Raw genomic sequence first — 72089 nt, 5'->3', positions numbered from 1 at the left:
CCTGATGTGTAAACGAAAGCTTTCCCCTCAAATCCCATTTGAATCTCTTTCCTTTTATCTTGAACAAATGATCCTCTCAAACCACTTGAGAGCGACATCTTATGGTGTGCGAATCCAGTCACAGAGTCAAAGAGCAATACTGCACAGAAACAGGACCTTTCCCTCATCTAGTCCATATGCCCTGGTATTTTGCCTAGCCCCATCCATTTACATCCAGACCATAACCCTCCCATCCATGAACTGATTCAAACTTCTTTTAATTGTTATAATTGAACCCACACCTACCACTTCTACCGACAACTCATTTGACACTCACAACAGGCTCAGAATCAAGAAGTTTCCTCTCAGATACCCCATAAATATTTCACCTTTTACCCTAAACTTATGACCTCAAGTTCTTGTCTCACCTGACCCTGAGGGGAAAGCCTGCATGCATTCACCCTGTCAACAGCTTTCACAATGTCGAATACCACTATAAGATTCTTCAGCTCTCCAAGAAATAAAGTCCTAATCTAAAGCACCATACACAAAATGCTGGAGGAACTCAGCAGGTCAGGCAGCATCTATGGAACTGAACAAATAGTTGACACTTCATGCCAAGACCCTTCATCAGGATGGGAAAGGAAGAGGGAAGACACCAGAAGGGTGAAGAACGGTCTCAGCCCAAAACATTTTTTTAAGATTATGAGAACACTCAGTCCTCGTTTATTGTCACTTAGAAATGCATGCATGCATTAAATGATACAATGTTCCTCCAGAGTAATATCACAGAAAAACAGGACAAACCAAAGACTAACACTGACAGAACCACATAATTATAACATATAGTTACAGCAGTGCAAAACAATACCATAATTTGATAAAGAACAGACAATGGGCATGGTAAAAAAAAGTCTCAAAGTCCCGAGTCGATCGACTCCCGAGTCCCCGATAGCAGGCGGCAAAGGGAGAAACTCCCTGCCATAAACCTCCAGGCACCGACAACTGCCGATGCCTTGGAAGCAGCCAACCACAGCCAACACTGAGTCCGTCGGTCCAAAAACTTCGAGCCTCCAACCAACCCCTCCGATACAGCCTCCCGAGCGCCATACTCTGCCGATCGCCTTCGACCTTGCCCCAGCCGCGAAACAAGCAAAGCCGAGGATTCGGGGCCTTCTCCTCCTGAGATTCTGGTTACCACACAGTAACAGTGGCAGTGAAGCGGGCATTTCAGAAGTTTCTCCAGATGTTCCTCCGTACTCTCACATCTGTCTCCATCAAATCAGAATTGTGCACGGTCCCCTACTTGACAAATAACAGACATCACCATCGAAGTGGCCACGCGTTGATTATTTATTCATTTGCATGGATGCTACCTGACCCACTGAGTTTATCCAGCATTTTGTGTGTGTTGCTTTGGACTTCCAGCACCTGCAGAATCTCTCATGTTTGAAGTCCTAATCTATTCAGCCTTTCCCTATAACTCATATTGTCCAACATAATATGAGATGTTGCTTGGGTAGACAGGGCATCCCTTAAGTGCCCCCAGCGGGATTTTCTTTGAAAACCTGTTTGGGGATAGGTTCATTATTTGTACAGTGAGGATGTTGTTGCCTAGGAATAGAATTCTGGCTGGACGTATTCCTCGAGATGTTTTAAGCTCACCAGTCACACTATCTTTTTCCCATCTTCTTATTTTTAAGACCATAGGACCCCAGGATATAGAAGCCAAATTAGGCCCTTTGCACCACCAAACCTGCTCTACCATTACATCATGGCTGATCCTGCCTTCACCTCGTATCCGTTCATGCCCTGACTAATCTCAATTATCTATCAACCTCTGCCTTAAATATACCCAAAGACTTGGCCTCCACAGCCGCCTGTGGCAATGAATCCCACAGATTCACCGCTGTCTGGCTAAAGAAATTTCTCCTCATCTCCATTCTAAATGGACGTCCCTCTATTATGAGTCTGGCCTAGACTCCCCACTATAGGAAACATCCTCTCCACATCCACTTGATTGAGGCCTTTCAACATTTAATAGGATTCACTGCGATCCCCCCTATCAAACACAGACAATATTCTAAAGAAATGGAAGCAAAACACATTTAATGCCTCAATTGATTTTATTTTAAATTGCTTGCAGTAATGGACTGGAAATTAATTTTTAAGTTTTGAAGAATTGGCAACTTTACTGATGCATGTTTACTCCGTCAGCTTATATTTCAACAGTAAGTAGGCAGTATTGGATCTTTAATACAAAGGAAGTTACTGAAAATCGAAAGTAAAAAAATTCTGGAAATACTCAAATAGCCAGGCAGTAGCTATAGAACAGAAACAATTTTACTGTGCCAGTGATCACTCCACAGACTGGCAAGAGATAAATGAATCTTAAGAGCAACTCACAAAAAATGCTAGAGGAACTCAGCAGGTCAGGTAGCATCTATGGAGGGGAATAAATTGTCAACATATTGTGCCAAGATCCTTCATCAGGGCTGGAACTGGTCTCAGTCTGAAACGTTGACTGTTTATTCCCCTCCATAGGTGCTGCCTGACTTGCTGAGTTCCCCTGCAGAATTTTGAATCTGGCCTCTACCCGTTTGATATGGGTGAACCTACCAAGAGCTAAAGCAAAAGGCCCTGACTCCAGCTAACAGCTCCCCAGGACATCGGGCTTTCAAACCCCATGACAAGGTTGTGGTCCTTTTGGAGGGATCTCTGCAGTACAGAGGTCACTCTACAACAACACCACCAGCTTGTCAATGGGTTTATTGAAAGTGCTGGGGTTGGCCGTCAGAGGGTAGACTTCTGCAAGATCAGAGGGGTAGAGTGAGCAAGTGAGTGGAGGCATTCAGACAGCCTGCCCCATGTTCACAATCTGTGATCAAAATGTTGTGAAAGTTCAAAGTGCATTTATTATCAAGAGTATTTATACAACGTACAACCTTGAAATTCGTCTTCTTGCAGGCAGCCACAAAACAAAGGAACACAAGAGAACCCATTCAAACAGAAACCTCACACAACAAAGACCATCAAACACCCAATGTGTAGGGGACAAAGAACAAATTGTGCAAACAATAAAATGTAAAGAAATAATACTAACTGCTGTATCCCCCAAAAATGAGTCCTCAGTGTTGTGCCAGAGAGAAGGCTCAGGTGGACTGAGAATTCTGAAGATGTGGAAGGTGTCTATCACGCAGGGGAAAGAGATTTTCCAAGAAGTGAGCGGTGAGGCAAAAGTGAAGGAATTGCTTGATGAACTTTTACCCATTCATGGTGCAACATAAGAATATAAAGATGCAAGAAATGAGAACCAGAACACGTCATTCAACTCTTTAAACCTACTCCATGAATCATTTTTGGGAGGCATGGTAGTGTAGTGGTTAGCTCAATGGCTTTGTAGTGCCAGTGATCACGAATCCAGGTTCGATTCCCACAGCTGTCAGTAAGGAACTTGTATGCTCTCCCCATGACCGCAAGGGTTTCCTCTGGGTGCTTCGTTTTCCTCCCATATACCTAAGACATATGGTTAGGTTCGGAATTAGTGAGTTGTGGGCACGCTATATTGGTACTGGAAGTGTGAAAACACAATCCTCAGGCTTGGTTGGTCATTCCTGCAAAAACAACACATTTCACTGTATGTTTTGATGCTTCAATGCACATGAAACAAATAAATAAATCTAATCTGATCTTCCACCTCAATGCTATTTCCCAACTCTATCCATATACCCCTTCTAATGCCCAGAAATCTATTTAAATTAATATAGTAACTCAGCCATTAATGCCTCTGGGGCAGAGAATTCCAAAATTTCACCACTCTTCACTGAGAGAAATCTCTCCATGTTTCAGTCACAAATAGCCTAGGCAATTACATCTGTCTGGCCAATTAAACTACAAACCCATACGTAACACATACTAACTTGTGGCGAAACATTTTAATTCCCATTCCCATTCCCATTTCAACATGTTGGTCCGTGGCCTTCTCACGTGCCAAGATGAGACCAACTTCGGGGTGGAGGAGCAGCACCTTATATACTGTACAGGTAGCCTCCAGCCTGATGGGATGAATATGGATTTCTCCTTCCAGTAATTTCATTACTCTCCCTGCTCTAGCCTTTTACCTCTGCTCACCTGCCTATCACTCCCTCCTGGTGCCACTTCTCCTTTCCTTTCTCCTATGGTCCACTCTCCTCTCCTGTCAGATTCCTTCTTCTCCAGCCCTTGACCTTTCCCACCCACCTGGCTTCACCTATCACCTTCTCGCTGTCCTCCTTCTCCAAACCCCACATTTTTATTCAGACATCTTCCCCCTTCCTTTTCAGTCCTGGTAATTTATTCCCACAGATGCTGCCTGCAGCATTAAATGGGTTTTACTAACCCGCATGTCTTTGAAATATGAGAGGAAACCAAAGCACAATGACGAAAACCGCATGGTCAAGGAGAGAACCTACAAACTCCTTACAGAGAGCAGCATACGGACAGAGCTAACCTATCAATCCCTTTAAGAGAGAATTCATAAACAACAGAGATCCTTCAGGTGCGGGAAATCCAGGATAACACACACAAAATGATGGAGGAACTCAGCAGGTCGGGCAGTGTGTATTGGGCTGAGACCCTTCATCAGGACTTAGCTACCTTGCGTCTTTTATTTTTCTTTCTATTATTTAAAGATACTGCGCTTACGACCAATGGACTCACTCTCAAGGACTCTTCATCTCATGTTTTCGATATTTACTGCTTATTATTAATACTTATTTATTTTTGTATTTGCACAGCGTGTTGTCTTTGGCACGCTGGTTGAACACCCAAGTAACGCTTAAGTAGTATTGTATATATATATATAGAAATATATACAATATATATGTGTTGATTATATATATTCTTGTTTCCATAAATAACTCTTACTGCCCATTACGCCACTGTCAGTTAGGGCAGCAATGAAGGTCCTCCATATCATCGCGCACAAATATAGGAGGATTCTTCATTACTGTTTCCATAACAATTTTGTTTTGTTAGCCCTGAGCTGAACCCCCCCTCCAAACCTGGAGTACCAGTGGACCATTCTTAGTCGGGCCTCTATCCTTTGACTTGTTTGGCATGGATCACCCACCCAAGAGCCAAACAAGGCCCTGACTCCAGTCAATATCGCTCTCCGGGTCATTGAGGCATGCAAGCCTCCAAATCCAACAACAATGTTGTGGTTCTCTTGGAGATTAAATAATTCACTACGGGTCATATGTAAAAATATGTGAATAACATGTATCATCACGCTACCATGCGCTCCCTGCTTAAAGTAAACTCAATGTTTGACCTGCATTTCGGACTGTCATGTCTTCCTTTGAATTAGTTTAATGTTTTGATGCTACAAAACATAACAAATACAGTTCAAGTCTACTCAGTCTCTCCTCATACAGCAGGCCCACTATCCCTGGAACAAGTGAAGTGATATCTTGGCAGTACTACCTCTATGATTAACACATAGATCCTTATGAAGGAAACCAAACCTACACAAGCTGAAGTGTCTTCAAGGTCCTCTAGAAATGTAATAACACTCTATTTTCAATTCCTCTCATAATAAAGGCTAACAAATAATTTCCCTTCTTAATCGCTTTGTTGCTTCTGCATGGTGGCTTTCTGTAGCCTGCGTACAAGCATACCTGGGTCTTTATAAATATTAACACTACCAACTCTCATTATGTAAAAAATGCTATGTATTTCTAATATGATGTCCTCACAATTTTCCACGTTATGTTGAATTGCACTTGTTGCATTCTTGTCCACTCATTCACACTGAAGCTTCGCTACACTCCCAGTGAACTTGAAATAAATATTCATCACCCTGAGACAAATGATTACTATGCACACAGTGGCCTCTTTAATAGTTACCTCCTGTACCTAACAAAGTGGCCACTGAGTGTATGTTCATGGTCTTCTGCTGCTGTAGTGCATCCACTTTGAGGTTCAACATGTGTGTTCAGAGATGCTCTTCCGTACACCACTGTTGTAATGTGTGGTTATTTGATTTACTGTCATTTTCCTGTCAGCTTGAACTAGTCTGACCACTCTCTGACTTCTCCCATTAACAAGGCATTTCTGCCGACAGAACTGCCGCTCACTGGATGTGTTTTGTTTCTCGCACTGTTTTCTGTAAACTCTCGAGGCTGTTGTGTGTGAAAATCCCACGAGATCAGCAATTTCTCAGATAACCAAACCACCCCAACTAGCACCAAAAACCGTTCCACTGTTAAAGTCACATTTCTTCCCCATGCTGATGTTTGGTCTAAACAACAACTCCATGATCTACTCTACTATTCATTTCCTCAAAGAACTCCAACCTATTTACTGATATTCTCAGTATTATTTATTTGTTTTTTTAAACTTATTCCTAGCATGGTTTGTCCTCTTTTAAACATTGGATGTTTGTCAGTCTTTGTTATGTATAGTTTTTAAAAACTCTGTTGTATTTCTATACTTTCCAGTAGATGCCTGAAAGAAAATGACCTAATTGAAAGAAGCTGACCTGTTTGAAACCTATCAAATGATGTAAGGCCTTGATAGAGTAGATGTAGAGAGGATGCTCCCTATTGGGGGGAGAGTCTAAAACCAGAGGAAATAGAGAGGCATTCTTTAGAACAGAGACGAGGAGGAGTTTCTTTACCCGGAGAGTGGTGAATCTGTGGAATTCATTGTCACAGGCTGCTGTGGCGGCCATGTCTTTATGTATATCTAGACCATAAGACCATAAGACATAGGAGTAGAATTAGACCATTTGACCCATCAAGTCAGCTCCATCATTTAATTATGGCTGATCATTTTTCCCTCCTCAGCTCCACTCCCCAGCCTTCTTCCCATAACCTATGATGCCATGTCCAATCAAGAACCTATCAAGATCTGCCTTAAATACACCCAACAACCTGGCCTCCACAGCTGCCTGTGGTATTAAATTCCACAAGTTCATCACCCTCTGGCTAAGGAAATTTCTCTGCATCTCTGATTTAAGTGGATGCCCCTCTTGTCCTAGACTCCCCCACTATGGGAAGCATCCTTTTCATACCTCCTCTGTCTAGGCCTTACAACTTTCAAAAGGTTTCAGTGAGATCCCCCCTCATCTTTCTAAATTCCAGTCAGTACAGACGCAGAGCTATCAAACGTTCCTCATATGATAACCCTTTCATTCCCAGAATCATCCTTGTGAACTTCCTCAAAACCTTCTCCAATGCCAGCACATTTTTCCTTAGATGAGGAGCCCAAAATTGTTCACAATACTCAAGGTGAGGCCTCACCACTGCCTTATAAAGCCTCAGCATCACATCCCTGCTCTTGTATTCTAGACCTCATGAAATGAATGCATTTGCCTTCCTCACCACCGACTCAACCTGCAAGTTAACCTACAGGGTGTTGTGCACAAGAACTCCCAGGTCCCTCTGCATCTCAGATTCCTGGAATTTCTCCATGTTTAAAAAACTGTCCGCACATTTATTTCTGCTACCAAAGTGCATGACTGTGTATTTTCCAACATTGTATTTCATTTTCCACTTTCTTGTCCATTCTCCTAATCTGTCTAAGTCCTTCTACAGCCCACATGTTTCCTCAACACTACCTGCCCCTCCACCAATCTTTGTATCATCTGCAAACTTGGCAAAAAAACCATCTATTCCACCATCTAAATCATTAATATACGGCATAAAAAGGAGTGGTCCCAACACTGACCCCTGCAGAACACCATGAGTCACTGGCAGCCAACCAGAAAAGGATCCTTTAATTCCCACTCACTGTCTCCTACCAATCAGCAATGCTCTAACTATGCCAGTAACTTTCCTGTAATACCATGGGCTCTTAACTTGGTAAGCTGCCTCATCTGTGGCACCTTGTGAAAGGCCTTCTGAACATCCAAACATACAACAACCACTGTATCCCCTTTATCTATCTTACGTGTAATCTCCTCAAAGAACTCCAATAGGTTTGTCAGGCAAGATTTTCCCTTAAGGCAACCTGCTGACTTTGTCCTATGTCACCAAGTACTCCATAACCTCATTCTCAATAATATTTGAGGTAGAGGTTGACAGAAGCTTGATCAGTCAGGGCATGAAAGGATATGGGGAGAACAGCAGATGATTGAGGCTGAGAGGAAAATTGGATCAGTCATGATGAAATGATGGAGCAGACTCGATGGGCCAAATGGACTAATTTTGCTCCGATATCATATCGTCTTATGATGTCTGTGTTGAGTGCCACACTTCATAAAGAGTGCAGAAACCAAGACAAGAGCAGTGTAGTGATTCAGAAAGGTTAATGTGATATTAATTTTCAGGGTAGAGCAGAAAAAATGAGACTCCTTTCATTAGGATGCAGACAGACAAAAAAAGATAAAGAACCTTTTATAAAGGTTAATAGAGAAGAAAATAATTCCATTGGCCTGTGCATCTGTAAGAAGAGAGTGTAAAACTATCAATATGTAACCATCATTTAGTGATTGAAGAGAGAGTTGTCAGAAATCGTAATGAAAGCTACAACCATTTCAGATTGGTAAAAGGAAGTAGATATACTGTATATTTCCAATGAAATATTTAAATATTGCAGAGAAAGGAGATTAAGTAAATAGCTCTTTCACAGAGTAATCCTGTGCCTTAAAAATTTTATGATTTAATAGAAGTTTTCTGGCCCACTGGCAGCCCTGTACTCTGAGTGGTCAAGGGCTCCAATGCAAGAAGAAATATTTCTCAGTAAATTAAACATGCACCAAACTCTGGCCAGTTTATTTGAATGGGAGAGGGGAAAGAGCAGAACTGATCCAGGGATGCATTACATTTCAAACAGCATTCTACAATTTCTCGAATTTAACTAAACCGAAATTACACTATCAAATTTAACAAGGTGTGAACTTCCCTTTAATTGAATGCAGTTAAGCCATCATTGATTTCTACATGTAGTCATTCACCAACATTTATCAATAGTGGATGTAATGGGGTGCAAAATGCTCTGATTAATCCCTTTACCCGCTAAACTGTAAAACTTATCATAGTCCATTTTACAGGTGAAACAGTGTGAAAATAAATTATAGATGCCTCTGTTAAAGACAACTTATTATACTTTGTTTTACCCTGTAATAATAAAAGTAAAAACGTCAGTTTTACTTGTCACCTGTACATCGAAACATTGACACCTACGGGGTTTGCGTCAATTCAAATCAGTGAGGCCACCAGGATCACCAGGCTTAGGGCATCAACATAGTATGTCCACAATTCACTAACCCAAACCTGTACATCTTTGGAACGTGGGAGGAAACCAGAGCACCCGGAGGAAACCCATGTGGTTATAGGGAGAACATACAAACTCTTAATAGACAGCAATGGGAGTTCGACGCTGACTGATAATCACTGGTAATATCAAGCAGTTGAACTCACTAGTATGCTACCATGCCATATGATCAACAAAATACAATAATAAACACCAAAAAAAAAAATCTGTAGGTGCTGGAAATTCAAAACAACACACACAAAATGCTAGAGGAGCTCAGCAAGTCAGTCAGCATCTGTGGAGAGGAATAACTGTTGATTGGCTGTTCAACTTTTCAAGCTGAAACTCTCCTTCAGGATTAAAATATAATACATTGTCTTCAGTAAAATGTATAGAATAGGTATTAAGATGATTTTCCATTGCAATTGTATTACTAGTAAATTGTTAAAGCAGCATCTTTTTGCGCCCCATAGCAAATAGTTCATACGCCTGGAAATTCTCCTCCTTCTGTGTCCAGAGAAAAGTTTAAAGTGGGTACAAACTGAAAATATGGATTAAAAGATCATTGATGAAAATAGAAAATGTTGGAAAAAGAACACGGCTCAGGCAAAATGGAAAGGAGTTCACATTTTAGTCAAAGAAACCTTATCAGAATTCATTTTCCTTTTCTAATTCAGATTACAGTTTTTGATACTTAGTGGACATCATTAGGTTACATTAGAGTTAAAGGGCAAAAGTTTAGGGGTAACATGAGGGGGAACTTCTTTACTCAGAGAGTGGTAGCTGTGTGGAATGAGCTTCCAGCAGAAGTGGTTGAGGCAGGTTCGATATTGTCGTTTAAAGTTAAACTGGACAGCTACATGGACAGAAAAGGAATGGAGGGTTGTGGGCTGAGTGCAGGTCGGTGGGACTAGGTGAGAGTAAGAGTTCGGCACGGACTAGAAGGGCCGAGATGGCCTGTTTCCGTGCTGTAATTGTTATATGGTTATATGTTATATGGTTATATGGTTACATGGATATCCACAATATAGTCAACTTCTAATAATCAAACCCTTCATCTGAGCAGAGTTTTGTCTGCAGAACTGTTCATATTCAAAACATTGACAAAACCGGAGGTTTAGACAATTTAAGTAACAGGCCAGATTAAAATGGCTGCAGTTTCTGGGTCGGAGGTGAGAGGCAGGTCAGTTTGGCTTGCTGTTCCACGGGGTTTGCTCATCGCTGTTCTGGGCTGAGGCCGCGGCCTGCAAACAGTGGACTTCTGGATCAGCTGCAGTCATGCCTGGCTTTGTGAACTTCCGTTCTGAATGCTGTTAGCTTGCTTCATTGTTTGCACGATTTGATTTTCTCTGTCTGTCTGTCTGTCTGTCTGTCTGTCTGTCTGTCTCTCTCTCTCTCTCTCTCTCTCTCTCTCTCTCTCTCTCTTTCTCTCTGTCTCTCTCTCTCTGCACACTGGGTGTTAGGATCGTCTCATTTGTTTTTAATGGGTTCTATTGAGGTTCCTTGTTTTGTGGCTGCCTGTAAGAAGACAAATGCACTTTGAACTTCGAACATTCAAATATAATCACCACATGTGTTTGTTCAGGGATCTCTGGACATTACATTAAGAATTTCCGACACCTTACTTTCTGTGGACTCCCACAATGCTTGGATTAACACCCAGCAACCAGCAGAAAGGTATATAATAAGTGATTTATGAAGAAAACGAGAAGACTGACGATTTTAAGGTCACATAAGACCATAGAATGACGCAGCACAAAGCGAGACACGTTGCACTTAACCAAAGTTCCATTGCCTTTGCTTCATTCCAGCAAAGCTCAAAGTTCAAAGTTCAAAGTAACTTTATTATCAAAGTACATATCTGACACCACATACAACCCTGAGGTTCATTTTCTTGCAGGTCCACTCAATAAATCCAGTAACCATAATAGGTTCAATGAAAACCCACATCAGCTGGGCATTCAACCAGTGTGCAGAAGGCAACAAACTGTGCAAATACAAAAATAAAGAAATATCATTAATAAATAAATAAGCAATAAATAGCAATGAAATGCCCTCAAAAGTGCGTGTATAGGCTCTTGTGTCAAAGGTCACAGGGAGATGGCAGGTAAATGGGATTGAGAAGGATAATAAATCAGCCATGATGGAATGACAGAGCAGACTCGATGGGCCGAATGGCCAAGTTCTGCTCCTATGTCTTATGGTCTTTTACACCCCTCTGAAATGTCAAAATGCTCCTTCATGCATGATGCTCAGAACTGGGCATAAATGTATAAATGAGGACTATACCTTTCATTTTGTTCCTGCTCCTGGACTTTGCAAGTAAGATATTTATTTATTTACTTAGAGATACAACGTGCAACAAGCTCTTCTGGCCCAACAAACCGTGTTGCTCAGCAACACACATTTTAATGGGACAATTTACAATGAGCAATTAACCTGCTGGTGGGAGGAACCTCACAAGGTCACGGGAAAGAATGTACAAACTCCTTACAGACAACACTGGAACTGAACTCCGAACAGTGATTCAATTCAACCGCACAGGAATGCCCATGAATACAGCCAAATGAGACAGTGTTACTCTGGGACCAAGGCGCAAAACGCAGCACTAACAGTCACACACAGAACAAAGCACACGTAACACATACAAGATATCAGGAAATAGTCATGAAAAAAACCTGAGTCCACGTACGCCGCAGAAATCTGCAGCCAACCACAATACAGATTGACTTCCTCCCAGTGAATGCTGGGGTGGGTACAGCACAACTCCAGCCTGGGCACCGCACCACACTGCCCATGGTGGAGCACACCGGCTTCGACACCTCTGTCCTGGCGGCTGTAAACAAGTGGCACTGCCACTTGAGGCCCGCTCCTCGCTACGTCCAAGGCCCTGCAGCTCCCGGTGCTGGTCCCTGCTGTCTGCCAATAAATCAGCGAATCAGACTTGCAGCATTCCACGTTAACAATGTCCAAAAGGGACTTGCAATCTCAAGAAAAGTGACTAAGATGCTCACTCGCTCCCTCGCACACCAACTCTTCCGAAGTCCCTCTGAAACAAGGAGCAGCGTGATCTGCACTAAGTCCAGCTCCTTCAGTCCCCCTGTCAATGAGAAATGCGGCAGACTTGCAGGATCTCCATAGGTGTTGCCTGACCCGCTGAGTTCCGCCAGCGTTTTCAGATTCAGATTTATTTATCGTATGCACATCTAGGCGTACAGTGAAAAACATCATTTACAATACCAGCCACCACCCCCAAGAATGTGCTTGAGACAACCCGCAAGTACCACCACACACTCTGACACCAACATAGCACGCCCACAATGCTCGGCAGAACAAGTGGCGCCACGGACGGGTAGCGCTTTCTGCGATGCTATTACAGCTCAGGCCATTCTGGAGTTTGGAGTTCAATTCCAGCATCTTCTGTAAGGAGTCGCTGTCACCCTCCCCATGGAATGTGGGGGTTTTATCCAGGTCCTCGAGTTTCCTCCCACCATCCAAAGTAGTGCTAGGTATTTTATCCACAGTTCTGGGGCGGCATGGTAGCACAACACTTCACAGTACAGACGACCAGGGGTTCAATTCCCACTGCTGCCTGTAAAAAGTTTATACGTTCTCCCCAAGACCACGTGAGTTTCGTTAGGGTTAAATTGGGTGATTGCTGGGCAGCGTAGCTCAAAGGGGCAGAAGGGCCTATTCTGTGCTGTTTTTCAATAAATAAATAAATTTGGTCATTGTAACTTGTCCCGTGATTAGGTTTTGGTTAGTTGGGTTTGTCAGAGGTTTGCTGGGGCAGACTAGCTCAAAGGGCCAGAATGGCCTACTTGCCCTGTATTGCCGAAATAAAATAAATAAAATCTTGGCGAGCACAACAAAGAAACACAACGCAATTAGCAACAAAACACCCACATTTTGTGTGTGTCGTTTTGCTTTCTGATCATCCAGGTGAACACTTGGCTATCGACCAGAACCACTCAAAAAGATTCATTTCTTCCATTTTATTGCTGCTTGTAAGAAGGTAATGGTTATAAATTGGCCTTCATTTGCAATAGAAAAGCGACAGTAACTAAAGGTGCAGAGTCCCATCATCATTCCCGTGCACCGCTGCCTCATAAATGCAGTAAGTGACATTCAGTATAGAAAATCTCTACAGCATTTGAGGTGGGTGCATGCAAAATGCTACCCGTGAAATGTACACTACTGGCAGAGTTAAAGCCAGATGAAATTGTAGGCACACTACATTCCTGCTTCTGCTTCCATGCATTAATGCCAACAAATTACTGCTAATATGCAGCTCTATATATTTTTCAGAGTTACGCTTTATTTTATTTATTTATTTATTCACAGTACTGTGCAAAAGTCTTAGGCACATATTTTATATATAGATAGGATACCATAAGTCTTTTGCACCATACTGTAGTAATTTTATGTATTACACTATACTGCTACAACAAAAAAGAAATGCATTTAATGACATATGTGTTTCTGATTCCGGTATGGATCTCTATTGTGGACTGAGAGTGGGGAGGAGTCAGGGAGAGGGGAATCATGGTTGGGAAAAGGGGAAGGAAGAGAGAAGGGAATGGGAAGCACCAGAGAGACATTCTGTAATGATCAATAAACCAATTGTTTGGAATCAAATGACCTTACCTGGTATCTCAGGGCTGGGTGTGTCTGCACCCGCGCCCCTAGCCCACTCCGGCCCAGCCCAGCCCCTGCCAGTCCTTCTCTGCTGCCTGTCCCACTCTCCTCTCACAGCGCTCCACCCTCGCCATTCCCAACGTCATTTGCTCCCACCAGATTTACAAACTCGCTCCCCGCTCCACTTCAGCAGTACTGTGCAAAAGTCTTAGGCATCATATGTGCCTAAGACTTTTGCATAGAACTAATCCATTTATTTATTTAGAGATACACTGTGGAACAGATCTTTCTAACCGAACAAGCCGTACCACCCAGCAACCCACCTATTTAACCCTAGCCTATCACAGGACAATTTGCAATGACCAATTAACCTGCCAGCCAGTACATCTTTGGACTGTGGGAGGAAACTGGAGCACCCGAAGGAAATGGGGAAAGAATTCAAAGTTTTGAGATGCAACGGGACTTGGGAGTCCTCGTACAGGATACCCTTAAGGTTAACCTCCAGGTTGAGTCAGTAGTGAAGAAGGCGAATGCAATGTTGGCATTCATTTCTAGAGGAATAGAGTATAGGAGCAGGGATGTGATGTTGAGGCTCTATAAGGCGCTGGTGAGACCTCACTTGGAGTACTGTGGGCAGTTTTGGTCTCCTTATTTAAGAAAGGATGTGCTGACGTTGGAGAGGGTACAGAGAAGATTCACTAGAATGATTCCGGGAATGAGAGGGTTAACATATGAGGAACGTTTGTCCGCTCTTGGACTGTATTCCTTGGATTTTAGAAGAATGAGGGGAGACCTCATAGAAACAATTCGAATGTTGAAAGGCATGGACAGAGTGGGTCTGGCAAAGTTGTTTCCCATGATGGGGGAGTCTAGTACAAGAGGGCATGACTTAAGGATTAAAGGGCGCCCATTCAGAGCAGAAATGCGAAGAAATTCTTTTAGCCAGAGGGTGGTGTGGTGAACCTATGGAATTTGTTTCACACGGGCGGCAGTGGAGGCCAAGTCATTGGGTGTATTTAAGGCAGAGATTGATAGGTATCTGAGTAGTCAGGGCATCAAAGGTTATGGTGAGAAGGCGGGGAGTGGGACTAAATGGGAGAATGGATCAGCTCATGATAAAATGAGAGAGCAGACCCGATGGGCCGAATGGCTGACTTCTGCTCCTTTGTCTTGTGGTCTTATGGCCTTATGGAAACCCACGTGGTCAGGAGGAGAACATGCAAACTCCTTATAATCAGCGCTAACCACTACACCACCATGGCGCCCTATCACTCACTTTTAGTGCCATGAGACTATTTGCACTGCACTAAATCTATTTAATTTATCAAAGGCAGTTCTTCCCTCTTTGTATAGGTTTTTAAAGCATCCACATAAACTGTGCACTTTCTGATAAACTCAGCGATTGAACTTACATTCATACATTGAGCAGAGCTCTACTTTGCTTTGGGGCTTTATGTATCCTCACACAGATAAACGAAACATACAACAATATTTTTTTTGCCTTTATTAGATTACGGTAATAAAATCTAACCTCTGCCAAACAATAAAGCAAAAAAATAAAACAGATGAAGTGAAATGGAAGGTAAATGTCACAATAATAAAGAAAGGTTTAACCGGATTTAAAATTAAATTAGAAGTTAGTATCTCCTATCTTATTAGGTAATGTTTTTACCATGCTATTTCAACTCTGCCCTCTTTTGGTGGTAGCCCTGTACTGCAGCGCAAATCTTCAGTCTCAAAATCACTGACAGCAATGGACACACAGAAAATTATATTTGGTCAGAAAGGAATAAATAAAAAAATCTTACTTTAGCAATTTGAGACACAAAATGCTGGAGGAACGCAACAGGTCAGGCAGTATCTATGGAGGGTTATACAATACCATCCAAAAGTCTTAGGCATTTATATACCCACAGTGCCTGAGATTTTTTCACAGTACTGTAGTTGTCACGGTGTAGTACAAAGTCAGTTTGTAAATCTGGCAGGAGCGAAGGATATTGAAAAAGATGAGGGTAAAGCATATTGGGAGTGGTGTGGGACAGGTGGCAAAGAAACAGTGCCAGATGCAGGGTGTAGACACACCCAACCCTGAGACACGAGACAAAGTCATTCGATTCCCAACACTTAGCTTATTGATCAATATGGAATGTCTCTCTAGTGATTACCCACTCCCTTCCCCTTTTGCCAACTGTGATTCCCCTCTCTCTGCCCCATTCCCACTCTCAGTTCACAATAGAGACCTGTATCAGAATCAGGTTTAACATCGCTCACAGATGTCATGAAATTTGTTGTTTTTTTGTGACAGCAGTGCAGTGCAATACATAAAATTATTACAGTGCTGTGCACCCTCACTACATATACGTGCGTAAATCTTTTGCACAGTACTGTACATGACTATAATGTGAGAGAGGGACAATCATTGACACACACAAAATGCTGGAGGAACTCAGCAGGCCAGGCAGCATCCATGGAAACGAGTACAGTGAATGTTCAGGCCGAGACCCTTCATCAGGACTGGAGCAAAAAAGATGAGGATCAGAGTTAGAAGGTGGAGGAAGAGGAGGAAGAAACACAAGGGGAGAGGTGAAACAGGGAGGGGGAGGAGTGAAGAGCTGGGAAGTTGATTGGTGAAAGAGATACAGGGCTGGCGAAGCGGGGAGTCTGATAGGAGACGACAGAAGACCATGGAAGAAAGAAAAGGAGGAGGAGCACCAGAGGGAGGTGATGGGCCGGTAAGGACATAAGGTGAGAGAGGGAAAAGGGAATGGTGAAGGGGGGCATTACTGGAAATTTGAGTAATCGATGTTCATGCCATCAGGTTGGAGGCTACCCAGACAGAATATAAGGTGTTGTTCCTCCAAACTGAGTGTGGCCTCATCGCGACAGTCGAGGAGACCACAGACAGACCTGTCAGAATAGGATTGGGAAAGTAGAATTAAAATGGGTGGCCACTGGGAGATCACGCTTTTTACGGCAGATGGAGTGTAGGTGCTCGGCTAAGCGGTCTCTTTATCTAGGTTGGGTCTCACTGATATACCGGAGGCCACACTTAGAGCACCGGATGCAGTAGATGACCCTAACAGACTCAATGGTGAAGTGTTGCCTCACCTGGAAGGACTGTTGGGGCCCTGAATGGTGGTGAGGGAGGAGGTGTAGTGCTTGTTCTGCTTGCAAAGATAAGTGCCAGGAGGGACAAATGGACAAGGGAATTACGTAGGGAGCGATCCCTGCAGAAAGCAGAAAGCTGGGGGGGAGGGAAAAGGTGCTTGGTTGCGGGATCCCATTGGAGATGGTGGAAGTTACGGAGAATTCTGTGCTGGACGCTGAGGCTGGTGTGATGGTAGGTGAGGGCAAGAGGAACCTTATCCCCGGTGGGGTGGCGGGAGGATGGGGTGAGGGCAGACGTGCGCGTAATGGAAGAGATGCGGTCGAGGGCAGGGGCAATCACTGACGTTATTTAAAGAGTTCTAAGATATTTGCCTCCTTGCCAGATCCAAGTCATGTCCGTTCTATTTACACTTCATTGGGCATTGCCATTGTATTACCTTGATGTACATCCGTGCACGTTGTAATGATTTGATCTGAGTGAGCAGTGTGCGGGAGCTGCTGTTCACTCTGTCTCGAATACCCATGCTCAGAACTGACTGTCAGTAAAACAGAACAACGGCCGCTTTGACGGACGTTTCTGCTGACCTGATACCCACAAGCCTGAACCATTAACTCACTGTAGAGTGAGGTTCTTTATTTAAACATGATGCTTTACATCAACTTAGAAATGCCCTGGCTATGTATCCTGCAACTTATCAAGCATCACCACAATGTTCTGTACCTGAGGTGTTCTTTAATTCATTTAGGACGAAATGCCTGTTACATTCTGTATGTATGCTTAGTGTTTTTCCCTTGGGCAGTTCATTTACCATCTTTTTAATTTAATATGCAGAGTGAAATATTCATCAGCTTATATTTGTCACATGAGAGATCAAACAAAATAATAATAATCATCATCATCATCATAAATAACTTATTTATAGCAACACACACAAAATGCTGGAGGATCTGATGAGGGGTCTCGGCCCGAACGTTGACTGTTTACACTTTTCCCTGCATGCTGCCTGACTTGGCTAAGGAATTGGTGCAAGGGGAAGGGTTTAAGGTTTTTGGATCATTGGGATCTCTTCTGGGGAAGGTATAACCTGTTCAAAAAGGACTGGTTACACCTGAATGCGAGGGGACCAATATCCTTGCGAGCAGGTTTACGAGAGCTGTTGGGGAGTGTTTAAACTAATTTTGTCGGGGGATGGGAACCAGAGTGACAGGGCTGAGGATGGGGCAGTGGGTACACAAGTAGTGTGTAGTGAGACTGTGAGGAAGGGCAGGCAGATGAGAGGGCAAAATTGCAGTAGGTGGGATGAGATAAAGTGTAACAAGGGGTCAAAATTGAAAAGGGTGATGAATACAGGACTGAAGGTATTATATTTGAATGCATGGAATCTACAGAATAAGGTAGATGATCTTGTAGTGCATTTAAAGATAGGCAGGTAGGATGTTGTGGACATCACTGAGTCGTGGCTGAAAGAAGATCATAATAGGCAGCCTAATATCCAGGATAGACTTTGTTTCAAAAGCATAGGAGGGTAGGCATAGGGTGTGGGCTGACTTTTGGTAAAAAATGTAATCAATTCCTTAGAAAGAGCTGATAGGATCAGAAGATGAAGAATCCTTGCAGGTAGGGTAGAGTTAGAAAACAGGAGGTTAACTGACCCTGATGAGAGTTACATACGGGCCTTCAAACAGTGGTCAGGATGTTGACCACAAATTACAACAGGTGATAGAAAGGCAGGCTGGTAGTTGGGAAAATCAGGTTGGTGCTCGATCCCAAGAGAGGGAATTTATAGAATAACCAGGGGGTGGGGAAATCTAGGCTCAGTGGGCACAGATTCAGGTTAGAGGGACACCCCCTTTAGCCAGGGGGTGGAGAGTCTCTGGAATTCATTGTCAGAACTGGCTGTGCAGGGTAATGAATTGGGATTATTTAAGGTGGAGTTTGATAGGTTTTTGATTACTCAGGACTTCGAAGTTTACAGGGAGAAGGCAGGAGAATGGGGTTGAGAAGGATAATAAGTCTGCCATGATGGAATGGCAAAGCAGATTTGATGGGCCAAGTGGCCCATTTCTTTTGGTCTTACTAATTTTTCTCACACAACAATTCCTCTATTCATAATCTTAATGTGATAAAATGCCAAAACAACTGCCAGTGTTGAAAATTATCGAAATTGTGGGAGTTTGAGCGAGTATATACTGTATTCTATTGTCAATCTTACCAGAACCTCATACAATTTCAACATGTTAGCTGTGAGGAGGATGCTAAGAGGATGCAGGGTGACTTGGATAGGTTGGGTGAGTGGGCAAATTCATGGCAGATGCAATTTAATGTGGGTAAATGTGAAGTTATCCACTTTGGTGGCAAAAATAGGAAAACAGATTATTATCTGAATGGTGGCCGATTAGGAAAAGGGGAGGTGCAACGAGACCTGGGTGTCATTATACACCAGTCATTGAAAGTGGGCATGCAGGTACAGCAAGCGGTGAAAAAGGCGAATGGTATGCTGGCATTTATAGCGAGAGGATTCAAGTACAGGAGCAGGGAGGTACTACTAGAGTTATACAAGGCCTTGGTGAGACCACACCTGGAGTATTGTGTGCAGTTTTGGTCCCCTAATCTGAGGAAAGACATCCTTGCCATAGAGGGAGTACAAAGAAGGTTCACCAGATTGATTCCTGGGATGGCAGGACTTTCATATGAAGAAAGACTGGATGAACTGGGATTGTACTTGTTGGAATTTAGAAGATTGAGGGGGGATCTGATTGAAACGTATAAAATCCTAAAGGGATTGGACAGGGTAGATGCAGGAAGATTGTTCCCGATGTTGGGGAAGTCCAGAACAAGGGGTCACAGTTTGAAGATAAAGGGGAAGCCTTTTAGGACCGAGATTAGGAAAAACTTCTTCACACAGAGAGTGGTGAATCTGTGGAATTCTCTGCCACAGGAAACAGTTGAGGCCAGTTCATTGGCTATATTTAAGAGGGAGTTAGATATGGCCCTTGTGGCTACGGGGATCAGGGGGTATGGAGGGAAGGCTGGTGCAGGGTTCTGAGTTGGATGATCAGCCATGATCATAATAAATGGCGGTGCAGGCTCGAAGGGCCGAATGGCCTACTCCTGCACCTATTTTCTATGTTTCTATGTTTCTATATGCTTGTATATACTTTTACAGTGACCTCAAATTGAACTGCATGGTATAACATGGACAAGTTTTGGAGGTAAATCTCTTAGACTTCTGAAATAAGTTCAATGATTATCCAGCTCTCACATTTGGTCATGTATAGTACTCAGCAAAAGTTGTAGGCACACATATAAAGCTGGGACGCCTAAGACTTTTACATAATACTGTACCGCAGTAATTTTGTGTATTGCTCTGTACTGCTGATTCAAACCTGCTTCAAAAAGGCAAAACTTACACAGGTGCCTAAAAAAAGTAGTGTAAGCTGCCTTAATGACTATCACTCAGTAGCATTCACATCTACGAGGTTGGTCTTGGCTAGTATCAATTTGTGTCTCAGCAAGGACGTGGACCCACTGCAATTTGCCTATCACCACAATAGGTCCTACGACAGATACAATTTCAATGGCTCTCCATGTGGCTTTAGACCAGATGGACAATACAAACACCTAGGTCAGGATGCTGTTCACTGACTATAGCTCAGCGTTTAACACCATCATTTCCACAGTCCCGATCAACAAGCTCCAGAACCTGGCCTCTGTATCTCCCTCAGCAATTAGATTGTCAACTTCCTAACCGGAAGACCACAATCTATGCGGATTGGTGATAACATCTCCTGCTCTCTGATGATCAACACTGGGGCATCTCAGGGTATGTGCTTTGCCCACTGCTCTACTCTCTCTATACCCATGACTGTGCAGTTAAGTAAAGCTCAAATGCCATCTATAAATTTGCTGATAACACAACCATAGTCGGTAGAATCCCAGATGGAGATGAGAATACATATAGGAACAAGATATAACAACTAACTAAGTGTTGTTGCAGCAACAACTTGCACTCAGAGTCAGTAAGTCGGAAGAGCTAATTGTGGACTTCAGGAAGGGTAATATGAGGGATCATGAACCAATCCTCATAGAGGGATCAGAAGTGGAGAGAGTGAGCAATTTCAAGCTCCTGGGTGTCAAAATCTATGAGGATCTAACCTGGTCCCAACATATTGATGCAGCTATAAGGAAGGCAAGACTTCATTAGGAGTTTGAAGAGATTTAGTTTGTCAACTAAATCACTCAAAAAACTTCTGTAGATGTACCATAAAGAGCATTCTGACAGGCTGCATCACCGATCACTGTCTGGTAGAGCGGGGGTGGGGGGGCTACTCCACAGGACTGAAAGAAGCTACAGAAAGTTGTAAAATTAGTCTGTTCCATTATGGGTACTAGACTCCGTAGTATCCAAGACATCTTCAAGGAGCGGTGCCTCAGAACGGTGGCATCCATCATTAAGGACCACATCACCCAGGACATGCCCTCCGCTCTTTGGTACCATCAGGGAGGAGGTACAGAAGCCTGAAGGCACACTCTCAGTGATTCAGGAACAGCTTCTCCCCTCTGCCATCCGATTCCTAAATGGACATTGAACCCATGAACACTACCTCACTTTTTCTTAATATTATTTTTAATCTAACTATTTAATATACATATATGTACTTACTGTAATTGATTTTCTCAATGGAGTATTATCATGTACTCCATTGACAGCTGTTGCTAAGTTAACAAATTTCACAACACATACCAGGGATGATAAACCTGATTCTGATACTGCTTGCCACAAAAAATACAAATTTCATGACACATGAGTGATGATAAACCTGATTCTGATATGGGTCTGTATTGTGGACCGAGAGTGGGAAGGGGGCAGGGAGAGGGGAATCATGGTTGGGAAAGGGGGAGGGGAGAGGAGAGGGAGCAGGAAGCACCAGAGAGACATTCTGTAATGATCAATAAACCAATTATTTAGAATCAAATGACCTTGCCTGGTGTCTCAGGGCTGGGTGTGTCAGTACCTGCGCTACCTCCCCCCCACCACCCCCCCCCGGGCACTCCTCTGACGCCTGTGCCACATCCCTCCTGCAGCTCTCTACCCTTGTCATTCCCAACATCCTTTGCTCCTGCCAGATTTACAAACTCGCTCTCCGCTCCACGTTGACAGATACAGTGCAAAAGTCTTTGATACATATATGTGCCTAAGACTTTTGCACTGTACTGTACATGCTACAAAATAAAATGACTTCTTCCCACATTCCGCAAGGAACGTTCCATTCTTTACACACATTAAGATGTGAAACATATAAGAACATAAGAAATAGGAGCAGGAGTCGGCCATCTGGCCCGTCAAGCCTGCTCCAGCATTTAATAAGATCATGGCTGATCTAGCCATGGACATATCTCCGCCTACCTGCCTTTTCCCCATAACCCTTAATTCCCCTACTATGCAAAAATTTATCCAACCTTGTTTAAAATATATATACTGAGGTAGCCTCCACTGCTTCATTGGGCAGAAAATTCCACAGATTCACCACTGTTCGGGAAAAGAGTTCCTTCTCACCTCCGTCCTAAATCTACTCCCCCAAACCTTGAGGCTATGTTCCCTAGTTCTAGTCCAGTGGAAACAACTTTCCTGCCTCTATCTTATCTATCCCTTTCATAATTTTATATGTTTCTATAAGATCTCCTCTCATTCTTCTGAATTCCAGTACATAGAGTCCCAGGCGACTCAATCTCTCCTCATAGTCTAACCCCCTCATCTCTGGAATCAACCTGGTGAACCTCCTCTGCACTGCCTCCAAAGCCAGTATATCCTTCCTCAGGTAAGGAGATCAGAACTGCATGTAGTACTCCAGGATGCGACCTCACTAATACTCTGTACAGTTGCAGCATTACCTCCCTGCTCTTAAATTCAATCCTTCTAGCAATGAAGGCCAACTTGATAGCCTGCTGCACCTGCAAACCAACCTTTTGTGATTCATGCACAAGCACTCCCAAGTCCCTCTGCACAGCAGCATGCTGTAATTTTTACCATTTAAATAATTATCTGCTCTTCCATTTCTTCTTCCAAAGTGGATGACATTGTATTCCATCTGCCAGAGCCTTGCCCACTCATTTAACCTATCTATATGTCTCTGCAGACTCTCCGTATCTTCTGCACAATTTGCTTTTCCACTCAATTTAGTATCAACAGCAAACTTAGTTGTATTACAATCGGTCCCCTCTTCCAGATCGTTAATGTATATCGTGATCAGTTGCGGGCCCAGCATTGACCCCTGTGGCACACCACTCACCACTGATTGCCAACCAGAGAAACATCCATATATCCCATCTTTCTATTAGGTAACCAATCCTCTATCCATCCTAATACATCAACCCCAACTCACCCCCGCCCCCATAGTCTGTTATTATTATCAGGACATTTTTCCTTTTATTAAGTACAATGCATCTCAACCATAGTAATCGACTGGCCAAAAAGCAATATCTATTAGAGTACAGTGCTGTCGAAATAAGCAGGCTGTAACATCGAAACAGTGAGCTGTTGGCCTCTCCTCTCTCTGTGGCAGAAGCGATACCTCTCTCTCCCTCATTAATGAGAGAGTGAGAGCCTGTGGGATGTCAAAGTGTTTGGGTGGACACTGTTTTTTTTAATGGACTCTAGGTTATAGCCGCTCTGGGGGTTTCGCAGTTGCTTGCATTGAGGATAGTTGGGGGACCGCCAACGCTTTTGCTGGAACAATGGATGGAGGGGGAGGGAGGAGGGTTGATGCTTTGGTGTTGCTTATGTGTGGAGGAGAGGAGCTTTGGGGTGCTGACATTGTTCTGTCATTCATCCTTTGGGGTTTTTCTTCTGTTGCATGGATGTCTGTGAAGAGTAAGAATTTCAGGTTGTATACTGTATACATTCTCTGATATCAAGTTGAAACATTGAATAATTGAAGATTTGTGAAACTTCATTGGTGTTTCTCAATTAACTTTAATGCAGACTGTTGTGGTGTGAAGATTTGATAGCAGTAGTTCCATCAGTTCTCAAATTTATAAATCACCTTAATCCTTCCTAGTGCCAATTATTTTCTTAAAGATCAATGCACAATGGATGACCTTATATGCCTCCAGAAATTAAGAATGTCCAGTTTATTAACATGTTTTGCTGGCATGGGATGTCATTGTGACAGAATACGCAGTAGCCACCTGTACACCTGCTCGTTAATGCTATTATCTGATCAGCCAATTACATGCAGCAACTCAATGCAATAAAAGCAATGAGCTGTGGTCAAGAGGTTCAGTTGTTGTTCAGACCAAACATCAGAATGGGAAGAAATGTGATCTCAATGATCCTGACCTTGGAATGATTGCTGGTGACAGAAAGGGTAACATAGAAACATAGAAACATGGAAAATAGGTGCAGGAGTAGGTCATTCGCCCCTTCGAGCCTGCACCGCCATTTATTATGATCATGGCTGATCATCCAACTCAGAGCACCGCCCCAGCCTTCCCTCCATACCCCCTGACCCCCGTAGCCACAAGGGCCATATCTAACTCTCTCTTAAATATGGCCAATGAACTGGCCTCAACTGTTTCCTGTGGCAGAGAATTCCACAGATTCACCACTCTCTGTGTGAAGAAGTTTTTCCTAATCTTGGTCCTAAAAGGTAGTTTGAGTATCTCAGAAACTTCTGATCTTCTGGGATTTCCATGCACAACATTCTCTAGAGTTTACAGAGAATGGTGCAAAAACAAATTTAAAACATCCAGTGAGCAGCCATTTTGTGAATGAAGATGTCTTGTTAACGAGAGGGGGCAGAGGAGAATGGCCGGACTGTTAAAGCTGACAGGAAATCAACAGTAACTCAAATAACAATGCATTACGACATCTCTGAATGCACAACACATCAAACCTTGAAGTGAAAGGACTACAGTGGGAGAAGAGAGCAAACAGACTTTTGGTGGCCACTTCGTTAGGTACAGGAAGTACCAGTAAACTAGCCACTGAGTGTAGTTTTCCACTTCCCGTGTAATGGCATTATATTTAGAGTCATAGAAAACTATAGCACAGAAACAGGCCCTTTGGCCCATCTAGTCCTTGCTGAACCATTTAAACTACCTAGTCCCATCAACCTACACCAGGACCATAGCTCTCCAGACCCCTACTATTCATGTACCTATCCAAACTTCTCTCAAATGTTGAAATCAAAATCACAGCCACCACTTGTGATGGCAGCTCATTCCATATTCAAAACAACCTCTGAGTGAAGAAGTTTTCCCTCGTTCCCCTTAAACATTTTACCTTCACCCTTAACCCATGACCTCTAGTTATGATCTTACTCAACCTCTGTGGAAAAAGCCTGCTTGCATTTATCCTATCCATACCCCTCATAATTTTGCATATCTCTGTCAAATCTCCCCTCAATCTTATACGTTCTAGGCAATAAAGTTCTAACCTATTCAATTATTCCTTTAACTCAGGTTCTCCAGTCCTGACAACATCCTTATAAATTTCCTCTGTACCCTTTCAACCTTGCTTACATCTTTCCTGTAGGTAGATGACCAAAACTGCACTCAATATTCCAAATTTGGCCTCACCAACATCTAGTACAACTTCAACATAACATCCCATCTCCTGTACGCAGTGCTTTGAGCTATGAAGGCCAATGTGCCAAAATATTTCTTTATGACCCTATCTACCTGTGCCCAACTTTATGTACCTGTTTTTCCAGACCTCTTTGATCTACCACACTCCTCAGTGCCCTACCGCTCACTGTATAACACTTACCCTGTATGGTCCTACCAAAGTGCAACACCTCACGCTTGTCTGAATAAAATTCCATCTGACATTTTTCAGCCCATTTTTCCATCTGGTTCAGCTCCCACTAACAGCTTTGATAGCCTTCCTTGCTGTCCACTACACCGCTAATCTTGAGGTCATCCGCAAATTTGCTGATCCAGTAAACCACGTTATCATCCAACTTGTTGATATTAATGACAAACAACAGACCCAACACAGATCCTTATGGTAATCTACCAGTCACAGACCTCCAGTCAGGGAGGCAACCATCTACTACCACTCTCTGGCTTCTCCCACAAAGCCAATGTCTAATCCACTTTACTATTTCATCCTGAATGCCATGAGGGGGCATAGTTTTAAGGTGCTTGGAAGAAGGTACAAGGGGGATGTCAGAGGTAAGTTTTTCAGACAGAAAGTTTTGAGCACTGCCAGTGATGGTGGTAGAAGCGGATACAATAGGGTCTTTTAAGAGACTCTTAGATAGGTACATGGAGCTTAGAAAAACAGAAGGCTATGCAGTAAGAAAATTCTAGGCAGTTTCTCGAGTAGGTCAGCACAACATTGTGGGCCAAAGGGCCTGTAATGTGCTGTAGATCCCTATGTTTCTATGTAACTGAACCTTTTTGACCAATCTCCCATATGGGACCTTGCTGAAGTCCATGTTGACAACATCCATAGCCTTGCCTTCATCATCTTTCCTGGTAATATCCTTGAAAAACTCTCTAAGATTGGTTAGACATGACTAACATGTACAAAACCATGCTGATTAATCAATCACTGTCTATCCAAATACTCATATATCTGGTCAGGTAGAATATCTTCCAATAAATTTCTCCTTGAGGCTCACCGGTCTCTAATTACCTCATTTATTCTTAGAATCTTTCTTAAACAGCGGAACAAAATTAGCTATCCGCCAATCCTCCAGGACATCATCTGTCGCTAAGGATGATTTAAATATCTTTGCAAAGGCCCTGTAATTTCTGCACTTGTGGGTGCCAGAAGTGTGGCAACCACTTGCAGGCTGCCCTCGGCACTTATTCAGACTACGCTGGTTATTGGCTCAAAATGTTGCATTTCATGGTATGTTTCAATATTTCGATGTACATAGGACAAATAAGGTTAAACTTTACATCAAGTTTAGATCATCAGATTAACTGCAAAAACAAATTAACTTGTTCAGTTTTTTAAGCACCTACTAATGAAAGTGAATTAAAAATGGGCAGAGATCTTTTGATAACGGTTAATATTGACCTATGGACTAAGTGTGCACCTGTGAAGAAACCATGGTCAGAAACTCCTTCCAAAATCTGTCCCAAATCCTCTTTTAACGAGGCAGTGCAGATGTCATTCAATCACATGGTGGAGTTAGGGGGTTGTGCAGTGAATGACAGGGCAGTTCTAGCTCTGGGACAAAATGGCTGAATAAATTCTTTGATCAGAACCTAAACAATGGCCAGTTGACTAGGCTGTCAAAAACATTATGAATTTTTTATGTATCTCTGACATTCAAAACCTATTAAAAGTCAATTACTGTTTTAAATTCTTCTTTTCATTTTAAAAACAAAAAATAGTCAAAATCATTCAGACAAATGTAATTAAAATACATATTTTAATTTTAGTGCAACTGAATTTGCAGTTAACGTGATTTAATTATTTAGAATTTTACAATTAATCACAATTCTTTGTTTTAAGTCAATCTGCAGCCCTGGTTTTTATAGGCCATTTTCAATGATTTTGGACTGAACTACCTTGTTTGTTTTCTGATGAACTTTATTTTTGATCTTTATTATTAAATTATTACCATTCTTCAAGGGAATCTTTTCAAAGGAAAGATGAAGCAATTGCTTGATATGAAGCTGCCCAGTTGTGCTCATTCACTGAAAATGTTTGCATCTGTTGTGAAACACAGATCCCTATGGTACTCCACCAGTCACAGGCCTCCATTCAGAGAGGCAACCATCCACTAACACTCCCTGGCTTCTCCCTCAAAGCCAATGTCTAATCCAATTTACTGCCTCATCTTGAATGCTAAGGGACTAAACCTCTTTGAACAACCTCCCACGCGGGACCTTGGATCATTATTTATTTTGGCCTTCATGAAAGTGATATAAATTTGATTGACATTCACATGTACATGAGCATGCAAGCATGTGTGTGTGAGCACATGTGTGTGAGTATGCATGTGTAAGTGTTCCTACATGTGTATGCAAGTGTGTGTGCCCATCCCTATATTGCCATACTTACTCATAGCATAGTATCAAGCACTCTGTAGTTTTACTTCACACACATCTAGTGCAAAATTTTTGAGTTATATATTAAAGTCATAGAGTCAGGAGAAGTACAGAAACAGGCCCTTCAGCCCATCTAATCCCATCAACCTGTACTGGGCCCATAGACCTCCTTACCCCTACCATCCTTGAATCCATCCATCCATCCCTCAATCGCAGGACTCTGCAGAGAGTGGTGCAGACAGCCCAGCTCATCTGTAGATGTGAACTTCCCACTATTCAGGACATTTACAGAGACAGGTGCGTAAAAAGGGCCCGTAGGATCCCTGGGGACCCAAGTCACCCCAACCACAAACTGTTTCAGCTGCTACCATCCGGGAAACGGTACCGCAGCATAAAAGCCAGGACCAACTGTCTCTGAGACAGCTTCTTCCACCAGTCCATCAGACTGATTAATTCATGCTGATACAATTGTATTTCTATGTTATATTGGCTGTTCTATTATACATACTACTTATTATAAATTACTATAAATTGCACATTGCACATTTAGATGGAGACGTAACATAAAGATTTTTGCTCCTCGTGTATAAGAAGGATGTAAGTAATAAAGTCAATTCAATTCAATACCTATCCAAACTTTTCTTAAACTTTGAAATCGAGTTCGCATGCTCCACATGTACAGCAAGCTCACTCAACACTCTCACAACCCTCTGAGTGAAGAAGTTTGCCCTCCTGTTCCCCTTAAACTTTTCACCTTTCACCCTTAACCCATAACCCCTGGTTGCAGTCCCACCCAGCCTCAGTTGTAAAAAGCTTGCTTGCATTGACCTCATATATACCCCTCATAATTTTGTATCGCTTTATCAAATCTCCTCTCAATCTTCTATGTTCTAGGGAATAAAATCCTAACCTATTTACTCTTTCCTTATAACTCGGGTCCCCCAGACCCGACGAAATTTTTTGTGTGAAATTTGCATTCAAATTACAGTTGAATAATTTCATTTTCCATTAGCAGAAAAAAAAGATTAACAAAAGATTAAAATATGATAGCTAGCATTTTTCCTCTCACAAAAATATTGATGAATAAGACAGATAGGATTTTATCAGGAAGAAAATGGTTTGTTTTATCATCCACTTGAACCTCTGTGAAAGTGGACTTTATTTAAAGTTATTTTTCCTATACTTTCTGCTGAAGAGAATCTTTAATCAAAAGATGGTACAAATTCAATTTAAATTTAAACTTGAGAAACATCAGTCAGAGTGTTATGCAATTAACTCACCTGATAGGAATAATCGAAAGTGTATACCTTGACAAGAATCACTTCTTTATTTCAGTTTTCAATTTAAGGCTGCTCAATTTTCTCTTAAAGTTTAAGCAAAAGACATATGTATAAAGGATTGGAGTCAAGGCCAAAATGGGAGCAAATACAAAGAAGCAATGAAGCTATAGTCCTGTTCTGCAGGAGCATTTTTCAGTGTGCGATTGTGAAGGCTTATTCAGATAAAAATCTTACCTTGGTTGTTTGGAAGGCCTGGCAGTACAAGGTGAGAAACAGAATGTTTTTTTTTTAATTTTTAAGCCTACTCTACACTCCATAAAGTAAACAATATAAGAATAACAGAAATTTTGGTTGAATCACATTAGAAAGAAATGTTCTTAAATTAAATCTCCATTTAGATGTGTTAGCAAATCTATCTTAAAACATGAAATGAACATCTCCCTTTTCAACAGCAGCAGACCCTTATGGCCTTAATACTGAGTGGAAGAAAATGCATGTGTTTGCATGTTTCTTTCAACACAAAATGATTACACACCATAAATGATTAACATTCAATGTTGAAATCTGTGCTAGAATGTAATGCATGACGACGTTGTAACTCTTAAAGGAGGCATTTGGTGCAAAAGGCAATGTATCGAGAGTTGTAAAATTAGAAGTACTTAACCTGAGGTAAGTGGTGGTCAATTTATTCTTTTTGTAAATTAACTCGTTGTCCTTATGCTCTCAGTTTCATCCATCTCAAAACAGCAAATGACCTATCATGGTACAGGGACGGGGAGATACACTTCTTTACAATAAACTCAATTAACCTACAGCTTTACACTAGCTCCAAGGCTACTGTTTAAAATATTTTTAAGTATCACTTTGTTTCCTTTCTAATTATTTTCTACACTGTTTCTCCTGTCCTTCGTTGAACATACTGACACATTCCCCAAAAACCAGCTGTCCCTTAAAATACTTCTCTCTCTCTCTCTCTCTGCCCCCCCGCCCCCAGCTCCCTCTCTCCCTCTCTCCCTCCCAACCTCTCGCTTTCTCCCAATCTTTCCACTCTCCTTGAATCAAGAATGCCCTGTTTTTGTTCCAGTTCTGTGGATTCTGAGGTGGTTGATCTGGTTAAGATTCACATTTTAATTTTTAATTGTTTTATTTGATTTAACGATACAGCATGGTAACAGGTCCCTCCTACCCAATGAGCCCATGACACCCAGTTACACCCATGTGACCAACGAACCTACTAACCATACGCTTGTCGAGTCATTTCCTACAACAACCTGGCATCCTCTCGCCGCAGTGGGGCCTGGATTGGAGTGGTGAGTTCGTATCGCATTCAGCAATATGTGGAGAATCAAAAGTGGGTCTGATCGTTCTTTTGTCCCTCAGCAGCACACTTTTCTTGGCAGAGCTCGTTTGGTAACAATGAGGAATAGAAGCACTTGTACTTATTATTTTACAAATAGAAAATGCTGCAGACACTCAGCAGGTCAGGAAGCATCAGTGGACCAAGTAATGCTCTCATCAGAACTCCATCAGCTACTTCTTTTTGTTGGCATGTTTCCTGTTCAAGTTCAGAAGCATTTAGTTTTTAATGATTATCATTATGATTATGAGGACACACAGTCTCCTTTTATTGTTATTTAGTAATGCATGCATTAAGAAATGATACAATGTTTTTCCAGAATGATATCACGAAAACGCATGACAAACGGACTTAAAAACTAATAAAAACCACATAATTGTAACATATAGTTACAACAGTGCAAAGCAATACCATAATCTGATAAGAGCAGACCATGGCACAGTAAGAGTCTCAAAGTCTCTCGAAAGTCCCATCATCTCACGCAGATGGTAAACCTCCCGCGCTGCCAACTTGCCGATGCAGCATCCCGGAAGCATCCGACCACAGTCCGACTCCGAGTCCGTCCGAAAACTCCGAGCCTCCAACCACCTCTTCGACACCGAGCACCGAGCACCACCTCTGCCGAGCGCTTCGACCCCGGCCCTGGCAAAGCCAAGGATTTGGGACCTTCGTCTCCGGAGATTCTCGATTGCACGGTAGCAGCGGCAGCGAAGCAGGCATTTCAGAAGTTACTCCAGATGTTCCTCTGCGCTTCTCAAGGCTGTCGCCATCAAATCCAGATTGTGCACGGCCCCCTAGTTACACATAATCAATATTCATTCGGGACGGCCGTGCGCGCTGCGTCATGCCGCTATCTTCTCCTCCCTCCATAACAAGAAATGAAAATTAAGTGGCTGTGGACTTTCATGACACTTGCCTATCACTTCCCCCTGGTACCCCTCCTCTTTCCCTTTCTCCCATGGTCCACTTTCCTCTCCTATCAGATTCCTTCCTCTCCAGACCCTGACCTTTCCCACCCACCTGGGTTGACTAGGTGTTGTGTCCTAGCTGTCGAGATACACAAACCTGGGCAATACAATATCGAGAGCAAGCTGTCCCGCTCCATGCATCTGATGAACCTGAGGGAATGACAGAGACTGATACAGTTTGACACCAGTGACATCACAGGAGCTGCCAGTTAATGTTGAGCTCAGTCTACGACTGCCTTGCAGACTTTAGCTCCAGATTTTTTCCTCAGGGCTTACTCCCGACGCCTTCCCCATGAATGGGTATAGCCGCAAGGCAGCGGAGGTTTGAGATTGGAGTTTTCCTTCTCCTAGATGAACTGGCAACCACAGCGCCCCAACTGCCCAAAAGGAAAACACTCTAGGGCTATTAAAACAAAATGTTTGTGCCATCTGATCTACCATTCTAGTTCGTCCACCCCAGCCGCCTCTTTCTATTACTTCAGTCACCGCACTGTGCTGTAAACACTTTAAACCACGTTTTATAATGTAGGTACATGCCCATGTATTTATGCACACTTTATTCCATATCTGTACTTGTAATTTATTTTTATATAATTTTTATTCCTTGTCATTGTTGAATATTGTTTTTATGTTTCATGTAGTGTCATAAAACTCTAAGGTAAAGGAGCAGAATTAGGCTATTTAGCCCATTGAGTATGCTCCACCATTCCATCACAGCTGATTTATTATCCCTCTCAACCTCATACATGCCTTCTCCCCACAGCCTTTAATGCCCTTACTAATCAAGAAACTATAAACCTCTGCTTTAAATATACTCAATATACCCAAAATACCCATACTGGTTTAAATATTCCTAATGTGTGTAAATGCAGATGGTGAATAAAAGTTGGTTCTTAATCCTTGGTTTTTATGATGTACTGGTGAGTCTCCATATACCTTCAACTATAGACACACAGCAATGCTTTAGCAGAAACATACACCTTCTACACTCTCTCCACCACAAGCCATTGAGCAATTCAGTGACAGTTTCAAGTTCAAGACTGATAGCTTTTTAATAAAGGCATTTGTTAGTCTTGCAAGACCATGGATCTGTGCCTGGAAAGTCTTCACTCTCCAGGGTGCAGGCCTGGGCAAGGTTGTATGGAAGACCAGCAGTTGCCCATGCTGCAAGCCTCCCCTCTCCATGACACCAATGTTGTCCAAGGGAAGGGCATTAGGACCCATACAGCTTGGCACCAGTGTCGTCGCAGAGCAATGTGTGATTAAGTGCCTTGCACAAGGACACAACACGTTCCCTCGGCTGGGGCTCGAACTCACGACCTTCAGGTAGCTAGTCCAATGCCTTAACCACTTGGCCACGTACCCACAACGATAGCTTTTTACTGGCAAGAGTATTAAGAATTCCTCCAGCAGGATAAGTAGGTAGTTTAGGAGGGTTTTTTTGGGAGATTTGGTATGTCGCCAAAGATTCGAGCAAATTTCTACAGAAGTACTGTGGAGAGCATTCTAACTGGTTGCATCGCCGTCACGTATGGAGGGGCTATTCTACGGGATCAGAAAAAGCTGCTGAGGGTTGCAAACTCAGCTGGATCTGTAATGGGCACTAGCCACCCCCAGCATCCAGGTCATCTTCAAAAGGCAATGCTTCAAAAGGGTGGCATCCATCACTAAGGCATGCCCTTTTCTCATTGTCTCCATTGAGGAGGAGGGACAACTAGCATCAGGTTTCTGAACTGACAATGAACCAACCAGTGAACACTACCTTACTATTTTTACTCTCTATTTGCACTTTACAGAAGATCCTGTATCGCTTGATCCTGCCACTTTGATCTGGCACGGGCCTTGTATTAACCTGGCCCAACACTACTTGGCTTCACTAACTTGGAGTGCACTGGGCTGCATCATTGGTAACGTAAGCAGAGATCGTCAGTGCCCAGGCAACCCAGCCAGGATTGATCAGGCCCCGGCTCGTGCTTTTCCCACGGAGCAAGATGATGAAAGGCGTGTCTGATCAGGGGTTAGAGTGAGGGTATTTTAGACCTCATTATTAGATTTTATTTTGAACATTTGGTGTGTTGATTAGGTTTTGTGGCCTATTTATTAGGCTTCATCTCAAAGCAGGATGTAACTTCCCTACTTTTAATATATGTGTAGGGTTGCCAACTGTCCCGTATTAGCCGGGACATCCCGTATATTGGGCTAAATTGGTTTGTCCCATACGGGACCACCCTTGTCCCGTATTTCCCCCGCTAAGGTAGAGCGTTCCTATGAAACCTTTCGTGCCGAAATGGCGTAAGGCGAAGAAGCAATTACCATTAATTTATATGGGAGAAATTTTTGAACGTTCCCAGACCCAAAAAATAACCTACCAAGTCATACCAAATAACACATAAAACCTAAAATAACACTAACATATAGTAAAAGCAGGAATGATATGATAAATACACAGCCTATATAAAGTAGAAATAATGTATGTACAGTGTAGTTTCACTGAACCGAATCGCCAAAACCGACTTGTAGAAAACAAATCAGCACATACACGCATGCGCACATCATGTATACACACGTCACGGTCTTGGTCGTCTTTCTAGGGGTAAACACAAGTGTCCTGTATTTGACTGCTACTTTTGTCCCATATTTGGGAGTGAGGAAGTTGGCAACCCTGTATATGTGCCTTGGAAATATATTCAGCCTTTAACCCTTTGTTTGCATAACTGAGTATTGCAACCAGAGATTTTGATCAATTTAACTGAGAATTTTTATTTGTGGGTCACTTGCTTCTTTTTTTTCACAGTAGGGCCCAAAACAGAGGGAAAATTGTAAAGCATGAAAAGCTAAAATTTCAAAACCTGAAATGTCAGCAGTTCAAAAATATTCCTCCTCCTTTGATCAGTACTTAGTTGAACCACCTCTCACAGCTACTACAGCTAGTAGTCTTTTTGGATAAGTAATAGCTTTGCTAAATTTATCCATTCCTCCTTGCAAGGTTGCTTAAGCTGTACCTGATGATTTGGGGAATAGCGATGTATTTTGAGGTGTTTTGAGGTGTTTTGAATCTTGAGGTGTACAGCAATTGTGAGGTTTGGGACTCTGACTGGGCCACTCAAGGTTATCAATTTTCTGCATTTTAAACAACTCCATGGCAGTGTGCTTTGGGTCATTGTCCTGCTCAAAGATGAACTTCCTCCCCGGTTTAAACTTTCTGGCAGAGGCTAGCAGGTTTTTTTAAAAGCCAGGATCTCTCTGTATTTAGCAGCATTCATCTTCCCATCAGTCCTGACCAGATTTCCAGTCCCCGCTGCTAAAAACCAGCCCTACAGCATGATGCTACCTCCACCATGCTTTAGAGTAGGGATGGTGTTACCTGGCTGGTGTGCAGTATTAGGTTAATGCCATTAGATTAAGGGGTAGTAGAGGTATAATTTATCCATCTGTGCTGATCACCCCATACTTGACCAAGCTGTTCCACCGTGAACACGATAGTTATGAGTCAACATGATGCTTTCAGATCAGGTCATGCATAGCACGTACCTCCGCCGCACCGCTCCGGTGTGTTTCTGGGGTACAGGGGGTAGCGACCCTTGTGCCTGTTTTGTGTTCTATCGCTGAGCAGCAGTGAACCATCTAATTGGCCTATCAGAGTTCTCTTTGGGAACTAGTTGACTTGATCAGCATTTCTGATCTGGCTATTGTTCACAATTGCACTTAATAAAAAAATATTCATACTGCATAGTGTGGAGGTAAAAATGTTGCACTTTAGTCTCATTCGGCCACAAGACCTTTTTCCTCATCTTTACAGTATCTTCTAAGCAACACTTTGAAAAGTCTTTACAGGAAAGGATATACTTTTTTTTATTTAGCCATAGCTTCTTCCTTGCCACGTTTTCAATAAAAACCCTTTTTGCGCAAGGCGTTAGAGATTGCGGAGACATGAACTTCATCTCTAGTTGTAGCCACTGGCCTCTGCACCTCACTCAGAGTGACTGTTGGCATCACAATATCCTCTCTTAGGTGCCATTCTTCTTTGGTGACTATGTTTGGAGGGGCAGCCTGACCTCGGCAGAGTGGCTGTGATTTCATATTTTTCCACTTTTCCTTGATGGGCAGCACTGAGCTCTGAGGTATGTTCAGTGCCTTTGAGATGGTCTTGTACCCTTCTCCAAAGTTCCACATCAACAAACTGGGTGAGTTGGTAAGATGATATATTGCTCCTGAGGAAAGTTAGCATAGTAATTACAAAGCGGATGAGTATTTTTTCAGCTTCACAATTTTGTTTTTTTTTTAATTTTTAGTATATCGTAACAGATTTTGGAATTTTTTTCTTTTGATTTGACATGATGCACAATGTGCTGTAGATTAGCTCAAAAAATCCTGCTGCAATAAACTTTAAATATAGAAAATGAGACAGTAAAATGTGAAAGTAGTTGTGGGGCCTGAATGATTGCTCAAGGCACTGTAAATATAACTCTATTGTAACTTATATTTGATATTGCACTGTACTACTGCCACAAAACAGCAAATGTCATGACAAATGTCGGTGATATTAAACTGATTCTGATTTTGACCCAGCCCTGATTTAACAGAGTGGTGGAAAAGGATCAAAGAAAGAGGCAAATGGTTATTTTTTCAATATTCCTAAAATCTCAGACTGAAGGAAAATAAGCAATAGAATCAGTTTGCAAACAATGGAGCCCCAAGGAGACCAATATTACAGAAGAGAGACCCTGAAATACGATCTCATAACCTGATATTACTTTCTCATTTCACTAAAATGGATGACACCAGACATGCTTTACTGAGCTTGCAATTGGGAATATTTTGGGAAGAAAAATCAGTAAAATAATTAACAGCCTTTTATCCATACTCATAATCTTCTGGTTTTTTTTTCGAGAATTAGTTTCAATTCAGACTTGTACCCTTCTTTTTAAATTCATTTTCAGCTTCCAGTGATAAAGGTTTGACTCAAGCCAGAGTGAATGTTGATACTGAGAAAAGGAGCCAAAGCTTGTGCAGTCATGTACCGCTGAAGTAATTTAGTGTGTAGGGTTATTAAACTTTATTCAGATAAATGCTTCAGTTTAATGGAAGATAAATTTGATTTGAACAGATTTCTTTTGGGCAACTGCAGGAAAATATCAAAGGCCTCACACTCCAGAGACACATTGGTGCCAGTCCAAAGGGCAATGTTCAGCTCAAGACAGTCAAATAAGAGCAGCTTTGATAAATAATGCATGCATTTTTTTTCACTAAGGGGAAACCAAAGTAGAGGACTTATTTAAGAATTTGGTATTGGCTTGGAGCAAAAACCGTGATTGTTCCCATGTGAAAACTGCACTGATCAATAACAATAAACTGTGCACAGCTGAATAATTCATCGTTTTACCGCACACTCCAAAGAAATGGTTTTTAAGAACAAGAGAAGCAGCCAAAGAAACACAATCTGCTGAAGTCATTAAAATGGAAATTACATAAAACTCTAATCTTTCAAAATTCATTATTACGCTTCAACTTTACTCTTTTTTAAATGCATTGGAGTTATATTTTGAAAGAAGATTATTTGGAACATATATCCATGTGGGACTTTATATATATATTTTTTTTTATTCAGCTATTAAAGAGCGTAATCATATAACATCACAATGGTTTAAAATTAGATTTCTAGCATTTATTTCGGAAGATAAGTCATTATTTTCCAATTTAAAACAATATATTTCTTAAGATGTTGCAGTGTCGCCAAGCTTTGGAATTAGCTGGCAGACGTTTTATCACCAGTCGAGGTGATATACTCAGTGTGCAGTTGTTGGTGTTCCTCTCCGGGAGTGCACACATCTATATATATAGACCCCCGTTTGCTTGCCTTAGAATCCTATTGGCTCGTATTTCTTAGGGGTTCATTGATGGCATCTACTTTGATATGTTTGTTTATGGAGTTATCAGAAGAGAACCCACACTTCTAAAAAATCCTCATGCCAGCTTTGTGTTTGCCAGAACCTCCACGGTGTCCCAGACAAAGTGGTGCCCTTCTCAATCTTCAGGTACTGAGATGAGCAATAGTGGATCATGTGTCTGTCAACTGAAAGGGTAACCAATCAGGACTAAGGCAAGCAAACGGGGGTGGGGTGGGGGGGGGCGCTATATAAACACGAGCACTCCCAGAGAGAAACGCCATCAACTTTGATATAGATTTTTGCACAGTAGGGGAATTAAAGGTTATGGGGAAAAGGCAGGGAAGTGGAGATGAGTCCATGGTCAGGTTAGCCATGATCTTATAGAACCATAGAACCATAGAAACTACAGCACAGAAACAGGCCCTTTGGCCCTTCTTGGCTGTGCCAAACCATTTTCTGCCTAGTCCCACTGACCTGCACACGGACCATATCCCTCCATACACCTCCCATCCATGTATCTGTCCAATTTATTCTTAAATGTTAAAAAAGAAGCCGCATTTACCATCTCGTCTGGCAGCTCATTCCATACTCCCACCACTCTATGTGTGAAGAAGCCCCCCCTAATGTTCCCTTTAAACTTTTCCCCCCTCACCCTTAACCCATGTCCTCTAGTCTTTTTCTCCCCTTGCCTCAGTGGAAAAAGCCTGCTTGCATTCACTCTATCTATACCCATCATAAATTTATATACCTCTATCAAATCTCCCCTCATTCTTCTACGCTCCAGGGAATAAAGTCCTAACCTATTCAACCTTTCTCTGTAACTGAGTTTCTCAAGTCCCGGCAACATCCTTGTAAACCTTCTCTGCACTCTTTCAACCTTATTTATATCCTTCCTGTAATTTGGTGACTAAAACTGAACACAATACTCCAGATTCGGCCTCACCAATGCCTTATACAACCTCATCATAACATTCCAGCTCTTATATTCAATACTACGATTAATAAAGGCCAATGTACCAAAAGCTCTCTTTACGACCCTATCTACCTGTGACGACACTTTTAGGGAATTTTGTATCTGTATTCCCAGATCCCTCTGTTCCACTGCACTCCTCAGTGCCTTACCATTAACCCTGTATGTTCTACCTTGGTTTGTCCTTCCAATGTGCAATACCTCACACTTGTCGGTACTAAACTCCATCTGCCATTTTTCAGCCCATTTTTCCAGCTGGTCCAAGTCCCTCTGCAGGCTCTGAAAACCTTCCTCACTGTCTACTACACCTCCAATCTTTGTATCATCAGCAAACTTGCTGATCCAATTTACCACATTATCATCCAGATCATTGATATAGATGACAAATAACAATGGACCCAGCACTGATCCCTGTGGCACACCACTAGTCACAGGCCTCCACTCAGAGAAGCAATTTTCTACCACCACTCTCCGGCTTCCTCCATCGAGCCAATGTCCAATCCAATTTACCACCTCTCCATGTATACCTAGCGACTGAATTTTCCTAACTAACCTCCCATGTGGGACCTTGTCAAAGGCCTTACTGAAGTCCATGTAGACAATATCCTCCGCCTTCCCTTCATCCACTTTCCTGGTAACCTCCTCGAAAAACTCCAACAGATTGGTCAAACATGACCTACCACGCACAAAGCCATGTTGACTCTCCCTAATAAGCCCCTGTCTATCCAAATGCTTGTAGATTCTGTCTCTTAGTACTCCCTCCAATAACTTACCTACTACTGATGTTAAACTCACTGGCCTATAATTTCCCGGATTACTTTTCGATTCTTTTTTAAACAACGGAACAACATGAGCCACTCTCCAATCCTCCGGCACTTCACCCGTAGACGGCGACATTTTAAATATTTCTACCAGGGCCCCCGCAATTTCAAGACTAGTCTCCTTCAAGGTCCGAGGGAACACCCTGTCAGGTCCCGGGGATTTATCCACTTTAATTTTCCTCAAGACAGCAAGCACCTCCTCCTTTTCAATCTATACAGTTGCCATGGTCTCACTATTTGATTCCCTCAATTCCATAGATTTCATGCCAGCTTCCTTAGTAAATACAGACGCAAAAAACCTATTTAAGATCTCCCCCATTTCCTTTGGTTCCGCACAAAGCCGACCACTCTGATCTTCAAGAGGACCAATTTTATCCCTTACAATCCTTTTGCTCTTAATATACTTGTAAAAGCTCTTTGGATTATCCTTCACTTTGACAGCCAAGGCAACCTCATGTCTTCTTTTTGCCCTCCTGATTTCTTTCTTAAGTATTTTCTTGTACTTCTTATACTCCTCAAGCACCTGATTTACCCCCTGTTTCCTATACATTTCATACAACTCCCTCTTCTTCTTTATCAGAGTTGCAATATCCCTTGAGAACCAAGGTTCCTTACTCCTATTCAATTTGCCTTTAATCCTGACAGGAACATACAAACTCTGCACCCTCAAAATTTCCCCTTTGAAGGCTTCCCACCTACCAATCACATCTTTGCCAGAGAACAACCTGTCCCAATTCACGCTTTTTAGATCCTTTCTCATTTCTTCAAATTTGGCCTTCTTCCAGTTCAGAACCTCAACCCTAGGACCAGATCTATCCTTGTCCATGATCAAATTGAAACTAATGGTGTTATGATCACTGGAACCAAAGTGCTCCCCTACACAGACTTCCGTCACTTGCCCTAATTCGTTTCCTAACAGGAGATCCAATATTGCATTATGGAATGGTAGAGCAGGCTTGATGGGCCAAATGGTCTACTCCTCCTATTTCTTAGGTTCTTATGTAACTGCGCACTGATGATGTCACCTTGACTGGCGATGAAACGTCTGCAAGCTAATTGGCAAGCTCAGTGAACACCACAACATCAAACACCTCAACCCGAGCTGCCAATACCACCCTATTGCTTTCTGCATGGTAGGTTATATATCAGGAGGCAAAGCAAAATTGAATATTTGTCTCTGGTCTTTTCAGGTTTTGAATCTTTGAATGGTTGCCAGATAGGTCAAGTGTGTTCAAGAAGCGAGTGCATTAGCCAAGCATAAAACTTGCTAGTCCCATTTAGATAGATATTGGCAATTTGGAAAGAATGGATTAAACTGCAAGAGAGGACAATGTCACTCCGATTAAAAAAAATTCCTCTGTGATACTGCTTGGTAAATATACAGCAAAATGAATTGTTTCAGGAACTGAAGAACCATCAGCATGTCGTAGAGTTTGTGGAGGCAAGTAAGCATTGTGTGCCTGCAGCTGGATATTCAAGATTTTTTGGCAATAAATCCCATCTGACGAACCTAGATAAACTACCTACTCCCTCCAGTGTACACTCAGTGACAACCTGCACACCTGCTCATTAATGCAAATATCTAATCAGCCAATCATGTGGCAGCAACTCGATGCATAAAAACATTCAGACATGGTCAAGAGGTTCAGTTGTTCAGACCGAACATCAGAGTGGGGAAAGAATGTGATCTAAGTGACTTTGAATGTGGAATGATTGTTGGTGCCAGGTTTGAGTATCTCAGAAACTGCTGATCTCCTGAGATTTTCATGTACAACAGTCTCTGGAGCAGGGGTTCCCAGTCTTTTTATACCACGGACCAATACCATGGAGTTTACAGAAAGTGGTGCGAGAAACCAAAAACATCCAGTGAGCAACAGTTCTGTGGGCAAAAGCACCTTGCTAACGAGGGAAGACGATGGCTAGACAAGTCCAACCTGACAGGAAGGTGCAGAAGAGCATCTCTGAATACACAACACATCAAACTTTGAAGTGGATGGGGTACAACAGTAGAAGACAACGAACATACACTCAGCAGATACTTTATCGTACAGGTAGTCTCTAATAAAGTGGCCACTGAGTGTGCTATCATAGTGTTAAATACAGCATGTGGCATTCTTTGTGATAATATTCTATTTCAACACTTGAACTATAGTGTCTTCTACAGTGTTTCTTGTGCTACTTTCAAGCATTCTTTTAGCTTTAGAATCATAGACTGATGGACAATACAGCTCATTAAAAGGCCTCACAGTCCAGAAAATCCCTGTCAGTTCTTTGTCAGGTCCACTTTCCCATTTCCTCCCCTGGAGCCCACTCCTATCCCATTTCCTCCCCCAGAGACCCTCATTCCTATCCCATTCCTTCCCCCAGAGACCCTCAGTCCTATCCCATTCCTTCCCCCGGAGATCCTCATTCCTATCCCATTCCTTCCCCCGGAGACCCCCATTCCTTCCCCCAGAGACCCTCATTCCTATCCCCTTCCTTCCCCCGGAGACCCTCATTCCTATCCCATTCCTTCCCCTGGTGCCCTTCATTCCTCTCCCATTCCTTCCCCTGGGGCTGATTTCTATCCAATTCCTTCCCCAGGGCCAATTTCTATCCATTCCTTCCATGGGGCCCTTCATTCCTACCTCATTCTGTTCTGCTAGTTTGAACTTAGATTTGAGATTGATAAACTCTTGCTAATCCAAGCTATCAAGGGATATTGATAGGACATTTCAATTTCACATGCAGTGTGATATGATCTCACTGAAGGAATGAAATTTCACAAGCTCAGAAATTCCCTTCGCATTGTGCAATGGGTTGCCTTACCTGAAGCATTATTAAGAGAGCGGGAGTGGATTCAGCACTTCAGAGAGAATGATGGAGATGGGGAGGGTGGTTACATGGGACAGAGAGATACGCCCTGAAGAGTTTTAACATAATTTTAAAGCAGAGGATCCCAACCTGTGGCCCGCGGACCCCTTGCTTAATGGTATTGGTCCATGGCATAAAAAAAGTTTGGAACCATTGTTCTAAAATGATTGGAGGAACATATGGGTTCGGGGATGTCAAGGGTAAGTTTTTACTCACAGATTGACGTGTGTGTGGAATGTACTGACAGGAGTATTGCTGGCGGTTGACCATCATGTCCGATGATGACAGGAAACCTGTGCGGGAGAGTTTTTAAAGTGGAAAAGCCGTTGCACTGGGGACGTTCCATCAAAGGCCAGGGCATCAAAGGGTATGGGGAGAAGGCAGGGGAGTGGGGATGACTGGAAGAATTGGATCAGCCCATGATTGAATGACAGAGCAGACTAAGTGGGCTGAATGGCCTACTTCTGCTCCTATAACCTATCATATCTGCAAGTATGCATTTCTAAATGACAATAAAAGAGGACTGAGTGTTCTGATAATCTAATCTAATCTTATAGTTCCACTCTTTTGACCTCCAAGGTCTGGATCCAGTGGTATGAACAATCCAGGGTCTTCCTTGGTTACAGTCGATGACTCTGATGTTTTCTGTGCCTTGTCATGCCCTCTGCTCTCCATGGAGAATTGCAGTACTGCCTTGGATCTCACTGTAGATCTCATCTGTTCAGTCCGCTGGAGTTGACTTTGCACGCCAAGACAGGCAAGTCCTTATCTCACCGGGGTGTGAGGCCACTGGCTACACTCACCTGGGGTTTAGCCTGCCTGTCGAACTGGTGTGCTGGAGTTTGGCCGCTGTCACATGCAAACAGCTACTTGGAGCCACAGGTGAGAGCCAAGTGTCCGGTGGGGACAAAAGGTGAGTGAGCTGCCCCGGGATAGACACGACAAGCCCCTTCACCAGAGGTGTTATCCCTCCCTGGACACCTCACACGCCTCATCAGAGGCATGATAGAGGGAGAGATATTGGAGACATTTAAGAATCTCGTGGATAGGCACATGGATAAATAGGAAAATGGAGGGCTATGTGAGAGGAAAGGGTTTGATGATCTTAAAGTAGGTTAAATGTTGGGGACAACAATGTGCAGCCAAAGGTCCTGTACTCAGCTGTAACATTCTGCGTTTTATATGCTATGAAGGAGAGAGAGAGAGGTTTATTAGGTTTAATAACACCAGCCTATGTTGTGAAATTCGTTAACTTTGTGGCAGCAGTACAATGCAATAATAGAAAAAAACTGTGAATTACAGTAAACATTATATATATATATATAATAGTTAAATTAAATACGTAGTGCAAAAACAGAAATAAAAGAGTAGTGTGGTAGTGTTCATGGGTTCAATGTCCGTTCAGAAATTGGATGGCAGAGGGGAAGAAGCTGTTCCTGAATCTTTGAATGAGTGCCTCAGGCTTCTGTACCTCTTCCGTGATATTAACAATGAGAAGAGAGAGGGAGAGGGAGAGAGAGAGAAAGAGAGAGAGAGAGGGAGAGGGAGGGGGGGAGAGAGAGAGAGATTGAAGAGGAGGGGTGAAGAGGGACAAAGGGAAGGGGTGGTGGGAGGTGAGGGTTAGGGTGCAGTGAGGGAGCTGGGGTGAGAGAATTGTACCAGCATGATTTCAGGAATTGCCCATATGGTATAATAAAGTTTTGAGCATGGTCTGGGTAGTTACAACTGGCTGAATTATCAAGCCTCATATCTAGGTAAGTAGTCACCTAATATTCTGGGTAATTTTGACTCAGAGCCAAGTATATTGCTAACTGTTTATTATCACTGACATATGTTGAGAAATTTGTTGTTTTAAGGCAGCAGTACAGTGCATTACATAAAATACACAATAAATTGCAATAAGAGATATAGAGTACTGTGCAAAAGTTTTTGGTACATGTAAAAAAAATCTGTTAAGTGAAGATGCTTTCAAAATTATTGAAATGAAAGGTTTCTGAATATCAAAAAATTACTATAAAAAGCAGTAAAAAGCTAAAAATACTAAATCAAGTCAATATTTGGTATGACTACCCTTTACTTTTAAAACTGCATCAATTCTCTTAGATACACTGTTGTGCAGTCTTATAAGAAAATCGGCGGGTAGGTTGTTCCAAGCATCTCGGAGAACTTGCCAGAGTTCTTTTGCAGACTTCGGCTGTGTCGCTTGTTTCTGCCACTCCAGATAATCCCGGACAACCTCGATGATGTTGAGATCAGGGCCCTGTGGAAGCCATACCAACTGAAATCATATAAAGAATGTGGGGTGCCTCAGACTTTTGCACAGAATTAATAAATAGATAGATAGATAGATAGATAGTGCAAAAAGTGAGCAAAAACAGAGTGAAGTAGCGATTTCCGAACGTTGTCTGTTCAGAAATCTGATGGTGGAGAGGAATAAGGTTTTCCTAAAATGTTGAGTGTGTGTCTTCAAACTCCTGTATCTCCTCCCTGATGGTAGTAATGAGAAGAGGGCATGTCCTGGGTGGTGGGTCCTTAATGATGATGTGAACTTATTGAGGCATCAACTTTTGAAGCCATCCTCGATGCTGTGGAGGTTAGTGCCCATAATGGAGCTGACTGAGTTTACAGCCCTCCGCAGCTTTTTCTGATCATTTACATCGGCCTCTCTGTAATGGATGGTGATGCAACTAGTTTAGAATGCTCTCCATGGTAATCCGTAGAAATTTGCTAGAGTTATACCGAATCTCCTCAAAGTCCTTATGAAATTTAGCCACGAACATGCCTTCTTCATAATTACAGCTGATTCAAGAAGAATAATTACAAGTTCAGGTTCACCTCCAGAGTGAGGAGCACAATAACACTGTTGACCTTACAAAGCAGGACTGAGGGAGGAGAGCAATTCTGAAGAGACATCATTCTAGCACACTCCTGGATCAAGGCACAACGTCCTCTCTCACTTGGACATAAGGTGAGGGTCTTCGTTGGTCAGAGTTGACCATGGATAGTGCATCCTTTCTGCCTAGATATGCAAGGCTGGGCTGTGCGATATAGAGAGCAGGCTGTTGCCAATGTTGGAAGCTTACCCTCTCCAGGCATCTGACGAACCCGAAGGAACTGTAAAGACTGATACACTTTGTTACCAGCGGTGTTACAGGAGTTGCCAGTCAACACTGAACTCAATGTAGGACTACCTAAAGGACTCCAGCTTCAGATTTTTCCCTTGGGGTTTACTCCTAAGTGAGTATAGCCGCAAGGCAATGGAGATTTGAGATCAGAATTTTCCTTCTCCTGGATGAACTGACAACCATGGCTGATGAGCTCCACCTGCCTGAAGAGACTGGTTTTAAGGTGCCAGTAACCCGCCTTTGCCTCTTCTACCGTCAGTTGAAATGGTTCCACAGGGCTGAGTATCTAAGCCACAGGTGAAGGCCAGGAGCTGGACTTGGTTGTCAGAGGCTGTTTGAGGGGCACGCCATTGGGAGCATTTAATAGGTAGTGAGAGCTTGTCTCCATTACCACCACCGGCTATAACAACCTTAAGGAACCATTTGGACATAAAAGGTCGCAAAGTCCTTTGGACAGAAAAATTGGAGGGGCACCAAACATCCAACTCCAACACCCAACATTAGATTCATCAATTCATCACCCAAAATTAAATCCATTGCACCGTGCTAGCCAGATTGTCTGTCTATTAACAGTTTGCGATCTGTGAGCGCTTGCTATGTGTGATGACTGGTAGATCTCACACATTACAATAAAAACTACATTCCTGAAGTGTGTCATCATTGGCTGTGAAGTGCTTTGAAATATTCTGGAAGGGATATTTATTAAGGTATGCTGCTATGGAATGCAAGGGTCTGTTTCTTGACACCGCTCAGCTGCCAAGAATTTACTTCATGCAAGTTTACTTTGTTGAATCCCAGGTAAAGGCTTGCAGTGGAGAACATTTAATATTGTAGTTCAATTATATTGGGATGAGGACTAAGTTTTGTGTATTTTATTATTGTAAACCAGCATAGCAGCAGACTCTTGTACATTAGATTAGATTAGATTATGAGGACACTCAATCCTCGTTTATTGTCATTTAGAAATGCATGCATTAAAAAATGATGCAATGTTCCTCCAGTATGATATCACAGAAACACAGACCAAGACAAAAACTGACAAAAACCACGTAATTATAACATATAGTTACAACAGTGCAAAGCAATACTGTAATTGATAAGAGCAGACCATGGGCATGGTAAAAAGAAGTCTCAGAGTCCTGATAACCCCAACATCTCACGCTGACGACAGAAGGGAGAAACTCTCCCTGCCAGGAGCTTCCAGCGCCGCAAACTTGCTGATGCAGCATCCTGGAAGCACCCGACCACAGCCGACTTTGAGTCCGTCCGAAAACTTCAAGCCTCCGAGCAGCCCTCCGACACCAAGCACTGAGCACCATCTCTGCCGAGTGCTTCGACCCCGGCCCCGGCCGCCAAGCAACAGGCAAAGCCGAGGATTCGTGGCCTTCCCCTCCAGAGATTTCGGATCACACAGTAGCAGCGGCAGCGAAAAAGGCAGTTCAGGAGTTTCTCCAGATGTTCCTCCGTGCTCTCACGTCTGCCTCCATCAAATCAGAATTGTGCACGGCATCCTACTTGACAGATATACATATTCATAAATGCGATCATTGTGTGGTACGGAAGCTGCAGTGCATCAGACAGTGAGACCCTACCAAGGACAGTAAAAGCTGCCGAGAGCATCACTGGGTCTCCCTCCTTCGTTTACCAGGAGGGTTGCGTACAAAGGGCCCAATGCATTGTTGTGGATCCCTGCCACCCTTCCCTTTGAGCCATTACTATCAGGAAGAAGGTACAGAAGCACCAGGACTAGGACTACCCGACTGGGTCACAGCTGTTTCCCTCAGGCTGTGAGTCTGTGAATACCCTGCCACCACTGAGATCTCGTCACGAGGACAGTGAGCTATGTATTGTTTACCTGTGTTGTGCTTGACAATATGCACTTTGAATGTATATTGTATACATTTCAGGATATATATTGCATACATTTCTCTGACGTTAAATTGGGCCTTTGAACCTTTGAATTATATTGTATTATATCCGGCACCATGACAGCATAGCAGTTAGTGCAGTTATTACAGCTTGGGATGTTGTGGAATTGAGAGTTCAATTCTGACACCATTCTGTAAGGAGTCTCCCTGTGGAATGGTTGGTGGGACTAGGTGAGAGTAAGAGTTCGGCACGGACTAGGAGGGCGGAGATGGCCTGTTTCCGTGCTGTAATTGTTATATGGTTTATATGGAACGCACAGAGTTTCTCCAGATCCTCCAGTTTCTTCTCACAGTACTAAGATATACCGCCTAGGTTAATTAGTCATTGCAGATTGGCCGGTGATTAGGTTAGGGTTAATTGGGTTGTGGGGTTGCTGGTTCGAAGAGCCAGAGGGCCTACTCCATGCTGTATCACCTAATAAAACAATAAACTTATTTATACTATGGTATATTGGGATTATGTGCAGTGTGTGATGTATGTTTTGTGGGTGCACTGTGATCTGGAGGAATGTTGTTTCCTGTGGTTGTGTATATGTACAGTCAAATGGCAATAAACTTGAACTTGGACTAAATAAAAGTGGTAGGCAGTTGTCACCACTGCTGCTTTTAAAAAGATTATAGATGATCATTGGGAGCCAGGAATTTTAGTTTCATAATACAGGAGATTCTGCAGATGTTGGAAATCCAGAGCAACACCCACAAAATGCTGGAGGAACTCAGTAGGTCAGAGAGCGTCTATGGAGAGAAATAAACAGTTGATGTTTTGGGCCGAGATCCTCAACTGGGATGGAATGGGAGGGGGGGAGGCAGGGTGGGTGGGGATTCAGGTGAGAAACTGGGAGGTGATTGTTGGAAGTGGTAAATGGCTGAAGAAGGAATCTGACAGGAGAGGAGAGTAGACCATGAGAGAAAGGCAAGGAGGAGGGACACCAGAGGGAGCTGATGGACAGGTGAGGAGAAGAGAAGACAGACAGAGGAATGTGAAAAGAGAGACATGTGAGGGGGGAAGAATTACCAGAAGCTGGAGAAATCGATGTTCATATCATCAGGTTGCACCCAGATGGAAGATGAAGTGTTACTCCTTCAATCTGAAGGTGGCCTCAAGATGGCAGCAGAGGAGGCCATGGACCAACATGTAGGAATGGGAATGGGAAATAGAATTAAAATGAGTGGCCACTGCGAAAACCCTTTTTTTGTGGCAGATGAAGAAAAGGTGTTCAAAGAAGGCGGGTCTCACAGATATAGAGGAGGCTGCACAGGGAGCCCCGGATACAGCAGATGACAGACTCAGATGTTTGTGGCCCTGAAGGGCTGTGAGGGAGGAGATATAGGTGCAGTATAGTTTCATGTCATTGGTGAAGAAATAAGAGATTATACTGTGAAGAAGTTAACAGGATAAGCATTTTTTACACTTAGCATTTTGTATTCTTTATACAATGTTGAGAACTAACAAAGTGATCCGTGTCTTTCCAGTGAGACTCTTGCTATCACTCATTACATCAGGTACTTGAAGAAATTGACTTAAAGGAAATACTGTGGGCAGCTGGTTTTGGGGCTGCACTCCTGGAGATCATGGGTTGGTGGGGGGTTATTGCCCATTCAGTAAATCTCAATTTGCCACTGCCCACCTACTGGGAAATCTGAGCCCTACCCTGAAGAACAGGAGCAAAGAACAAAGTTGGGAGGACACTTATCCAGCGGCTTCTGACATTCGGTCTCAGAGTACAGAGGCAGAAGCCCAGAACTACGCAACTGTACAAAAATCTTAGGTGTATGTAAGATAATTGTGTAACGTGAAGATATTTTCAAAAATAATGAAATGTAAAGTTTCTAAATATCAGAAACAAATTCCTAAAAAGAGCAGCAAACAGTAAAAAAAAACTAAATCGAATCAATATTTGATGTGACCATGCTTTGCCTTTAAAACTGCATCAATACTCTTAGATACACTGTTGTGCAGTTTTGGTAGGTTGTTCCAAGCATCTTGGAGAACTTGCCACAGTTCTTCTGCAGACTTTGGCTGTGTGGTAAACCATGTATATATATATATATATAGATGTTGTAACTGGGTTACCTGTCTGGACATGCCCCTCTGCTGACTGCCCGTGTGGCTCCTCCCACAGACCCCTGAATAAAGGTGATTGCGCCATTGCTCCTCCTCTCAGTCCAGGGGCAGATACTCAGCATGGTGGAGGTCACATTTTACTGCTAATAAAAGCCTTTCAGTATTTACTCTACTTCCAGTCTTTTGGAGTAATTGATAGTGCATCAGGCTATCTCTCTTGCTTCTATCTTTCTAGGTCAACCCAGACAGCCTCTATGATGTTGCGATTGTTGTAGGGACCATAATCTCTGAAACCATATAAAAAATCTAGCATGCCCAAGACTTCTGCATAGTACTGTACATTGGCTTTCTATCTTCCTGTAATCAGCACAGTGGGCCAAAAAAGACCCATGGAGGGAAAAAATGGGAGATATAATGAGCATCTTATGGGAATAAGGTAAAAATTGTGCTTTTAAAACAGATGGGCTCATTGAACACAGGCCAAAAGAGCAGTAGGAGAATGTAGCACTTTGTTCAGTGCTAATCTTCGCTGATAGGTACATTGCAATCTGCAGAACTCATTCCAAGTGGCTTCAGCTTCACACAGAAGTTCATAGTGATATTAAAACTAATTTTTCGCTAATGACCTTCCACTGTGAATCAAAATTGGAGTAGCTTGAACCATCAAACTGGATTACCAAATTTTGTGTGGTAGGGAGGGTGGAACTAATTATGGAAGGTGGAGAATGCTAAGAGATTCAATGTCTGCTGCAATGAAAACTGGATTCAACATTCAACCTGGAGAATTTGAGGGGGCTTCCGGGAGTCTCAAGTGCCTGGTAAAATGGCACCGTTTTAAACCATAACAACACTCCATTAAATGTTGTTGGTCTGCCAGCATATCAGGATGTCCGTGGAGGAATGCTGCCCTCTGGCAGGTTCCAGACTGCAGGAGTATGTGCCGAGTGATGCACTGAAGCTCGGTGCAGCCACCACAAGGACTCAGTAGGGGAGGACCGCACCTACTGTGCAGGGAGGGGCCTCTATTATCCTCGTGGTATACCACCCCAGAGGGCCACACGAGTGACAGTACTGCTATTGATGCGTACAAATGGAACAGAACAGTATGGAAAGCTTTGACTATGAATGTAAGAATGAAATAATATTGAAAGGTTTATTCTTGCAAATAATTTTTTTTAACTTAGGAATAAAGTTTATTTTGTTAAAAAAGTTAAAACTTTCTCATATTAAAGGCAAAAGTTAGTTCTTAATATAGAGAAGGCACAAAAAAACAGCATAAAGTCACAGCATCGTCGAAAGACACAGCACAGAAACGGGTCTTTCAGCCCATCCAGTCCCTGCACAATTGGTAAGAGTTGCTAAAAGAGAAACATAGAAACATAGAAAATAGGTGCAGGAGTAGGCCATTCAGCCCTTCGAGCCTGCACCGCCATTCAGTATGATCATGGCTGATCATCCAACTCAGAACCCTGTACCTGCCTTCTCTCCATACCCCCTGATCCCTTTAGCCACAAGGATAGAAACATGGAATGCTTGCAAATTAGCATTCTTCATTACTTTTAAAATGTAACAGGCTAACTGATGAGTAGACTTTCCGGGAACCTTCACACCAAATCATTATTCTTCATTGTGGGAGAAACGTATTGATCTAATGGATTATCTACGAGTTCCTTTTGTTCAAAGAAGTATGTGCTTACTTAACCTTTGAAAACCATATGATTGATTGACTGACTTCAAATTAATGGCAGTTCATGAATTTTCACATTTTCTGATAGGTGCTTTTACTGTCTGGTCACTGCAGGCTGAAGAAGCAGTCTTGAAGATTGATGGAGGGCCATGCTATTCAAACAGCAGGCGTTGCTGAGACAGAAGCTCTTGTTGCTGGGCAGCCTTGCTGTTGGAAGTCTCTTATACATAGTCGCCAGAGTTGGGAACTTGGATAGGTTAGTGCATTTATTTTCTTTTTCACATTCAATGAATGATATTTGTGTATTGAAATGTATTGCTTGTATGCTGCTGTGCATTTAATAAGTTCCGGTCGAATGTGCTTTTCCAGTGTTGTGCCTTATTTGACATAGCAGTTAGATGTGGTTTCGTGCCAACAATTTCAGGGTTTAGACGGCCCTCCAGGGAAGGCAAGGTGCTTCCCCAGAAAAATGTGAGTGCCAGTTAGTGATGTTTTCAGAGCAGATTCGTCGGATGCTTCCACCAATTCCAGGCATGACATGGAGGGAAGCGATGGGAGAGAAGAATCAGAAAAACACACACACACACACTTTTCTTAAATTGATAGTTTTATGATAAATTTATTTTATTTCATTTATTTAGCGATACAGTGCAGATTAGGCCCTTCTGGCCCTTCAGCCGTGCCCCAACAACCCTGATTAACCCTAACCTAACAACAGGATATTTAGAATCACCAATGTACCTACCCAGTACCTGTTTGGGTTGTGGGAAGAAACCAGAGCACCCTAGAAAAACCCATGTGGTGGTCACGGGGAGGATGTACAGTGACTCCTTGCAGACGGTGCTGGAATTGAACCCGAAACTCCAGAATGCCACGAGCTGTAATAGCATTGCACTATGCTCCAAAATATTGCAAAAATATCTTCAAGCATATTGCATAAAACAAGACTCTAGATGTTGTAAAATTCTGAATTAAATTTGCAGATTTAAGGTATACCTTCAATATGCTAGAGATATTCAGCAGAAATTATTCATACAATTTCACTGTAAGCATATAAAGATGGTATTTCTTATGAATCCTCTGCAAAATTATGAGCTATTTTCTGTGTGTTACTAACCATTATGCCACCAGCGTTTAGGGCAGCAATGAAGATCCTCCATCTCTGGTAGTGTTCAGGGCTTCATTCACCGTGTCGGTAGCTTCCTCTGATTTTCACTACTATCAGTCATGCAAGTCCTGGGTGGAGACTCAGGAATACCATAGCATGCAGAAGTAGAACAACTCTTCCTTGCTGTTTCCATATCAAATCTTTTTTGACTGTTCAGTGTCGTTAGCCCAGAGCTTAACCCCCAAACCTGGAACACCAGTGGACCACTCTTAGTCTGGCCTCTACCCTTTGACCTGTTTGATATGGATGAGCCTACCAAGAGCCAAAGCAAAAAGCCCTGTCTCCAGCTGACATTACTCTCCAGGTCATTGTGGCACACAAGCCTCCAAACCACAAGGTGGTAGACCTCTTGGAGGAGCGACTTTGTGGGGCTACCTTTAACATAATCAATTCTTCACTCTGTCCGGCATTTTATTTGTATGGAACACAGTTGTCTCTTGTAAAATCTCCAGATTCATCTATGATTGCTGTCCGTCCATCGTCATCATCGAGGAAGTCCTCAACACCATTGGTGAAGGTGTCAAGACGAGCAATTGATTTGGATTTAAGTGAGGGAGAGTTGCGCAGTGTCAGCCTCACTCTCTCTTCCCAATTCCCATCTGGATCCAGTGGTAAGACAAGAGTTGAGACGGCTGGAGATGGGACTAGGCGCAGTGGATGACCAGGACGTCTTCTGTGTCTTGTCCTGCTCTACACATTCCACAACGCTTGCAGAGACCGCCTTCTTGACTGTTGGTCCTTCCATTGGTCTCGTTCGCTCAATCCACCGGAGTCTGTCTTCACATGCTGGGATAGACAACTCCCTACCTCACTGACGGTTTGAGACCCGTCGGCTACCCTCACCTGGTTTAGCTGGCTTGTCGAAGCTGTTGCCCGGGGTGTGGCTGCTGTCCCATGCAAACAGCTATGAGGAGCCACAGGTGAGAGCTGAGTGCCAGGTGGGGACCAAAGGTGGATTAACGGCCTTGAAAATATTCCCCACCAGAGGTGCTACCCCTCCCTGACATCCTGTACACCCTATGATAAAAGCAAAACAAGTTCCAATCCCCTTTGCTGTAGAATTTCCTTCCTGCAGGGGCAGAGAATTTAAGTACAGGACACAAGTCCTTGATTAGAGAGCCCTCATGCACTGTTCGTTGAAAGAACTAAAACTACATATTTTATCATAGCAGACCATTGGACAGGCGTCCAGAGAAGATTAACCATTTCTAGGTGAAAGCAGGTGCTATCCAGGTAGCAATTTCATCAATGTTACTACCATTCTAATATTTTTCTCCAAGAGACTTTATCAGGCATGCAAGGCTGGAAAGTGGATGACAGAAGGGCATGGTTGCTTTACCATTTGTACTATAGCACCAATGGCCATCTTGAAAGAACGTCCATACCAAGTAAAGCACAGAGAACAACTAGATGAATCTAAAATGTAGTCGGGCCTGTTACGGAGACAGGAGCATAGGTATATCAAAGGGATGGACAGGTATTAGAGAGTTATGGAATACTAGAGCACAGAAATAAGCCCTTCAGCCCATCTAGTCTATAGCTGCCTAGTCCTATCTATCTGCACCTAGACCATAGCCCTCCATACCTCTCCCATCCATGTACCTATCCAAATTTCTCCTAAATGTTACAATTGAGCTTGCATCTACGGCTTGTTCCACACTTGCCCCACCCTCTGAGCGAAGAAGATCCCCCCCCAGATTTACCTTAAATATTTTATCTTTCACCCTTAAACTATGACCTCTAGTGAGGGCAGTGCACAAGAGAGAGATGAAGTAACAGGAGCAAGATCCAGACCAAAAACATAAAAAGTATGCACTGAATTGGCCCCAAAATGAAATATTATATTGACCTGTTTATGTAGAGCTTACTAAGATGCATACATCCTAGAAAAGAATGGAGAATAGAGGGGACTTGGGGTTGTGGTTGGACAAGATTAATCAGAACCCATTGTTTGCTTTTCCTCTTTTGTGCCTTGTGGCACATCAGGCAGCATTTTTGCCATTTTCGTAGCATTTGACTGTTTTTTCATGAGGCCAAGTTGCTAGCTCGATGCTCAAGCCAGCAAGGATGGAAAGCGTACAAGGAGCCGGCCGGATTCGAACTCAGAACCATTCGCCTCAAAGTTCGGTGCTGATGCCACTACCTACCAGCCAGCACAGTGTCCACCACCCATATATAAGTAAAACTAATAGAATTTAAAAATAATGATCCAAAATAGGAGGAAAAATTGTACTATATTTTAGGACCGATCCACCCACCAAGCACTCATGCATAATGATATTTGTTTTCCTTAATAAATGCATCTCATTCAAATCCCAGGTCAGACAAGAAGTGTTTTATTGTTCTCTGTCTGACCACACCCCAACCTTCACCATCATCACCAATTCCTATAGAAAATCCACAATGAAGACTTTTAACCTGTTCATCACAAAGAAAGAAGAAATAAAACGGGAGGTGTGGGCTTACCATTACTGGCATTTTGCATGGGGAAAGGGGAGAGTAGTAAATTCTGGCTTGATTGATCAGCGGCACTGACGCCTGACAGATAGATGGTCTTAGCCTACTGCTGCACTGACACGAAGCATGTGTCAAACATTTCACAAGCAGTTTGACACCAAATGAGTTCAGATCGTCACATTCTCTCTCACTTTCAATTACAGTATTTCAAATATGGCCAGCAGGAATTTCAAAGTTTCAAAGATTCAAAGTACATTTATTATCAAAGTATGTATACAGTATACAACCCTGACATCCATCTTCCCCACAGGCAGTCACGAAACGAAAAAGAACCATGGAGCCAACCCGTTCAAAGAAAAGCATCAAACATTAAACCCCTCTCCCCTGCGCAAACGGCAACAAGAAAAAAAAATACAAGTGAAAACGCAGAATATAAAACACAATATCAAAAGGCATATTTCAGTTCTGCTCAGCTCAATGTTCATTATCTGCAGGCTGCCCTGATTCAAAAATTGCCCAGAGGTAGTAACAAGAAAGAGAGACCAGAACGAGAACTGGAACCAGAACACATCATAAGCCTGAATTAGAATCCAAATCTACAATCCACATCGATTAATTCTTGCTCCTTCACTACAGAGCAGCAGCATCAAGAGAGAGCGAAAAAGAGATCGTGGTATTTTCTAAACTTAGAAGTGCGTTGTGGGTAACTATCTATGATAACAACCACATCAATAGAAATACATTTTCACAAAGTTTCTCCATTTGTTTTGTTTTAAAAAAAAGTTGCAATTAACCTGAGAGTATCCACATTTAGGTGGCCTTATTTTCGAGGGATAAAGAAACTCAAAATGGATTCACTGAACATTTATACAAAGTTGTGTGACGTTAGTAGCTTCAAAATTAATGATTTTTACTTTAATTATGGATTACAGCTGTCGGGTTTACATAGAAACATAGAAAATAGGTGCAGGAGTAGGCCATTCGGCCCTTCGAGCCTGCACCGCCATTTATTATGATCATGGCTGATCATCCAACTCAGAACCCTGCACCAGCCTTCCCTCCATACCCCCTGATCCCCGTAGCCACAAGGGCCATATCTAACTTCCTCTTAAATATAGCCAATGAACTGGCCTCAACTGTTTCCTGTGGCAGAGAATTCCACAGATTCACCACTCTCTGTGTGAAGAAGTTTTTCCTAATCTCGGTCCTAAAAGGCTTCCCCTTTATTCTCAAACTGTGACCCCTCATTCTGGACTTCCCCAACATCGGGAACAATCTTCCTGCATCTAGCCTGTCCAATCCCTTTAGGATTTTATACATTTCAATCAGATCCCCCCTCAATCTTCTAAATTCCAACAAGTACAAGCCCAGTTCATCCAGTCTTTCTTCATATGAAAGTCCTGCCATCCCAGGAATCAATCTGGTGAACCTTCTTTGTACTCCCTCTATGGCAAGGATGTCTTTCCTCAGATTAGGGGACCAAAACTGCACACAATACTCCAGGTGTGGTCTCACCAAGGCCTTGTACAACTGCAGTAGTACCTCCCTGCTCCTGTACTCGAATCCTCTCGCTATAAATGCCAGTATACCATTCGCCTTTTTCACCGCCTGCAGTACCTGCATGCCTACTTTCAATGACTGGTGTATAATGACACCCAGGGCTCGTTGCACCTCCCCTTTTCCTAATCGGCCACCATTCAGATAATAATCTGTTTTCCTATTTTTGCCACCAAAGTGGATAACTTCACATTTATCCACATTAAATTGCAACTGCTATGAATTTTCCCACTCACCCAACCTATCCAAGTCACCCTGCATCCTCTTAGCATCTTCCTCACAGCTAACACTGCCGCCCAGCTTCGTGTCATCCGCAAACTTGGTGATGCTCATCCAATTCATTAATATATATTGTAAACAACTGGGGTCCCAGCACTGAACCTTGCGGTACCCCACTAGTCACTGCCTGCCATTCTGAAAAGGTCCCATTTATTCCCACTCTTTGCTTCCTGTCTGCTAACGAATTCTCTATCCACATCAATACCTTACCCCCAATACCGTGTGCTTTAAGTTTGCACACTAATCTCCTGTGTGGGACCTTGTCAAAAGCCTTTTGAAAATCCAAATATACCACATCCACTGGTTCTCCCCTATCCACTCTACTAGATACATCCTCAAAAAATTCTATGAGATTCGTCAGACATGATTTTCCTTTCACAAATCCATGCTCACTTTGTCCGATGATTTCACCGCTTTCCAAATGTGCTGTTATCACATCTTTGATAACTGACTCCAGCAGTTTCCCCACCACCGACATTAGGCTAACCGGTCTATAATTCCCCGGTTTCTCTCTCCCTCCTTTTTTAAAAAGTGGGGTTACATTAACCACCCTCCAATCCTCAGGAACTAGTCCAGAATCTAACGAGTTTTGAAAAATTATCACTAATGCATCCACTATTTCTTGGGCTACTTCCTTAAGCACTCTGGGGTGCAGACCATCTGGCCCTGGGGATTTATGATTTATCTGCCTTTAATCCCTTCAATTTACCCAACACCACTTCCCTACTAACATGTATTTCGCTCAGTTCCTCCATCTCACTGGACCCTCTGTCCCCTACTATTTCTGGAAGATTATTTATGTCCTCCTTAGTGAAGACAGAACCAAAGTAATTATTCAATTGGTCTGCCATGTCCTTGCTCCCCATAATCAATTCACCTGTTTCTGTCTGTAGGGGACCTACATTTGTCTTTACCAGTCTTTTCCTTTTTACATATCTATGGGTTTGAGGGAAAGCCATGATAATGGATTTTTCAGAGCAGTGTATGTGCATGTATAAATGACTAGACAATCTAGCAAAGGGAACAAAAGTCCAACGAATGTTAATCAATAGTAGAAAGAGGAAACTGTTGGATCTTGAAAAGTAAATTGATATATTTCACTAACTGCTCCCACTGTTACCAGCAATAAATAGGAAGTTGTAATTTATGATTAGAATCAATAAATCTTTAATGAAATCCATTTCTGTAATTGTTCTGTTAGGCAGACATACTCAATAATTTAACCAGAAATTTAATGTAGATATGTCAGCTGTTTCTCATAAACTGACACCATGTTAAGATGATTTAAAACTAATTTCTTTCATTATTACATATGATGAAGAAGGCTTGGTATTTTTTCTGTTCCTCATCAAAGGACTTTGCGTACTTCTGATCTCACAGATTGAATCAGCTCGGCACTTTGAGTAATAGAGTGATTGAAAAGTACTGTGTAGAAACAGGCCCTTCGGCCTATCTAGCTGTGCCCAACCATTTAAACTGCCCACTCCCATCGATCTGCATTGGGACCAAAGCCCTCCTTTCCCCTACCATCCATATACCCACCCAAACTTCTCTTAAACATTGAAATCAGTTCACATGCACCACTTACGCTGGCAGTTCATTCCACAATCTCACAGCCCTCTGAGTGAAGAAAGATTACCCTCATGTTCCCCTTAAGCTTTTCACCTTTCATCCTTAACCTATGATCTCTAGTTGTAGTCCCACTCAACCTCAGTGGAAAAAGCCCGCTTGCAATTACCCCTCATAATTTTGTATACCTCTATCAAATTTCCCCTGAATCTTCTAAATTCTAAGGAATAAATTCCTAGCCTATTCAATCTTTCCTTATAACTCAGGTCCTCCAGTCCCATCAACATCCTTGTAAATTTGTACTCTTTCAGCCTTATTTACGTCTTTCCTGCACAAAATCCTCCAAATTAGGCCTCACCAACGTCTTATACAACTTCAACATAACAACCCATCTCCTGTGCTCTGATTTATGAAGCACAATATGCCAAAAGCTTTCTTTATGACCCTCTCTACCTGTGTCGCCACTTTCAATCGATTATGGACCTGTATTCCCAAATCCCTTTGTTTGAGCATATACCTCAGTGTCCACCATTTACTGTGTAAGACCTACCCTGGTTGGTCCTACTGAAGTGCAACACCTCACACCTGTCTGCGTTGAATTCCATATGTCCTTTTTCAGTCCAATTTTTCCAGTTGTTGCAGATCCCTCTACAAACCATGATAACCTTCCTTGCTGTCCACTACACCCCCAGTCTTGGTTTCATTGCAAACTTGCTGAGCCAGTTAACCATGTTATCATCCAGATCATTGATACAGATGACAAACAACAACAGACCCAGCACTGATCCCTGCAGCACACCACTACTCACAGGCCTGGTGATCGTCCTGTGAAAATGAATTAGAATCAGAATCAGAATCGAGTTTATTATCACTAGTACATGCTGTGAAATGTGTTGTTTTGGGACAGCAGTACAGTGCAATACATAAAAATAAATGAATAAATGTAACACACACGATATATATGTGTAGTGCCAAAAGAGAGCAGAAGAAAGAAAAAAATAGTGTGGCAGTGGTCATGGGTTGGTTCATTGACCATTCAGAAATCTGATGACAGATGGGGAGAAGATGTTCCTAAATCATTGAGTGTGTATCTTCAGGCTTCTGTTCCTCTTCCCTGAGATAGTAGCAATGAAAAGAGGGTATGTCCTCGGTGATGGATACCACCTTTTTTAGGCACCACTCTTTGAAGATGTCCTCAGTACTCATGATGGAGCTGGCTGACTTTGCAACCCTCCGCAGCCTTTTCTAATCCTGTGCTGGGGCCCCTCCAAGCCAGATGATTATGCAACAATTATGGGTTGCTGGTTATGAATATCCGTTAGTCTTGCGAGACAATGGATCCGGGCATGGAAAGTCTCCCCTCTCCACGACACCGATGTTGTCCAAGGGAAGGGCAAGGGCTGATACAGCTTGGCACCAGTGCCGTCGCAGAGCAATGTATGGTTAAGTGCCTTGCTCAAGGACACAACACATTGCCTCGGCTGGGGCTTGAACTCACGACCTTCAGGTCGCTAGTCCAATGCCTTAACCACTTGGCCACGTGCCTACAACAATGGTATGAATATCATATAGATCCTGTTATGTCCAGATCATGTTTTTTATTTATGACAGGACATTCAATTAAAGACATTCTGAACTTGGGAATTATTTGCTTTCTGGAAGTTCTATTTTCATCACAGAGGATTGAGGTCTTATAGGGTGGCGGAGTGGAGCTACGTCTCTACCAAAGGAGGTGTAAAGTTCTTCTCTCCGCTAGCCTGCAGGTCACCCTTGGGCAAGGTGTAGCACCTGCTTAGCCACCGATCACGGTCATGTGAATCCATAGCAACAGGTGGTGGATGGTCATATGAGCAGCTGGCGCATTTCACAAGTCCTGGTTATGCGACCACTGACACCAGGCAGAGAATTTCTGAAGAGTATTGATAATGGCAGGTGTCACCCGCCGTGTAAAGACACTGCTCAGAAGGAGGCAATGGCAAACCGCTTCTGTAGAAAAATTTGTCAAGAACAAACATGGTCACTGCAAGACCATGATCGTCTACGTCATACAACATGAAACATAACAAGCGAGGAGTGAGGTCCTGCTCTAGAAGGAATGACATTAATTACCTCGGGCTTTATTCATCACCAGTGGGTAAAGTGCTCAGGTCAACTCTTGTGCATGTAGAGCAATGAACAGAAAAACACATTAGATCCATGGGGAACATTCTAACTGTCTGCAACACCGTCTGGTAAAGGGAGAGGGGCTACTGCACAGGATCAAAACAAGCTGCAGAGAGTTCTATATTTAGTCACTAGCTTCTGTAGTATACAGGAAATCTTCAAGAAGCGATGCTTCAAAAAGGTGGCATCAATCATTAAGGACCCCCATCACCCAGGACATGCCTTGTTCTCATTGCTGCCATCAGGTAGGAGGTACAGAAGCCTGAAGGCACTCACTCAGTGATTCAGGAACAGCTTCTTCCCCTCTGTCATTCAATTTCTAGATGGATATTGAACCCATGGACATTACCTCACTACTTTTTTTATTTCTATTTCTGCATCACTTGAACTTAACTATTTAATATATAAAAACATACTGTAATTCACAGTGGTTTTCCCTTTTATTATGTATCGCACTTTACTGCTGCCGCAAAGACAACAAAATTCACAACGTATGCCAGTGATAATAAACCTGATTCTGACTCTGAATGGAGGAGTAGCTGTGACTTATTTCTATTCAGTTTATTGCTTGGGGATTGTTAGATACGCCGTAGAAATAAGAAATAGAGTTTATCGAAGGAGCAAATGGAGAAATAAACAGAATTAGAGAGCCAAAATTGACCTGGGAATTTAAAAAGAACAGCAGCCAAAGCGGAGAGTAGCAGTAAAAAGAACTGCTTCAGACACATATGACAGGGGAAAAGCAGACTCGGAGAGCAAAGTATAAAGGATGCAAAATGGCTCGCGACAGAGGACAACTAATAAATATTCTGAATGACAATTCTTCAAAGATGCGAGCACATGTCCTGGCTGAATACCAAGTACCCAAGTAAGATCAAATATTTTGCTATATTAAAGGGATGTGAATATTATGTAGGTAAATGGACATAAAATGTATAAATCCCAGAAGATAGCTAGCAGTTAATTCAACATTAACAAAGACTAGGTTTGGATCTCTGTTATTTTTCTGATCTTTACGATTCTTCCGGGGTTCAAGAATGGCAAACAGTCTTAATTCTTAATGTTTGTTCATTTTAGACCACAAGACTGTAAGATATTCGAGCAGAAGTAGGCTATTCGGCCCATCGAGTCTGCTCCGCCATTCAATCATGGGCTTATCCAATTCTTCCAGTCATCCCCACTCCCCTGCTTTCACCCCATACCCTTTGATGCCCTGGCTAATCAAGAACCTATATCTCTGCCTTAAATACACCCAGTGACCTGGCCATCACAGCCACTCATTTAAATAAGTTTGAAGTTTAAATAGACATGCAAACACTAATAGACCAAGTAGAGAGCTGAGAAGCAAAACAGGGATGAACGAAGGTGAAGATAAAAAAGAGAAAACAAAGATGGCTCCTTTGAAAAGTCCATCGTCTTTTATAAACCAGAAAACAGAAGGTTCCTTAGATAAGACTAAACCAATCACTGGTTGTACAGTTACATCATGTGGGTAATGTGCTAATACTTAGCCAATGAAAAATGAGAAAGTTAATAAACCATTAGTTTAACCACTATATGGCTCTCTGCCAGTAAGTGGGAATGAGCCACCACATACTTTGAAATGTACACAAGTTTATTAAAAAGTACAAATGATTAAACTACAATTTCAGTCTTACATTAATTCATCTAATATCTTATAAAGAGTAATTTTGGCTCTCTAATTCTGTTTATTTCCAACACTAGGGAGGAGATTCAGCAATCATTATTCAATTCAAGTTTAATTGTCATTCAACCATACATGAAAACTCATGAATACAACCAAACCAGACAGTGTTACTTTGGGGTCAAAGTGCAAAACACAGTACTAACGGTCACACAGAACAAAGCACAAATAGTATCACAATCACGCAATAAAAAAGTCCCACAACCTGATCCATCAATTCACAGTCGACCACAATAAAGCCCATCTCCTACCAAGTAAACACTGGGGGGCCCAAAGCCCATCTCCTACCGAGTAAACACTGGGGGGCCCAAAGCCCATCTCCTACCGAGTAAACACTGAGGGGGGCAAAGACCATCTCTGGCTGAGTAAACACTGGGGGGGCAAAGCCCATCTCTGGCCAAGTAAACTCTGGGGGGGCAAAGCCCATCTCTGGCTGAGTAAACACTGGGGGGCGGGCCCAAAGCCCATCTCTGGTCGAGTAAACACTGGGGAGGGGGCCCAAAGCCCATCTCCTGCCGAGTAAACACTGGGGGGGGGGCCCAAAGCCCATCTCCCGCCGCGTAAACACTGAGAGGAGGCAAAGCCATCTCTGGCTGAGTAAACACTGGGGGGGCAAAGCCCATCTCTGGCTGAGTAAACACTGGAGGGCTCAAAGTCCATCTCCAGCCAAGTAAACACTAGGCGGCCCGAAGTCTATCTCTGGCTGAACAAACACTTGGGGGGGGGGGGGCGGCCAGCACAGCCTGGACACCCCACCACCACCAACTTTACCACCCCCCCCCCACACACACACACACACACACACACTCCCCCCCTCCCCCAGCGCAATAAAATCGATTGACACAGCTAAACCTGAGAGAGAAATATTGTGTTTCTGGAGCACTGCTCACAACCTTGAAACATCCCATACAGCCAATGAACAAACTCTGAAATACCATCAACACCCAAGCAAGAGTCGTTCTCAGCAGACATGCAGTTTGCAAAGGGAATGGTCCTACTTGTCTGCCTGCTCTAATTCTCTGAGGAAATTCAGTCCATTGTTTGAAAGCTAATCTGAATGCCAGGCTTTGAAAAATTCCACACCATTCAGAGCCACAGTGTTTCAGTTAATAAATTAAGAATTACAAAAGTGTAACTAAAAGGTAACAAATGATATATACATAATTGTTGGAAGTAGTATTGACTGGAATCTACCGTTTCCATGACACATCAGCGGGATACATTCATAACTCCATTGCAAAGTGTTCAAAGTTTTAGATTGAACCAAACTGAATATTATCATTAACTTTAATTCATTGAACTCAGAAATTCAAGTACGAGTTGAACAAGGAATATTCGTGGGTCAAACTATAGACAATGAAGGGTCTAAGCCTGAAAGGTCGTCTGTTTGCTCTTTTCCATAGCTGCTGCCTGGCCTGCTGAGTTCCTCCAGCTTTTTGTGAGTGAGTGAAGTGTGTGTGTGTGTGTGTTACAACAAAAATGTGCTGTACACTTGAAGAAAATGTCAGCACTACTACTTACAGTGGATAAATAAGGTTTTGTTCCCTAGATCAGAGGAGGATATATTTACACAGGCAGCTTTGCAGTGTAGATCCTCCAAACTGATTCTTAGTGTAAGAAGCTATCAAGTGTGTTTTGAGTAGAATGGGTATTTACCTACTGGTCTTTAAAGCAATGGCCAGTGACAACATTGAAATTTAAATGAATCTCAAGAGTTGATAAATTTTCATCGAGTAGCTGGAAATCAAGAATTTGAAAGCTCATAGACATGGAACAGAAGTCAACCATTTAAAGTTCAACATTCAAATTTCTAAGTAAAACTACTATCAAAGTACTGTACACATATTCATCACTATATACTCCCTACTTAAAAATTTTTCTTTTTCACCGTGTCGCACCAGTCAGCCATTCTTGTCTGGCCATTCTTGTGGTGTCAAGCTAATGGCATGTTGGCCTTCATAACAAGGGGAGTTGAGTATAGGAGCAAAGAGGTCCTTCTGCAGTTGTACAGGGCCCTGGTGAGACCATACCTGGAGTATTGTGTACAGTCTTGGTCTCCAAATTTGAGGAAGGACATTCTTGCTATTAAAGGAGTGCAGCGTAGGTTCACGAGGTTAATTCCCGGGATGGTGGGACTATCATATGTTGAAAGATTGGAGCGACTGGGCTTGTATACACTGGAATTTAGAAGGATGAGAGGTGATCTGATTGAAACATATAAGATTATTAAGGGATTGGACACGCTAGAGGCAGGAAGCATGTTCCCAATGTTGGAGGAGTCCAGAACCAGAGGTCACAGTTTCAGAATAAGGGGTAGACAATTTAGAACAGAGTTGAGGAAAAACTTTTCACACAGAGGGTTGTGGTTCTGTAGAATGCTCTGCCTCAGAAGGCAGTGGAGGCCAATTCTCTGGATTCTTTCAAGAAAGAGTTAGACAGACCTCTTAAAGATAGTGGAGTCAAAGAATATGGGGAGAAGGCAGGAAAAGGGTACTAATTGTGGATGATCAGCCATGATCACAGTGAATGGCGGTGCTAGCTTGAAGGGCTGAATGGCCTACTCCTGCACCTATTGTCTATTGTCTATTGTCAGGATTGGTCTCCTTTCGGATTAACCGGGTCACGATATGAACGTTCCTGACTCGACACTTCGTTTTTAACGAGGCCGAGTGGCTAGCTCGATGCTCAACCCGGCACGGATGGAAACCGTGCTCGGGGGGGCGGGGGGGGCCTGACTTGGATTCAAACTCTGGAGCCTTCACTCCGGAGTCTGGCGCTGGTGCCATTGCACCACCAGCCGATTAAAAAAAGAACTATATGCTACCCTGAGATTCATTATTCACAGTAGGTACAAAGAATCACAAGATAATCAGTGAAAAACTGCACACAAAATAAAAGCTGGACAAACAACCAATGATCAAGGGACAACAAATTGTGCAAATATAAAAATAAAAACAAAATAATAATAATAAATAAATAGATAGATAGGTAAATAAATATTGAGAAGATGAGTTGTAGAGTCCTTGAAAGTGAGTCCTTACGTTGTGGCAACACAAACACAATGCTGAAGTAACTCAGCAGGCCAGGCAGTGTCTATTAAAAAGAGTACAGTCAACGTTTCGGGCTGAGACCCTTCATCAGGACTGGGAAAAAGATGAGGAGTCAGAATAAGAAAGTGGGGGAGGAGGAACCACCAGGTGATAGGTGAAACTGAGAGGGGGTGAGGGGTGAAGTAAAGAGCTGGGAAATTGATTGGTGAAGGAGATATGGGGCTGGAGAAGAGGGAGAGGAGAAAAGAGAAAGCCATGGAAGAAAGAACAGGGGGAGCACACCAGAGGGAGGTGATAGGCAGGTAAGGAGATAAGGTGAAAGGGAAATGGGAATAGGGAACAGTGAAGGGGGGGGGGCATTACCAGAAGTTCGAGAAATCGATGTTCATAGCATCACATTGAAGGTTACCCAGACGTAATATAAAGGTGTTGTTCCTCCAACCTAACTGTGCGGGTGTGGGTGTGGGGGGTGGTTGGCATTACTGGAAGTTTGAGAAATCAATGTCCATGCCATCAGGTTTGAAGCTACCCAGATAAGGTGTTGCTACTCCAACTTGAGTGACACAACCATATGTTGTGGAACCAATTCCATGTTGGGGTGAGTGAAGTTATGCACTCTGGTTCGGGAGTGATAAATGTGATGTGTATTCCAAATGAGTGCAGTGCTAATGTGCTGGAGATTCATGATACACACAGCAAAGGTGGCTCTTTGCCTGAAGCAGGTTGTCATTACACCTTGGGTCCCAAGTCACCATGATGTAAGCTGAATTAGCAGTACAAATGGGACAGTAAGTGACCGTTGCTGTTTCCAGCCAGCAATTGGCCTGTTTATGTCAATTGCACTGAGTTTAAAATCAGGGCTTGATGCTTTATGGATACATACACAGAAGAAGTGGTGACCCTGCGAAATGCATTTAACAACCTCCATCAATATGTCAATATTCCACGACGATTCTTTTACTGCACTGATTTCAGGATCCACTTTCCTGTGACCTTATCCTCCTTGTTTACAGGTATCAAGAGATAACAACTGAGAAATGATAGTGCTGACATGATATTAAAGTTGAAATACTCCCGTTTGCCCTTTAGAGTTCAATTGATACATAAGCAATCCTGCTTTGGAGCACTGGCAGAGAAACAAACATGGTCTGAATGTTAATGTGTGGTTGCAGTCAGAAAAAAAAAGATCTGCTCCATTTATGTGGCAAATTAATCAATTTTCAGAAAATTCACATCAAAACCACTGGTAATAAATTCAAACTAATATTCAGAAAATTATTAAGTATGCATGCTAAACAGCTTCCAGAAAATTGAGAATAAATCATTTAATACTGCAATGTAATACATTAGACATTTCATTTTCTCTACATTACCCTGGCCATCACTTCTGTTGAATTCTGTATACATTTCATATTGTTTAAAATGATGGTGAATAGGCTGTAGGACTTTGTGTTTTTCCTACACATTTGAAACCTCTTTGTTTTCCTGAGCTGGCACGGTAGTGTAGCGGTTAGCATAACGATTTACAGCAACCAGTTTTAAGATTGGGGTTCAATTCCCACCACTGTCTGCAGGGTGTTTCTAGGTTCTCCCCATAACCGTGAGGGTTTCCTCTGGGTGGACCAGTTTCTTCCCACGTTTCAAGGATGTACAAGTTAGGGTACGGGTGGCAGAATGGAGATACGTTTCTACCAAGGAATTATAGGGTGTTCCTTCCCTCCACTAGCCTACAGGTCATCTTTGGGCAAGGTGTAGCACCTGCTTAGCACCTCCTCCCCGCCCCACCCAGATCAGGGTCACATGAAGCCATGGGAGCAGGTGGTGGATGGTTCTATGAGCAGCTGGTGCATATCGCAAGTCTTGGCTATGCAACCACTGACGCCAGGCAGACAACCTCTGAAGAGCAATGATAATGACTGAGGCCACCTGTCTTGTACCCAGAAGAACATCCCAGCATATGAAGACAGACTCTGGCGGATTGAGCGGACGAGACCAATGGAAGGTCCAATTGTCAAGAAGGCGGTCTCTGCAAGCATTGTGGAACGTGTAGAGCAGGACAAGACACAGAAGACGTCCTGGTCATCCACTGTGCCTAGTCCCATCTCCAGCCGTCTAGACTCTGTCTTGCCACTGGATCCAGATGGGAATTGGGAAGAGAGAGTGAGGCTGACGCTGCGCAACTCTCCCTTACTTAAATCCAAATCATGCGTTAGTCTCGACACCATCATCATCATAATGGTGTGGAGGTCTTCATCGATGACAACGATGGACGAACAACAACAACAACCCAGAAGAACGCAATAGCAAACCACTTCTGTAGAAAAATTTGCTAAGAACAATCATAGTCATGGAGACCGTGATTGCCTGCGTCATACAATATGGCACATGATGATGATGATTGATGACAGGTTGGGGTTAGGGAGTTGTGGGCTTGCCATGTTGGTGTTAGAAGTGTGGTGGCACTTACAGGCTGCCAGCACATCCTCGCTGATTTAATTTGACACAAATAATGCATTTCATTGTATGATTTGATGTTTCGATGTACAGAACTATGCCTATGATTTCAGATCATTTATATGGTTTCAGATAGTATGGTCTCCACGGAGTCCTGATCTCAACATCATCAAGGCTGTCCGGAATTACCTGTAGAGACAGAAACAAGAGAGACAGCCAAAATCTGGAGCAAGTTCTCCAAGATGCTTTGAACAACCTTCCAACCAATTTACTTATAAAACTGTACCTAAGACAATTGACGTAGTTTAAAGGCAAAGGGTGGTCAGACGGAATATTGACTTGATTTAGTTTGTTCCTGTTTACTACTCTTTATGGTAATTTTTCTGATATTTAGAAACTCCTCATTTAATTATTTTTGAAGCATCTTTACGGAATTGTTTTCTATGTGCCAAAGTTTTCCACAGTTCTGTACATGTGACAAATAAAGGAAATCTTTAAACATTTTTACAAAGCTGATGGAATTCCCTTGTGGGAATAACATGCTTATCCTAAGTACAGCTCATTTGGACTAATTGATCCAGACAGACTAATCACCAAATGGGATCCACTTGCATTGAATATATCAAGGAATTTTTTTTGAATATGTTTACTGTGGTAGCATGGAGAGATCTGGGAATAGAGATCCCTAATCCCTTGAAATTGGCAGCACAGGTAGATAGGGTTGTATAGATAACTTTTGGCACATTCAGGAATTCTGGAGTTGGGATGTTATGTTGAATTTGTAGAAAATGTTAGGACTGATTCAGGTTATTGTGTGTAGCTGTGGTCACTTATCCACAGGAAAGTTTTAAATGACATTGATAAAGTACAGAGCAAATTTACAAGAATGTTACCAGAACGTGAGTTATAGGGAAAGATGGAATAGGTTTGGAACGATGAAGTGTTCTGATGAGGATATCTGGCCAAAAAGTTGATATTTTTATTCATTTCTATAGATGCTGTTTGATCTGCTGAGTTCCTCCAGCATTGTGTGTGTTGCTCTAGATTTCCAGCATCTGGAGAATCTCTTGTGTTTAGGTCAGAACTTTATTCCCTGGAGCGTAGGAGAATAAAGGGAGCTGTGGTAGAGGTATGCAAAATTATGAGGGTATATGCAAGCAGGCTTTTTCTACTAAAGTTGGGTGAAATTAGAACTAGAAGTCACAGGTAAAATGTATTTGGGAAACATTACAGGAAACTTCACTCAGAGAGTGCTAAGAGTGTGGGCAGAGTCGCCAGCGAAAGTGGTGGATGTGGGTTTAGGGGCAGTTGTTACCTCTCAACCAACAGGCTCTTGAACCAGAGGGGAGAATTTCATTGAAATTCATTTACCCCAACATTGGATTCACCACAGTCTTTTCATCTCATGTGTTCAATACTTATTGTTTATTGTTATTATTATTATTATTATTTTCTCTTTTGTGTTTGCACAGCTTGTTGCCTTTTGCACATTGGTTGTTTATGCACCTTGTTGGGTGTGGTCCTTCATTGATTCCATTATGGTACTAAGCTAACAAGAAAATGAATCTTAGTGTTGTATATGGTGACATATATACACACTTTGATAATAAATTTACTTTGACTTTTGAATTTTGGAGTAATTTTACTGTTCAGTTGAGTGTGAGGGGAAATTGAAGACATGACTGCAAGTCTTTTGCAGCCTATCAATTTCCAGTTCTCAATGAAGGGGGAGCAAACCATGAGGAACTAGATCGTCTGAGGAATCATTTTGGCAATTTAATATTTTAGAGAAGTTGATGACCTGTCATTTCACTTGTGTAATTATGGAAGGCCTGCATTTCCCAGGCCTTAGGAAACCTAGCAGTTGAACTAAGTTAAGGGTGTAGATAAGTATCTTTACTACCCTGCCTCTAGGGCAAGTGAAGCAGATGTGGTTACCACCTCTGCAGTATTTCAACCAAGAGGCCAACCATTGGACAAACTTGTCCAGGGTTACATACTAATTAGAGGATGGGATAATTGCCGCTGGGGATACTGAACAAAGTATCACTTGAATTGAAAACCTCCTCCCTGCATTTGGTTCGTAGATAGTTCCCATTTGACTTTGCCCATCCTGACCCAGACATCTTCCCTTCACCCCCCGCTCCATCCACTTAACTCACAACTGTATCAATGCTTGCATTTCTTCAGTAGAAATCAGATCATTTCTACTGAAGAAATGATTATTTGCGCTTTGAAGATAACTCCATGCTTTTTGTATTAAGATTAGCTTTTCATTTGTCACATGTATCTCAAAACATCAAAACATACAGTGAAATATGTTGCTTGCATCAAATCAAATCAGCAAATGTTGTGCTGGGCAGGCTGCAAAGTGTCGCCACATTTCAGGTGCCAACATAGCATTCCCACAACTCACTAACCCCAACCATATGCCTTTGGATTTCGGGAGGAAACTGGAGCACCCAAAGGAAACACACACAGTCATGGGGAGTGCATACAAACTTCTTAAAGGCAGCAGTGGAAATTGGTCCCTGATCAATAATTGCTGGTGCAGTATTAGTGTTATGATAACCGGTATGCTATTTATTAAGAAAAGATCAAATGCTAGATAGAACAATGAAGGTGTTGTGATGTGAACAAAGTCACAGGAGATACACTGAAGCTGGTGGATGCAGAAGTTTTTTCAGCACAATGAGCAGATATTCCAGACACTCTTGTAAGAAGAGGCCTCTCGACCCAATACTACATGACATCACGGCATTTTTATATGCTAAAGATCAAAGGTAACAGTGGGATAATTCTATAGTTACAAAGTATTCTGAGATTCTTTTTCCTAAGTACTGTATGCCCACATGAAAAATAATCTCAGGGTTGTATGTGGTGATGTGTATGTATCTTGACAATAAATTTTACTTTGAACTTTAAACTTTTGATCTACAATGCATCCTTTGAATTACATATAGTTTTCACACACCTCCTTCGCACCCAGACTCCAGACACCCAAAATGAATGTTAATCTCCTCCAACCCTGGCCCACATTAATGCATATACAGACATCTGAGGTCTAATTGTTCTGAGCTGCATTTTAGATTCAATCCGCAATCCACATTCAAATCTGAAGATTGGTTGCTGGTGAAATTAATATTTGCTGAATCCCCTAACTAAAGAATACACAATAACAGAGGGAAAGATTTTGCTTTCACGGAGTAATGAATGATATCATCTACAGAACACTAAGACTGTAAAAGCATAACTATACTGTATGTTTTTCTATATAAATATATTGCTTTATGTGTATCATATTAACAGTGCAGTGTCATCACTGGATGATCACAACGTTTTGACAATAAATATGATCTCATTGCCCTTGCTTGCTTTATTGCAGACTCCAGCCTGCGTGTCCCATTGAAGATCAGTTTGGGGACCAAGACCAGATCATGCTCCGTGCTCTGCAGTACAAGCGTGGCTCATCATATGACCTGCGCAAAGGCAACATGACAAAGGAACAGATCAGGCTGCAAAACATGGTGCAACAACTTCCTCAGGCCATTATTATCGGTGTTCGCAAGGGCGGAACTCGTGCCCTGCTTGAGATGCTCAACCTGCACCCGGCGGTGGTCAAAGCATCGCAAGAGATACACTTCTTTGACAACGACGGAAACTACGCTAAGGGTATCGAGTGGTATAGGAAAAAAATGCCCTTTTCCTACCCTTACCAGATCACCATTGAGAAAAGTCCAGCATACTTCATCACCGAGGAAGTCCCTGAGAGGATCTACAAGATGAACTCGTCCATCAAACTGCTGATCATTGTGCGTGAGCCAACAACTCGAGCCATCTCAGATTACACGCAGGTCTTGGAGGGAAAGGAAAGGAAGAATAAAACTTACTACAAGTTTGAAAAGCTCGCAATTGACCCCAGCACCTGTGAGGTAAACACTAAATATAAAGCTGTGAGAACTAGCATATATACTAAGCATCTGGAGAGATGGCTCAAGTTCTTTCCCATTGAACAGTTCCACATTGTGGACGGTGATCGTCTCATAACTGAGCCATTGCCTGAACTCCAGTTGGTGGAGAAGTTTCTCAATCTAACGCCCAGGATAAGCCAATACAACTTGTACTTTAACTCCACAAGAGGCTTCTACTGTCTGCGGTTTAACATTGTATTTAATAAATGTCTGGCAGGCAGCAAGGGACGGATACACCCCGAAGTGGACTCGCTGGTCGTTAATAAGCTGCACAAGTTTTTTCATCCATTCAATCAGAAGTTTTATCAAATCACCGGAAGGTCGTTCAGTTGGCCATAAGAAAAAATGAGCCTTGCGACACTTGGTGTTGATGTAAAGCAAATATTGTCAAGTGATATCCAATACTTTCAACTGTTGACATATAACAGTACTCAAATGTTCCAGCAGATGGGTCGATGTGTAGCTGATGATAAAAGAATTTGTTATCAATAAGACATACTAAAAAAATTATGTTTTAGGATTTTATATTTTCTTCCATTTGACTATTTTGCTAATAGGTTAATATGAGTGTAAAGCAGAGAACACCGTTTTATTATCATATCTACTGTTTTCTTATAAATCTGGCAAAGGGAACAAAATGGATTATTAAGTTTATTTTTTAGAAATCTGCTGCTAAATCAAATAGGCAGTAATAAATAGATCACAGCCTACCTTAAGAATAGATTAATGGTTATCATTATCTTTTAATCTGCATGTGTGTTGTTTGTCACTTTGTCCAATTTGAGACAACACAGTCCA

General features: G+C 42.5%; 1 protein-coding gene across 1 annotated transcript; it reads left to right on the top strand.

Moving 5' to 3' along the window:
• The first annotated feature begins 30551 nt into the window (after positions 1–30551).
• Positions 30552–71740, top strand: LOC140210395 (heparan sulfate glucosamine 3-O-sulfotransferase 5). The gene is made up of 3 exons (XM_072279325.1): positions 30552–30566; positions 51033–51174; positions 70706–71740. The coding sequence occupies exons 2-3, from the start codon at positions 51068–51070 to the stop codon at positions 71628–71630; spliced, it is 1032 nt and encodes a 343-aa protein (XP_072135426.1). The 5' UTR covers positions 30552–30566; positions 51033–51067; the 3' UTR covers positions 71631–71740.
• The last annotated feature ends 349 nt before the right edge of the window (positions 71741–72089 follow it).

The sequence above is a fragment of the Mobula birostris genome, chromosome 2 (genome assembly GCF_030028105.1).
Source record: "Mobula birostris isolate sMobBir1 chromosome 2, sMobBir1.hap1, whole genome shotgun sequence".
NCBI classification, from domain to species: domain Eukaryota; kingdom Metazoa; phylum Chordata; class Chondrichthyes; order Myliobatiformes; family Myliobatidae; genus Mobula; species Mobula birostris.
The sequence above is the reverse complement of the archived record's forward strand: the minus strand, read 5'-3'. Positions and strand labels throughout refer to the sequence as shown.

Coding starts and splice junctions, on each gene's coding strand:
- LOC140210395 (XM_072279325.1), top strand. CDS start 51,068: ATGCTATTCAAACAGCAGGCGTTGCTGAGACAGAAGCTCTTGTTGCTG. Junction 51,175..70,705: donor AGAGTTGGGAACTTGGATAG/GTTAGTGCATTT, acceptor GCTTTATTGCAG/ACTCCAGCCTGCGTGTCCCA.